This window comes from Gastrolobium bilobum, unplaced genomic scaffold (assembly GCF_033153095.1).
Source record: "Gastrolobium bilobum isolate Gb01-03AN ecotype WA unplaced genomic scaffold, APGP_CSIRO_Gbil_v1 utg5722, whole genome shotgun sequence".
Lineage (NCBI taxonomy): Eukaryota > Viridiplantae > Streptophyta > Magnoliopsida > Fabales > Fabaceae > Gastrolobium > Gastrolobium bilobum.
Window position 1 is genome coordinate 14,626 of NW_026896284.1, and position 65,203 is coordinate 79,828.

The 65,203-nt window shown below is 35.4% G+C and overlaps 3 protein-coding genes and 1 pseudogene across 11 annotated transcripts in view; 2 read left to right on the top strand and 2 right to left on the bottom strand.

Moving 5' to 3' along the window:
* Positions 1–5,757, top strand: part of LOC133298607 (two-component response regulator-like APRR7) — a 14,494-nt gene extending 8,737 nt beyond the window's left edge. Inside the window, 4 exon segments of the mRNA XM_061497936.1 lie at positions 2,663–2,843; positions 3,769–4,198; positions 4,294–5,095; positions 5,397–5,757. Of these exon segments, the coding sequence (XP_061353920.1) occupies positions 2,663–2,843; positions 3,769–4,198; positions 4,294–5,095; positions 5,397–5,504 (1,521 nt within the window). The 3' untranslated portion in view covers positions 5,505–5,757.
* Positions 5,758–27,165: 21,408 nt separating this feature from the next.
* On the top strand, positions 27,166–31,377 carry LOC133298619 (probable serine/threonine-protein kinase PBL7). Of its 6 annotated transcripts, none has more exons than XM_061497945.1 (6): positions 27,166–27,411; positions 28,856–29,046; positions 29,275–29,464; positions 29,548–29,939; positions 30,703–30,962; positions 30,994–31,377. In XM_061497945.1, the coding sequence occupies exons 1-6, from the start codon at positions 27,312–27,314 to the stop codon at positions 31,118–31,120; spliced, it is 1,260 nt and encodes a 419-aa protein (XP_061353929.1). In that variant the 5' UTR covers positions 27,166–27,311; the 3' UTR covers positions 31,121–31,377. The 6 variants fall into 6 exon arrangements, 5 of the variants coding, with proteins under 5 accessions (XP_061353929.1, XP_061353934.1, XP_061353931.1 ...); XM_061497950.1 differs by lacking the exon at positions 30,994–31,377 and adding an exon at positions 30,033–30,087 and having other exon boundaries at positions 30,703–30,841; XR_009749831.1 differs by lacking the exon at positions 30,994–31,377 and having other exon boundaries at positions 29,548–30,087; positions 30,703–30,796.
* A 910-nt stretch (positions 31,378–32,287) lies between these two features.
* On the bottom strand, positions 32,288–48,594 carry LOC133298614 (uncharacterized). Of its 4 annotated transcripts, XM_061497941.1 has the most exons (18): positions 48,445–48,594; positions 47,791–47,860; positions 46,176–46,994; positions 45,944–46,090; positions 45,718–45,831; positions 43,942–44,000; positions 43,553–43,619; positions 43,357–43,408; positions 43,164–43,256; positions 42,961–43,044; positions 42,414–42,832; positions 40,735–40,796; positions 40,048–40,117; positions 35,084–35,164; positions 34,848–34,949; positions 33,977–34,101; positions 33,019–33,109; positions 32,288–32,665 (listed from the first exon to the last, which is right to left on the bottom strand). In XM_061497941.1, exons 1-18 carry the CDS (start codon positions 48,489–48,491, stop codon positions 32,576–32,578), a joined length of 2,592 nt encoding a protein of 863 aa, XP_061353925.1. In that variant the 5' UTR covers positions 48,492–48,594; the 3' UTR covers positions 32,288–32,575. The 4 variants fall into 4 exon arrangements, 1 of the variants encoding a protein (XP_061353925.1); XR_009749827.1 differs by lacking the exon at positions 32,288–32,665 and having other exon boundaries at positions 33,100–33,109; positions 33,977–34,117; XR_009749828.1 differs by lacking the exons at positions 32,288–32,665; positions 33,019–33,109 and having other exon boundaries at positions 34,080–34,117; positions 35,046–35,164.
* A 1,067-nt stretch (positions 48,595–49,661) lies between these two features.
* Positions 49,662–54,608, bottom strand: LOC133298608 (uncharacterized; annotated as a pseudogene).
* Positions 54,609–65,203: the final 10,595 nt, after the last annotated feature.

The window sequence follows — 65,203 nt, forward strand, 5'->3', positions numbered from 1 at the left end:
ACCATCTTCACCTAAACCCACTTCTCCTATAACTGAATCTACTTATTCAAAGAAATAACTCATATCCACCCATCAATTCAAGTTCAAAAAACCCATCTTCAACACATCCACCATCCTTACCTAAACACACTTTTCCTATAATCGGATCTACATCCGAGCCTACATCTAATTGGACTCCTCCTCTAGCACCTGAAAATGGAAAATTCCAGGTTGATCTCTCTGGCTGAGGCTACATTCATTTATTCAACTTGACACGTGGGAAGGGCTTACTCTCCTAGTGACTCGGCTTGGTCTCGCTCCCTTCAACAAAGGAAAGGTGTACTCAAAAAGGGAAAGGATTGTTCCCAAACCTTGGCAAGCCTAATAATTCAATCCAGATTTTTCACAAGACACATCATCTAACTCTTCATTGCAGAATGCATATTAATGCATTGCTCTTCGAAAAGGAACCAGGGAGTGTACAAAGGCACCTTTATATTTCCTTACATGCTTTTTATGCTTTGACATGTTCTAAAGCCTTTCTTCTAAATTTCAACTCCATAACCATTCTAACCAATGTATCAGAGGCATCACTCCTTTGAAAATGGAGAAAAGCCATGAAATGCTGAAATGTCAAATGGAAGCATTGTAAAAGAATAAAATGTGGGAGCTGGTAGCACCTCCAAAAGGAAAGAAAACTGGTGCTTGCAATTGGGTGCACAATGTGTAGTATAAGGCAGATGGATCCATTAAAAGGTATAAGGCTATTAGTAGCCAAAGGATACACTGAAACCTTTGCAATTGACTAAGACAGTTGCCCCGATTTAAAAAATGAACCCTTTCAGAGTATTGTTGGCTCTTATAGCAAATTATGGATGGTACTTGCAACAATTTGATGTTAAAAATTCCTTTTGACCTTGAGACTTTGAGGAGATTCTCATGGATGTGCCATTAGGGTATGAGAACGTTTTTCCAAAAAACATAGTATGCAAATTGAGGAAAGCACTATATGGCTTAAAGCAGTCTCCAAGGGCTTGGTTTGCAAGGTACACAAAAGCTATGCTTGACAAATGATACTGTCAAAGTTAAGGAGATCGCACACTATTCATTAAACATTCCTTTGTATACGTTGATGATATAATTGTGATCGGGGATGATGACAAAGAGAAAGCCTTGTGCCAACATTTGGCCAGTGAATTTGAAATCAAGACATTGGGGAGTCTGAAGTACTTTATGAAAATTAAGGTTGCTCACTTCAAGCAAAGAATTTTTATTTCTCAACATAAATACATAAATGATCTTCTCAACGAGACGGAGAACACTACTTGCAAGCTAGCCAGCATGCCTATTGATCCAAATCTAAAGTCGGGTCTAGCTCAAGATGATGCCGCATGGAATAAAGAAATTTTTCAATGACTAGTAGGAAAGCTCATTTTTCTGTTACACACAAGATCAGACATTGTATATGCTGGAAGTGTAATAAGTTAGTTTATGCACGATCCAAAAGAGACTCACTTGGAGGCTGCATGCCAAGTTATTCATTATTTCAAAAGGACACCAGAAAACTGCATTCTATTAAGAAGGGGAGGAGGGGTATTGCTGGAAGCGTAGGCTGATGTTTATTATGCAGGATCACCAAGTGACGGCATATCCGTCACATGTTACTGCACTTTTATTGGAGGAAATTTAGTAACATGGAGAAGTCAAAAACAAAATGTAGTAGCACGATCCAATGCAGAGGCTAAATTCAGAGCCATGGCTCAGGGAGTATGTGAACTATTGTGGCTTAAAATTATTCTTGATGATTTAAGGATCATGAGAAAAGGATCAATGCGACTTTATTGTGACAATAAGTCTGCAATCAGTATAGCCCATAACCCAATTCTGCATGATCGCACCAAACACATAGATGTTGATCGACACTTCATCAAAGAAAAGCTTGTAAGTCGGTTAATTTGCACACCTTATGTAATCCACTCAACAACAACTTGCTGATATATTCACCACAAGAGTTTGTTGTTCAGCATTTCAAATGGTAGTTTCCAATTTGGGAATTTAAAACCTATTCTCTAGCATGAGGGGGAGTATGGGAAGCCGAACCATTAGTGGCATAACTTGATGTATAGTGGAGCTTAAGGGGGAGTGTGCGAAGCCGAACCATTAGTGGCATAGGAAATTGTCATTCTTGATTTATAATGGAGCACTAAGGTTAAATGTTATAGTGGGTACAATCACCTAGGAAGTGGAACTTGTAAATACCACCTGTATTTATTAATTATTTGTATATAAATAATAGCATCCTGCTGAGCATACCATTAAACATGAAAAAACAATTCTATATTTCTTCACAAGAAGTTCTGTGGCACTTCGTGTTTGAATAATTTAATGGGGAGAAAGTTGTTCATGTAGTTGCTGCTGTCTGACTAGCATGAAATGCAGTTATAACTTACTAGTATTTGGAAAAGTAATGGACTAGAAGCCTTCATGTTTTGATATGTCATCCATTAATACATCAAATATATAGAATATAAACGAAAAAGTTTAACAGCAAACACCACAGCAAGCCATCAGTGTACTGGTTAAAACTTAAAAAGTAACTAGCAAGTATTATCATATAAAAGTCATGCACTAATTCTGATAACCAAAAGCTACTTGTCAATTTCTTCTTTTTCTCCTTTTGCAGAGCTCCTGGACCAAAAGAGCTGTAGAAGTTGAAAGTCCCAAGCCAGTTTCCCAGTGGGATCAAATAGCTGAGTGCCCGGACAGCACTTGTGCTCAAGTTGTTCACTCCAATGCTGAAATATGCAGGAACAATGTGGTTCTCCTATCCACAAAGGAGTGTCCAGAACAAAAGGAACAACTTAGTAAGACCATAGCGCTTTAATCTTCCTGTCACTGCATTAACTCATTTCAAGCTTATCATGGTATTAACATAGTCATGAACCAACTCTCCCAAAAGTTTAAACTATTAGATGAAGACATATGCATGATTTTATGTTATATTTCTAACATGTCCTTTCATGTAAGAGTCTTTTGGGCTTGAAGTGCGGACAATGCACATGACCACCTGTTTTGTATTAAAATTCCACTGTGTTAGAAGAATGGGTCTGCAAGGATCGATCTCAAGACCACTTGGTTATAGCAGATACTATATCATGAACCAACTCTCCCTAAATCTTAGGATGTTAGGTGAAGGCATATGAATGATTTCATATTGTATTTCTTACAAACTCTATTTGCCCATTTCACTCTCTAGTGAACATGTAACCATGTTCTAATTGTTTGGAGGAAGAATTTTTAAAATACAATATCTTCCATTGCATTGACTTTGAGATTCTCTTCCTTGTTTTCATTATGTTGCACTGCTTTTGAGTTTTCCTTTAGGAGCTTTATTTCGGTAGCACATGTATTAGTTGTCTTGATTCATTGAGTCAAGACTTGAAAATGCTAAAGTCATGAGTTTTAATTCCCAAATGCAGTACTTTTAGTACTTGTTCAATTTCGTTTGGTCAAACACATGCTTTGCAACGCGATATTATTGTTATTCAGCTGCATTAGAGTGCTATTATTTTTTATTTGATGTTTTTCTTGTTCCGTTACCTGTTTGTGATTCACGCATGCCAATCTCATTCCATTAATACGTGTAAACCTCTCCCCCCAGGTGTGGGTGGCAAGCTATTCATATATGCATCAATGCATCTATGTACATGTGCATGTGTATGCATTTACCTTTTGTCGTTTTTGGGGTGATACATTGTATTTCATTCTTTTCCCTGGACAATGTCAGAGATGAAAGCTGACTCATTAGAGATATTGACTTTATGGTAGACGACTATATAAATGGGGTTCCAGTCAAAACTGCAGGTTCAAAACATAGCAACGCACTTGATGTAGGCCCCTCTAAATTCAATGAGCAAATTAATAGAGGACAGCTGGACCTTAATTGTGAGAATCAATCGAACAAGCTAAGATGCAAAGGTCTTTCATTGTCTGATGCCATTACTAGCACTTCTGAGTTTCAGATGCGTGGCGGAGAATTTGAAGCCCTAAATGGAAGACCCAAGTCCTCAGGTATTGAACACAAAGGTGCTAATAATTATGAAGAATTGCCATCTCTTGAGCTCAGTTTAAAGAGGCTTAGAGGAGTTAAAGATGCTGGTATTGCAGTTCAGGATGAAAGGAATGTTTTAAGACGTTCTGATCTGTCTGCTTTCTCGAGGTAGAATGATTTGGTGTAATTGTTTTGTATTGTTCTGAATTAATTTTGAGATGGATCAGGATTACTGTATAATTGTTAAAAGTCTTTTGTTACAGGTACAATGCAGTCCCTAACACTAAGAAATCTCCCACTGGATGTGTTGGAAGCAATTTTCCACATAATAATAGCTTAGAAGTTACAAAGAAAGATTCATCTCGTGGCATTCAATCTCATTCCAGGGGCAATCCTCCTAACCAGAACTCAAATGGGGCTAGCAACAACAATGATATGGGTTCTACTACTAATAATGCTTTTACTAAATCTGCAGTTGTAAGTGAGCCGGCAGTGGCATCAACAACCAAATGTTTGTACCAAACCTCTGCTTTCCAGTCCATAAAGAACAGCCTTGTGTGTACTTCCAAACAAGTTGTCTTACATAATACTGAAGATACGACAGCAACAATGCTGGCACCACCTAGAGTAAACACCCACAAGGATTATGCAAGTCAGGACTTCCATCACCATTATGAAAATCGTAACTGTATTGCTGACGACATGCAGCACCAACTGGCACCTGATCATGATGCTGAATCTTTGAACAAAATGGCTGCTGCTGCTCCACATTGTGGGTCATCAAATGTGGTTGAAGGTAATATTGAAAATTACAGTATCAATAGAAGTGCTTCAGGCAGCAACAATGGAAGCAATGGACAAAATGGGAGCAGCGCTGCAGTTAATGCTAGTGGGACAATAATAGAAAGCAACAATGGACTCGCTGGGAATAGTGGCAGTGGTGATGCAAGTGGGACTGGAAGTGCCAGCAGGACAGATCAAAACAAGAGTTTGCAAAGGGAAGCAGCCTTAACTAAATTTCGCCAGAAGAGAAAGGAGAGAAAGGAGAGGTGCTTTCATAAACAGGTAACTGACTATAGACTAATACGTAAGTGATTTATTATCTAGTACTGTGATATTGGCAGGAACTGGAAATTATAGGTAGATATAATGGGGACTACCTCCACTCAGGTAGATCTCTGTAAATACAAAACTCTCGGGAAAAATGCAGAAAAAGAAATTGAAAGATAACAATGGGGTCCTGCGATGCACGGGGAATCCCCAACCTGTTGGTGGAGCAGACTACTGCTCTACAAATAGAAGTGAAGTTTCTCCTCTTATGATGAGTGTGTCGTGTGGGGCTAACTCAATATGGTTTGAATTTTAGGTTCGATATCAGAGCAGAAAGAAATTAGCTGACCAACGACCCCGATTTCGTGGACAATTTGTGCGACAGTCCTCAAACGAAGATGCAAGTGATGCAACAGATAGCTGATTCAGAGCATTTGCCACAATTGCGTAATGATGGGATATGTAAGAATAAGTCGAGGAGCCTTCATGTTGAATTTGGGTAGTGTTTGTATCGTCGTGTATTGTGCTAATGTATAATGAACTCAATTTATTCCAACTACTACGCTCATTTGGAATCTGAATCATTTTAGGTTGTGAGAGATTGTTATGCTGATTGATTTTCATTTAGCGACCTTATAATTTCTAATTGTAAAATAACAAGAGACAATATTGAATTTATTCAGAAAAGTATAATATATAAAAATATATTAATGGACTTAGTTCAGATTTAATCTAAATTCTAATAAAATAAGAAAATATATTTTTATAAACAATAAAGATATTTTTTTCAACACTCTCTCGGGTTAGAGGGTGTAGATTATAAGCGACAAGTTTGAACAAAAAAGACTAAGAAACATAACGTGCTTCCCTTGAATGAGGAATTAAAATAAAGCAGTGTGCTAAAATGAATCATGGACGGTGCTCCCCTTCAAGATGGAGGGATATTTCATCTTGGGAAGAAAGAAGACTAAAATGAATCTTCATGGAATATAAGTCAGACAAATTGACAACAAATCAATTGGAATGACCATCAGTTTGAAGAGTTGGTAAAGAGACAGTGTTGGAATGAATATTAGCAAAGGAAGAAAAAGACATCAGCCAAGGAAAGACTTGGAAAAAGATAATGCTGCAATTAGGGTACAAGCCGACGGAGCCACTATAACTGGAACAATCAGCGGACTAGACAACAACTGACATAAATGCTTCCCCTGAACGAGAGGTTCAAATAAAGCTAAAAAATGGCAAAAATAAATCAAATACAAGCCAAATCAGACTTGAACAACACCACAAACATATGTGAGAATAAAATGAAATTGGCCAAATACAAGCCACAAAAGAAAATCAAAATAAAAATAATAAATTACCGAAGAGGAAGAAAACATAGCTAGAAGAAACAAGATTCAGCCAGAGAAGTAAAGATTATGCGGCCGGAGGAAAGAGACGCGACCAGAGGAGAATCGATCGGGAAAGAACGTGTGGTCGAAAAAAGAAGAGATGTAACCGAAATGGGGAGGCGAGTGCAACAGTGAAGATGGAGATCGGAAAGGAGGTCTCACGCACCTCCACGCATGAAAGGAAGATGCTGATGTGCAGAAACATGTGGCTCCTTGCCGGTGCGTGCGACAGTTGTTGGCGATGCTGCTTGAACGATGGTGAGCGCATGGGGAAGATGATCGGCAGTGGTGGTTGGCGGCCGAAAAGTCATTGGAAAAAATTCTGGCGGTGACCTGTGGCGGTGATCGGATGAACAATGACGGCGAACTGCTATGCAGAGGCAGAGATGGTTTTGGCCAGTGCTAGATGTTCATGGTGGTTGGGTCTTCGATGGAAGACATGAACGAGAAGAAGAAACTAAGAGAAGCAGAGAGAGAAAAAGAGAAAGGGAACAGACAGGAAAGCCAATTCATCACGGTGGGTGATATCTCTCTACTACCATATTAAAATTATAGAAAAGAGAAATAAGGAAAGGTATACAATGATTCCTCTCGTTAGGCTCTAGATATCATGTAAAATAACAAGAGACGAAAGGAACATTAAAATAAAGCTGTACATTAAATTTATTCAGAAGAGTATATTATATAAAGAAACACTAATGAGCTTAGCTCATACCTAACCTAAATCCTAATGAAATAAGGAAATAGATCTTTACAAATAATAAAGATATTATAAAGATATTTTTTCCAACACTAATACTTATTGATATCGTGCTGAAAGAATCTAATGTGTCGTTCATTTGTCAACTGGTTACTTCTATGTCTCTGTGTGTATAGCTAGAATAGGATACCTAAGGTAAATATTGAAAATTGAAATATAGAATTAAAATATTAAAGACATTTTAACGTAGCTTGGAATATAAGTTGTTTAAGATTTCGGCTCACAAATTATATAAACGAGTGTTAGTTGGGTGTTTATTAAAGAAAAAATTAATGCGAAAAACGCTAAAGAACCAATTCAACTCAAAAGTTTAAGCTATTGAGTGAGGCTACATTAATAGATTTATATATCTCAACACGCCTCCTCACAAAGAGAGCCCATTGGGTTTGAAAGGCGGATGATGCATCAAGCCCAATCTACCTGTGCTAAGAAATTCCACAAGAGAAAGTGGAGGACAGTGAGGATCAAACCTGTGACACCGAGGCTCTGATACCATGTAAAGAATCAATTTAATCCAAAAACTTAAGCTGTTGAGTCAGGCTACATTAATGGTTTTAATATATCAACAGAGTTAAAGATCAGTGCATCTTATATATCAGGATCGTGCTGGTATCAAGAAACAGTTAGTAGAAACAAAGTGATTGAGTTTGCTTCGTATGGAGTAAAATTGGAAGATGTGAAGGAAGAAGCATGAAAATTGCCATTGCCGTATGACATTTTAGTAATGAAGTCCCAAACCAAATCTCGAACTAAGAAATCGGGTGCAGGGAATTTTACCAATCTTCTTAGTTATTTTTATGATTACCAGCCTCTTTGATTATTATTTTTACATGCAGGACTTAAACTTATGATAAGAGCCTATCTTTATTGTAAAAGGGAGTACTTCAAGACGTGGAAATATGTTAGGCTACAAAGATGATGATTACTAAAAGCTGTTAGTTAAGTCCATTGTGTTGTAAGCATGTGATGCAGTTATAGTTGGTTCGTTAGGATGCTGTTAGTGCTATTATTAATTAGTTACGCCTAGGGAACTATAGTTGTCACAAGTGTATAAAATGCTGAGTCTGTATAACATTTGGGATATCTGAATAATAATCTGAAGTTTTCCTTCGTTCCTTTTTCTCTGTTTTCTCTCTAAGAATTCTTACCCTTAACATTGGTGCTTTCGTACCTTTCATTCTCTGCATCAACATCATGAAGGTGCAAGAATTATTGGAAGAACTGAGTTCCTTTCAACACATAGTCGATGCCAGCTTGAAGGAGATTAGAATTCAAACGATTGATACAAGGAACCAGATTGCTCTCTTGATCGCTCAAATGCAACAACTTCAAGAATTGGTGATTTCAAGAAATGGCTACTCACGCTAGTTTCCAATCTTACATGGAAACCAACTCTTCTTCTCAAATTCCAGTGCGACCAGAAGTTGGAGACCAACGTGTTCAATTAAAGGGAGTTTGTATGGCAATTTCGTTATTCAATGGCAATGATTCAAATAACTGGATCTTCAAAATAGAATTTTTTTCAACCTTCAGAACATTCTTGAAGAAGCTAAAGTGGCGCTAGCAGGTCTCAAGATGGAGGGCATGTCCACGTCTTGGTTCCAGGGGACATTCAACAGCGGTGCTGCTCGTTCTTGGCGGGATTTCACTGTAGCGGTGCGTCAGCGTTTTGGCATTTCGGGTTTTACAAACTTGAAGGGTGCTTTATCCAAGTTGATTCAAATAGCTACATTACGTGAGTATATTCAGCAATTTGTGGTGTTGGTAAATCAAGTTCCCGATTTAGATGATGACATGCATATGAAATTTTTTTTTGTCGGGGTTAAAATCTGAGTTACGAAGTGCTGTTCAATTTAAAGAACCCAAATCACTTCATCAATCTATTCAACTTGCTATGGCGTACGATGAACATTTTGGGGAGTTGCAGCTTTCATTTCAGTCATCGAGCAAAAGGTTTGTTTCGAAAACCACTTTAGTGTCTGAAAATGGAGTAGCACCTTTAGCTACATTAGTTACTAATCAATCACCAAGTATAGCCTTATCAGTACCTTCCCAGATTAAGAAACTTACCCATAATGAGCTTTATAAAAGAAGAGAGATGGGACTTTGTTACAATTGCGACGAGAAATGGAACACAAAGCATAAATGTAAGAATAAGTTGTTGTTATTGGTAGGAGAAGAGAGTGCAGCGAATCCAAAGTCTGACAAAGAGCAGGTACTGTGGCATGCATAAGGAACATGATTTGCAACACTGTGACCAACCTTTGACCTTGAGGACAAGGTCCTTTGTGAAGAAGGGGGAAATGTTAGGCTACAAAGATGATGATTATTAAAAGCTGTTAGTTGAGTCCATTGTGTTGTAAGCATGTGATGCAGTTACAGTTGGTTCGTTAGGATGATGTTAGTGCTTTTATTAGTTAGTTACGTCTAGGGAACTGTAGTTGTCATAAGTATAATGACCCTAACCGGTAAATCTTAATTAGAGATTTAATTTAAGGATTTAAATGCCATAATTAAATTCAGAGTGTGATTTCGAATATTTTGACTGTAAATCATGACGAGGTTATGAACAGTGCGTTCTGTCGGGTGATCTGTATTCTTGTGAATTAACTGGTAGAGCTAAAATGAGTAAAATGATTTTAGAGACATAATTTGACAATTGTGACGCCAAATATGAGTTCAGATCGAAAAATTATATAGTCTGGCACTTTCCGTGAAAATCACGTGAATAGTGTTTTCTACCGGGTATTTTGTACTGCTGTTAAGCAACCGGTAGAGTCCAGAAACAAATAATTGATGAAATAAGAATAATAAAGTCCAATATATGTCAAACAAGTCAATATAGGCCCAAAAAAGATAAGTATATAAGTTTTAAGTTTCGTAAGCAAACTATGACAGTTAGTGATTTACAGTGCATTTCGTCAAAAATGGTGCATAAATCATACTGTGAATTATGAATATTGTTCCTTAGGAAATAAAAATTAATGTAAATGTGTTCAGAAAAATAAAAATATGTTTGTAGCTTTAAGTTAGTTCCGGGCCAGTTTAAGTTAAAATACGCGATAGAAAAACAATCGGGTAAAAAAGCCACATGTGCTTAAAACCTTAAGTGGCTTAAATGAGCACTATTCAAATCAGTTCTCTCTCCTCTCCTCCCTCTAGAACCCGAGCTGTTCTTACGAGAAAAAGGGGTTTAGGGTTTGGTTCTTCTTTCCTTTGATTCTCACTCAATCTTCCACCAAATCACAAAGCTCACTATGTAACACCCCGTTCTAGAACCGGTTTGTTAACATTGCTTTATGATATTAAGCGCAGTTACAATCACATTGGTTCACTTAAAAACCCGGATAAATTTTTCGTTTTCATTTTTAACAACGCCGAGTTTGAAATAACCAATTGCGTGACCATAACTTTATTACTTTGCGGAATAATCAAAACTAAACTTAACATCATATCATTATTCTGTTCGAGTTCAATACTAAACTCTCTTCGCCTTTTGTTAAATTGGAATTTATATATACTTACTTTTATGGTCTCCAATCTCTACTATGTTATAGGATTTTTCATTAGCTACGCGTGGGTTCAAACCGCGCTCAAATCGGAGCACCATAGCCCAAGTTACACATTTTCTAAGAAAATGGATGCTGAAATTTCCAGGACCCCCACGCCCATAGCGTGAACTCACGCTCAGAGCGTGGGCAGTCAGAGAGGTTGGCGCTCCTAGCGCCACAGTGGCGCCCTCAGCGCCAATGTTACTGCCTCTTTCTGGAAGCTGGCGCCCATAGCGCCACACAGCAAGTCTGGGTGCAAAAAATAGGGCAATTTGACCTACCTATGATGTTTCATCCATAATTTTAGTTATACTTATCCAAATTACACAATCTTGGTCTCTATGGAAAGCTAAGAAATTTATCTACAACTTCCGTTAAGACACAAGGGTCCAAATCTACCATATAGGATACGAAAATTGGACAACAAGACATAATATCTTTACTTTTACTTAGATTTTCAACCTAAAGGTCTTCTTTCACCTAATTGACAATTATATTATTCTTTCAATACATGAATTCTATTTTTTCAAAGTACTCATACCCTAAGAGAAGCATGCATAACATTTCATCATACATATATCTCCATTAATTACAACATTACAATACGTCTTAATTACAATTCATGGGACTTAGCTACAAAATGCTATGATCAAGTCCTTGGCTCCCAACAACAAAAGAGATACCACAGGAGATAAGCATAGGCTAAGTCCATCCAATTAAGACATAACATGCATATGACCATTGGCTTTCAATTAACAATCCTATACATATGAACTACTACATGTCATGTATAATCCAAAAGAATGCAACATTTTCATGCATTTACTAATCCAAATATCGCCACTTGCCGCCAGAGGCTCCTGCAGCATCATTACCTGAAAGGGGGTCCCCACAACACGGGGTGAGATATACGAATATATCCAGTAAACTAGGGGTCCTTGGAGCATCTCTCCGCCCCATAGTTCAAAAACAGTGTAATAGCAATAACAATAATAATGCAATAAATACATATATATGCAATGTGTAAACAACATCTCCAGGAGAAATCCCTCAAAGCTCTCAAGTCGTCCTAAGGATACTCAGATGCAAATAGTCCTATTGGCCAGCTAAACTACCAAGTATGATTTACGCATCGTCATGCAACATACCAACATAGGGAAACACCATCCTATGCCACACCAAATGCATACACATACTGAAAGTTCGAAATGGCCTTGAAGGCCGATGCATGCAAGAGGGAAAAACAAAATTTTTCTTTGCGGAATATACATGCACATCAAGATCATGCTTTAGGAAAACATGATGTTACCTTGTTCGTGAAATCACTAGATGATCAAGGCCGGTCTGAAGGGTTCAGACCCTCTAACGTTGATCCACACCACCCACTCGTCTAGGTGCAAGAACTCCTTCTTGTGAAGCCACCAGATGATTACCACAAAGAGGCTTGCTAGGCGCTCTATGTGTGAAGATGGAGGCTAGGTGAAAGTGTTTGAAAAAGTGAAGCTCTCAATGTGAAAGCTTCACAAGTGGCGCATGAGAGAGGAGAGAATAGGCTAGGTTTTCAGAAAAACCCTTGGAGGAACAACTGAACCCTTAGGCACATAAGAGGAGAGTATTTAAAATAAAATACCAATCAGATTTTTCTCCTAAAAATCTGATCATTAGGCGCTAGATAGGAGAGAGAGAAGTGGAGCTGTTTTATTTCAAAAATTGCTAACAGGCTCCTAGAATATTCTCTTGAGAATTGGTTCAAAACCTATTCAAAATTCTGATCAGAAATCTTCACAAGATCAGCTATATGGTGCGCCCCATATAGCCCAAAAAGGTGACCAGATACACCTGAGTAGTTGCATTCAAATTTGAATCAACTCACTCAGATTTTCTCCCAACTGACTGAATCTTCTGGAGCTGATTTTGATGAGCAAATCTTGCTCACCAACAACCCAAATCAGCGCCATATATGGCCTTGGATCTTGTCCAAAAGATTCTCTCATGATACAAGTGATTTGTTCCAACAAGATCTCATCTTATCCTTTTGTTATGAAACAACCTTTCATAGGCAATTCAAATTCAAATTCAAATATTTGAATTCAAACATTCAAATATTCAAATTCAAATGTTCAAACATTCAAATTCAAAATTCAAATTCAAAATTCAAATTCAAATGTTCAAACATTCAAATTTCAAAATTCGAATTCAAAATCCAAATTTCAAAATTCAAAATTCAAAATTCAAATTCAAAATTCAAAATTCGAATTTCGAAATTCAAATTCAAAATTTCAAAATTCAAATTTCGAATTCCAAAATTCAAAATTTAAATGTTTGATAATTAATTTAACTAATTAAATTAATTAGTAATGTCTTGGACTATCCAAGCCCATTACAATGAACCATGCGCCCTCCACCCCTTTAGGTGGAGTTCCAAACAACTTCTTGGGCTAATAACTATTATTAGGCCCAATACCTTTAATGCTAGAGCATCTAGACAATTAGGTGTTTGTGTGTGACCCATTAGGTCTAACTTAGCCACTGACATAAATGGTCTTGGGCCCAATAAGCCCACAACCCATCTAATGACAACACAGAGCACTAGCAATGCTTTGTTGTCCCAGAACTAGTTAGATTAATGATTTGATCATCCTATTAAACATATTTGGTTGCCGTACATATTTCCTTTCGTCTCGGTTACCTTCCCATAAAACCTAGGGTAAGGAAGCGTATCAACCCCTGCAGTTTAGGGTAAGCTTTATTCGAAATTAGGGAATCTTCAATTTACAGACTCTAAAGGCAGATCATCTCATGATCTCTTTTACTATGCATAGATTCTCGAGTCCCTGTAAATGTCATCCCGTTTTCTCCGGTTTACAGATAACCTAATCTCTCACAGAGATTTGACGAATTCCTTCAGCTTATCACCCTAGCCCTGTGTTCTTTCAGGACAAGCCCAACAGTATACCTATGAGTCTCCATGTTTCAGGCAGACGAGGTGCACAATCAAAGCATGCCTTCTAGAACACAGTCTAGGTAATAACTTCTGGTCTTAGGAAAGACATACCCAAATATAAAGAGACTACTCTAATGATACTCTCTGTGAGAGTTCCTCATAGAGTCTCTTTGTGGGTCCGTTCAGTGCGAGCTATACCCTTATAGGTCCACCCACGACTTTAGCTAAGACATCTTCATATCTGTAGCACATGAGGTCTATACCTTGTATCCATATACAAATAGATAAGTCGTGCTAGTCTTACCCGGGATTACTGACCCCATTCTCAGTATCTCTAGACTAGGAACATAAAATTAGGAATGAACATACGGTATTCTTGAATCCTCATGATTGTGATCTCATCACAGATACTCAAGAGATACCTATTTTATTCCACGGGGTTTATCAAGTTATTCATAATATATTAATATTAATATCGAGACATAATTATGAAACAAGATAAAGAGTGCTTTTATTTATTTGCGACAATATTAAAAAGGTCTACATCTCTGGCCTTATTTAATCATAATATTGTCTCTAGGACACCCAAATACTAACACATACGTATAACAGAGCATTAAACTATTTCATTGCATTTATATACACTATCACAACCACTACCCATTCAGGGCTTGGTGGAACAATCAAGGGAATTACATCCAAGGTCCGAAGGCTTACCTCAAAGCTTCAGTTCAACCTTTGTTCACCAACAAGTTTTTTCGCCAATTACAATAATCACTTTTACAAACAACCACCTACACAATATGTAATGCAATCAATACATTGCATCAAGAATATCTCATAATCCTCAACCAAGCTATCCAACTCATACTACAATGAGATAGGAACTTACCTATTCCAAAGAGCTAATCAAGCTCCATAGCTTGCTCCAACGGTTGGTCACTCAATGTTGGTCCCAATGCCTCAATCCTAACATCACAAAGGCATAATCAACAACCAACCAAACCATGTATTACAATACTAGAAAATCAACACTTAACATAATTTTTCTAATACATGGACAATAACTAAATGGTTATCTAATCTCTTTCCTACCGTTTATCTCTCATTAGTAACCACATTTACAAAGGACCTAAGCTTAAATCAATCTCCAACACATACAACCCACAAAACACTATTCCTCAAAACCCTAACTCATGAAAATCTCAAAGGATTCTGTGAAAGAGAATGGAAACTTACCACCAATGGATCACACAAGAAGACAAGGTTGCTCCTCAAGCTTCCATGGAGGTAGAAGCCAACAAATCCCTCACTTCTCCTAAGGGTCGGATTTTTGGAGGTTTATATCCCACACCACAAAGACTCCCACTCAAAACCAAGCTTTGATTATGGAAGAGGGGAAGATTTGGAGTGGTTTAGGCTTTGGAATGGATGAATTTGGCTAAGGTTTGCTCACTCTAGGGTTTCCCCCTTCTTCTTCCCTCTTCTCCCTCTCCTCCTTTCTTTCTTTTCTTCTCTGCTGGTCGACGAGAATGGGAGGGAATTGGGTCTTTTCTTTTTATTGTATAGCCACTTAACTTAAGTTAAGTTGCTTTGAGCGGGTATTAGCTCGTCTATCTATTTAACTCCATTAAACACCAAACTTTACCCAAAAGTCTGGAATATTTTTCTAGGAATATTTTCACTTTTATTTTTATATTTTAGTACTATTGCCTACACTCATTTATACCCCTTAATTTTCACAGAGTACACTTTTACCCCAAAAGTGATCCCAATTCACCTAATTAGGTCCTATATGTAATTTTACTCACTATTACATGCTTAATTATTCAATCACATTTTATTTACTAATTAATTAGGTTAGGGCTATTATACACTACATGAAATCGATTGTAAACCACCCAATGAGTCCATTTCACCGATAAATTTGTGCGATAGTTGAGTGTGTGAGGAGTTCTTCCTCCTCCCATTTTCGAGTTACTATTCACCAAAGGAAGAAAATTGAGTTTTGGATGGAGCTTTGCTTGGAGGTTGCTCTCTAGGCTTTGTACAAGTGTTTAGAGGTAAGGAACCTCTATTTCCATGGTTTCATTTTGATGATTTGAGTCATAAAAATTATGAGCATGTGATGGGTGGAAAATAAATTAGTTTAAAGGTAAATTGATGATGGATTTTTGATGTTTGGTATATAAGCATGTGAAATAAGCATTTTTACATCTGTTAAATAAAAAAAATTCCCTTGTGTTGTGTCCCTTTATGTTTCGGCCATGAAAGGGTGTGGAGGGGATGATGTGCAAAATTTTAATTCGTATATTTGGAAGGTGTGAGGTGTTGTAATAAGTGGAAAAATGATGAACTAGTATGGATGCTTAAGTGAGGAAAAATTCTATGAATACTCGCCCCTATGTTTCGGCCTTGTGGGTCTTTGAGGGGCTTAATAATCCAAAATTAAATTGGAACTTGGTGTATATATATTTATGTATGTGTAGTTGTTAAACTAAGTAAAGAAAATGAAATGAAAAAGAAGAGAAAACCTTGGTTTCTCCCCTTGGATTTCGGCCTAGGAGGTGGTCTAGGGATAAATGTGGTTACATTTTATTTTAATAAAATGTGTTGTATTTCAAAGTATGGAATTGATTAGTTAAGAAGTGAAACGACTTGAAAAATTGTTGAAAAATACCTTGATCCCCTAAGGGTATGTCCGAGGCCTTTTGAAGAAAAATGGCATGATTTATATTGATTAAATTAAAGAACGCTAATGATTATAAAATAGTCTAGACTTGAGTATTGGCATAGGATTGGCAAAAATATAAAGAAATGAATATAAACGATAAAAGGTATGCCTTATGTAGGAAACACGACATTGGATCATTTTATTGAATTTTGTGTGGATCCTTCTCTAGGTGTGCCTAGGGATTAAAAAGGATCGAAATCTTATTGAAGCAATATAAATAACTTGTGCCACAAGTAAGCGTATTGGTAAAGCTTCAAGAGGTAAGCTCTATGTTTAAGGAGTCTTTTTCTGCTTGAGTGCTCCACCATGGTTAGTGAACTATGGTTGGATTGTATGACTGTTGTTTAGATGCTTTGTATAGATGCATTCATATAGAACTATTTGATAATATGACATGACTTGTTCTGATATGATTTCTGTATTGATGGTATGGTACCCTGATGTCTTCTTGGGGTTTCCCTGAGATTGACGAGGTACACCTCTGACATGTTCTGGTTCCGCTTGGGGTCCTCCCTTGGAAACACGTGCGTTGATTTTCGCTTGGGGTCCTCCCTTGGGAATGACGGCGCACGCCTCTGATATGATATGGATATATGTTTTGTTCTGTTATGATATCTGTTATATGTGCATTGTATACTCTGTATCTGACTTTCATGCAGGAGTGAGTCAGGGGTATGGAGAATTCTCTATAAACCTGGAGCTTATTGAGATTTGTAATCTCACCCCTCTTTGGGGACATATTTTCAGGTGCCCGGATTCCCGGTGAGTCTTCCCTAGGCAGGGACCCGACCCGTGGTTGAGGCGTTGGGGGGACAGATCAGTTTTTGAGTAGCTATAGGCTGCTAACCTTTTGGAGTGCATTTATATTATTTCGTATATCCGCATTTGATGGATTATGATGTTAGATCCTTTACTTTGTATATGGCATGTATATGTCTTGTACATGTCCTTCAGTTTGATGCATGTACATTTATGTATTCAGGCATGTGGATATGACTATGTAGTATTCAGTTATGTTTTACGTATTGGATTGCATGCTGTTAGATTAGTGGCACAGAGCCATGTTATGCATGCGCCCATGAATGGGTATATGCTTATATTTGGATGCCTGGTATTTCTGAATTGCTATGTTGTATAAACTGTCTATCAGGAACTCTTGAGAGTGGGATTGGAAAATCCCCAGTTATCCGAATTACAAAGGTTACTCTGTCCGATTTTCATCTTCGCCTAGTAAAAAGAAAAAGTTAGCTCGTATTTTTGTAAGTTAAGTCTTCTGCTGTTTCTGTTTGTATCATATGCATGTTAATTGAACCGGCTCGAGACGGGGATGTTACAATAAGTGTATAAAATGCTGGGTTTGAATAACATTTGGGATATCTGAATCATAATATGAAATTTTCCTTCGTTCCTTTTCCTCTGTTTTCTCTCTAAGGGTTCCCGCCCTTAACAAAATACCACATTGAGCTTCCATATTTGTTTAATTTGAGATACAACAATGCGTACCTCACTCTTTGAAAGTTGATGTCCTGAGAGTCCTTATCGTCTGTCCACTCTAGATACCGATTCAAGGTGGTTTTCACTCAGAATCTTTTAGGCACGAGGTAGTCTTTCCCTTATCAGTGCTTCTTAGGTTGTATCCTTTTCAGGTCACCCCTTTCGTGTTTGCAAAGGCTTTCAATGAAGATGTTTGATGCCACTAACATTCCTTATCCATTAATTAACAATGATCTGTTATCACTGAAATTCAGCTAAAATTCTCCTATTATACAACAATTTTTACTAACTAATTTTGAACTAATGTAGCTATATGGGATTATGGGTAACAACTTGTAACTAACTAGATGACAGTTTTTAATCTGTACTCTAAGCTAACTTGTGTCCATATTCGTATCAAAAACTTCACCGCTTGGTGAACATTTCCTTGTTCGACTTTTTCAATGAAATTAAGTTAATAAAAAAAAAAAGACTAATTAGTTAGTTGTGATAGAGGCCTATCGCTTACAACTTGAGGACCGTGGCCTTTTTGAATTTTGTTTAAGACAGCATGAAATGATATCAAATTGTCAAAGTATAGTTTTAGAACTGAAAGGTATCAGAGATTAAGAGAAATGAGAGTTTAGAGAGAATAGAAACTGTATTGAATTGGAAAATCAGAATATTACATTATGTTGGACTAAGCCAAGATTACAGATATATATATATATATATATATATATACACAGTTATGATTAGACTATCAATAACTGATAACTAACCAAATCTGTTATAACTACCAAAATTGAATATAAGGAGTCAGTTAATCATATAGCAGATGCTGACTCATCTATTCTTTCATTCCCTCGCAAACTCAACATCGAGGGAAATGAGAGGGTGAGTTTGTCTCTGAATTCCAAGAACTTAGAACTGGATACAGCTTTGGTTAGACCATCTGCAACTTGGTTTGCAGAAGGAATGTGACTTACAATAACAGAGCCACTAAGTATCTTTTCACGAACAAAGTATAAATCCAGTTCAAAATGTTTTGTTCTAGAATGAAAAAGAGGATTTACCGTAAGGAGAACTGCACTGAGATTGTCACAAAATATGTGAGGTGTGTTTGAAGAAGAGACTCGAAGTTCTGGCATTAAGGACTTGATCCAAGTCAGTTCAAAAATAGTTGTAGCAAGACACCTGTATTCTGCTTCAGTGCTTGAACGACTCACCACTCCTTGCTTCTTGGAAGACCAAGATATTAAATTCCCTCCTAAGAAGATGCAGAACCTAGAGGTTGAACGTCTGTCATCTAAATCAGAGCCCCAATCCGAGTCACAGTAAGCCAAGAGTTGAGGTTTCAGAGAATGAGAAAGAGTTAAGCCCAAATGATCAGTTTCATGAAGATAGCGAAGTATATGCTTAACTGCTTTCCAGTGAGACTCCAATGGTGTGTGCATGAATTGACATACTTTGTTAACAGAGAAAGTAATGTCAGGCCGTGTAATAGTTGCATATTGAAGTGCATCTACAATGGAACGATAAAGAGATGGATTATCGAATTCACTGCCATCACGAGCTGAGAGTTTGAGGCCAGAAACCATTGGAGTTGGCATTGATTTGCTAGTAGCTAATCCTGCTTTAACAAGTAAATCAGCAATGTATTTGGATTGAGAAAGGTGCGGAGTACCATTAGACAGGAACTTTGCTTCAATACCCAGAAAATAATGAAGAGATCTTAAGTCTTTGAGAGCAAACTCAGCATTGAGAGCTGTTATAAGTGAAGATATCACTGATGAAGAGGAACCAGTAATTAAAATGTCATCAACGTAAACAAGGACATAAGTGGTTGCAGAATGATTGAATGACACAAACAGTGAAGTATCACATTTTGTAGAATGAAAACCAAGCTTTATGAGAGTACTGCTTAGTTTCTCAAACCAAGCACGAGGTGCTTGTTTCAAACCATATAGTGCTTTATCTAATCTGCAAACGAGTGAAGGATTGTCTAAGATAAAACCTGGTGGTTGTGTCATGTAAACCTCTTCTTGGAGAGTGCCATTAAGAAAGGCATTGTTAACATCTATTTGTCGAATAGACCATCCTTGAGAAAGAGCAAGAGTAAGAACAACTCGAATAGTCACAGGCTTTACAACCGGACTAAATGTTTCAGCATAATCAAATCCTTCACGTTGGTTGAAGCCTTTTGCAACTAATCTGGCTTTGTATTTCTGTATGGATCCATTAGGGTTATACTTTACACGAAAAACCCATTTACATCCTATCGGTTTTCGGGCAGAAGGTAAAGGCAGCAATGTCCACGTTTTGTTCTTCATTAGAGCAACATACTCATCTTTCATGACATTGAACCAATGAGGTTGAGTTAAGGCTTGAGCTACAGTGGATGGCTCTAATGAAGTAGTGTAGAGACGAGGCTTGAATATACCAGCCTTTGCTCTAGTTGTCATGGAATGAGTATTTGGTAAGGAAGCATGATCAACAACAATGTTGACATCAGTAGATGGCAATTGTAATGGAGCAAGATTATCAGCAGACCTGCAAGAAGAATTTGAAGGAGATGGCAAAGTAGGTATAATACTGTTAATGGTGTTAGTAGAAGATGCAACACGTGAGTCACTCATAGTTAATGAAGAGGTCACTGTAGGTATGAATGGTGTATGATTTGGGATGAATGATGTGGTTGTAGTTGCTGGTTTGTCTGTGACTTGTTGATAAGGAAAAAGGTGTTCATTAAAGATGACATGTGGAGTAATGACTATTTTTCCACTTGGTGTGAGACACTTGTACCCTTTATGGCAAGTACTGTAGCCTAGAAAAATACATTGAGCTGACCTGTAATCGAGTTTGTGAGTGTTATAGGGCCTAAGGTATGGATAACATGCACATCCAAAGGTTCTGAGGAAAGTATAATCAGGCTCTTTTGTAAACAATAGTTGATGGGGAGAGGTATGGCTAAGGTTGGGATATGGAAGCAGGTTGATAATAACACATGCTGATATAAAGGCATCCTCCCAGAACTTTTGTGGTAAGGAAGAGGCAGCAAGCATGGATAAACCAGTTTCAACAAGATGTCGGTGTTTGCGTTCAGGTGTACCATTTTGCTGATGGACATATGGACAGGACAATCGATGGATTATACCATGAGTTTGAAGGAAAGACTTTAGAGTTAAGTACTCTTTTGCATTATCTGTTTGTAGTGCTTTTATTTTGGTATTAAGCTGCAGTTCAACCATATTTTTAAATTGGATGAAAAGAGCAGGTACTTCAGATCTGTTCTTCATAGGAAAGAGCCAAGTGTATCGGCTGTAAGCATCTATAAAGCTTATATAATATCGAGAACCATTGGTGCTATTGACTGGAGCTTGTCCCCAGACATCTGAGTATACAAGATCTAATGGATTTGGATATGTATTTGCAGAAGAAGAAAAAGGAAGTTGGTGCATTTTGCCCATACAACAAGGACCACAAACAATTTTATTTTCATTTCGAAAGGGAATTTTACAATGAGTAAGAATGAACTTTACAGTTGAAAAGGAAGCATGTCCTAATCTAGTATGCCATAGCTCAAGAATTGAGTTGCATTTACTTGTCGATGTATCAGTTTATGTTTGAACTTGAAACACAGAATGATGGGAGGAAGAATGCTTGGGTTTTGAACTCTTGAGATGTGAAAGTGTGTGTTCTCCTTCAAAGGCATAGAGACCACCCTTAAGCTTTGCTTGGAGAAGTATCTCCTTGGTAGCCTGTGATTTAACACAACAGCTGTTAGCATGAAACTCAAAGAACACATTATGATCTTTAGCAAATTGTGAAACACTCAAGAGATTCTTTGACAGTCCAGGTACATGAAGCAGATTATTTAAGGGAAAGGTTAAAGACTTGGATGATGAATGCAGTAAAGAGTGACCAACATGTTGAATATTCATACCTGCACCATTACCTACTTTAACATTTTCTTGGCCTTGATAAACAGATTTCGAAATAAGATTTGATTCATCTGGTGTGAAGTGGTTTGTGGCACCTGAGTCTGGATACCAAGTTGGATCAAAGGCTGTGTAGATATCACTGGTATCATCTTGATGGATTGATGAACTGGCAGTAGTGACATTGGCTTGAATTCTTGAATTCGATGACTCTCCTTGTTCTGATCTGTGTTGTGGCTGAAAAGAATTTGTATAGCTTTGATTAAACCGATTGTAACAATCAAGAGCTATATGGCCATATTTACCACACATTTGGCACTGTGGTTTGCCAAACTGTTGATTAGTTCCAAGCTGTTGATTGGTTCTACGACCATTTCTACCAAAACGACCCCTGCTGTTAAAAAATCTGCCTCGATTAAAATTGGAGCCTCTACCAGAATTGTTTCCTTGAAACCTTCTGATGTTCATATGAGCTATGTTAGCTTGTACCATTCCAAGATCACTTTTCTTATGCTTTTCAGTTCTTTCTTCTTGAGCCATTAATAAAGCTTCAATTTCACCAACTTTGTACGGATCTGTTCTAGAAGTGACAGAAGTAATGAAAGGAGCATATTCTTCATTGAGACCATCAAGAATTGCATCAATATGCTCCTTTGTAGCAATTGAAGAACCTGTTGCTGCTAAAGAATCCACGATTTTCTTGATTTCCATCAAATAAATGGAAATTGAAGAAAATGAATCTTTCTTGATATTCTTCAGTCGAATTTTCAACTGCTTTACCTTGGCTCGAGTTTGAGAGGTAAAGAACTCTTGAAGTTTGCTCCATATTTGGAAGGAAGACTCACATCCTACAATTCTTGTGTGTAAAGATTTTGACATTGAAGTAAGTAACCAAGACATGAGAAGTTGGTCTTGCTGTTCTTCAAATCTTTCAACTTCACCAGTGATGAACCGTTGTAGGTTGAATCCTTTTATCGTTGCTAAAGTTTGTTGCTTCCATGGGAGAAAGTTTCCTTCTTCAAGTTTGAATGACACATGGTTAGAAAATGTATGGAGAGTATATTGAATTGGCTGGGTTGGCTGAGAATTTGGCTGAGCGGAAGAGTTTTCTGTTTCCATGGATCTTTGGCTCTGATACCATGAAAGGTATCAGAGATTAAGAGAAAGGAGAGTTTAGAGAGAAGAAAAACTGTATTGAATTGGAAAATCAGAATATTACATTGTGTTGGACTAAGTCAAGATTACAGATATATATATATACAGTTATGATTAGACTATCAATAACTGATAACTAACCAAATATGTTATAACTACCAAAGCTGACTATAAGGAGTTAGTTAATCATACAGCAGATGTTGACTCATCTATTCTTTCAAGAACCATGGATGATAGTTTGTGTAAAGACATTAAATTCTTGATTATCAGAAAAATAGAAAACAATTATTCTTTAACATTCCTAAATGATGGAATCCAAATTAATGTTCGAATGCAAATCTAACTCATCGGAATAGCCAAGTAAATAATCGTTGATCGATTTACCAAACAAATAAAAATAAGTACCGATTGAAATATAGATTAATTAATTTTGGAAGTTAATCAATGTTGGGCAGTTCAACTTAATTAAAACTAAAACTTCTGACTTCAAATTTCATATAACAATGAATAAGGTATAGTTATAGACAAGGAGGAGAATATCTTTTGCGAGTGTTATAGTGTACCTAACCTAACCAGGATTTATCATATTTACTATGGATTTCATTAGCAGTAGCTTACTATAATGTGTATAATACTACCTTAATGATAATTTTTTTTTAGTTTTGTCTCTCTGTATCCTTTCTTTCTTATAATAGGTTTAGATCTTTATATAGTTTTGTCTGTCCCTTTTTTATTTATTCTTTTAGAGGAAAGTTATACTTACAAATTTTTTTTACAACCTCTTACAACCATATCTTAACACCGTTGATTTCCGCTAATCAACGGTTATCATTTATTGTGAATTAATAATTAATTAATGAGTTTAATTTGCGAAAATCATAATCGTTGATTGGCGAAAATCAACAGTGTTAAGATACGGTTGTAAAAGATTTAAAAAAAAAGTTGTAAGTATAACCTACCTGATTCTTTTAATTTCTAACAATCTATAATCAAGTTTTGTTATCATAATTGTGATGTTAAACATATTATTTAAAATATTTCAAATGGGATCTCCTAGTCACAGTGCTCAAGGAATATATATATATAAAATAATAATAATAATAACAAATTTTACACCAAATATTAATTATTGATTTATTTACATCTAATAGCTTAAATATCTAATAAATCAGAATTATTAGATATAAAATATAATTTTCATCGGTGTTAAAAAATCCTGATATATATATATATATAATTGACACTGGTATAAATTACACTATTCATAAAATTTTAAATAACTTTTTGTTGGATAACTTTTTTCAAATTAATCATTAGATTGAAGGTTGATATCGTGTGTATATATATAATAATACACACATAGAATTTCACATCAATTTAAATTTATTTTGTATTTTATTTATACACATTGAAATTAACATAATACAAATTTTTGAAACATATAAAATTGGTATAAATTATCAACATCATACAATGTATTATTATTTACATAAATTGTGTTTCATATAATAATATGAAATTTTTTATTACAAAATATTAAGAAAAAAAATTCTTATTTTAAATATAAACCATCCGATATTGTTTCAAAATTTCTTATTTCAAAATCATATCATGTTATACATCAATTATAAAAACTTTTTTAAAAAAATGTAGGGTAGTAAAAAAATAATACACATATTATATTTTTAATTAAAAAATAATATATAATTATGCAAAGATTTAAATTTCTCACATAAATACATTGCAAGACAGGTGGCTATTTCATATAAAGCATCTCAGCCAGCTTCATGCCGGCTGTCTCCTGCAGATGATTTTTCAAACTTGAAGCCTACATCCATATTTTCTTATTTGGGTCCGTCGGTTCTCACGTGACTGTTGATGAGAAAAGTTGTAGCAAATTTTTAACATTAGGATACACGTGCGGATCCTAGGATACACGTGCGGAATCTATCAAAAAAAAAAAAAATCAGGATTCAGACGCGTATCCTGTGTTGCTGCACTTTTTCTCTTCTACAGTCACATAAGAAGTATTTTCCCCTGTTTTCTTTTGGGTTTATTATTTCGAAAGAAATAAATTTATTTCTTATATATATATAAAAGTACTATTTATTTTTTCTGTAATTAATATTGATAAGTTATTTATATTGAATCTAAAACGACATTGTTTTGGGATTATAATATCGTTTAGATAAAAATTAAGGTATTTTTATAATTATAATTTATTTCAGAATTTTAATAATTTTTCTCATTATAATTTTTTAATCTTTCACCCAAAATAACGTCGTTTTGAAAATGAATGTAAATAACTTATCTATATTCACTTTAAAAACATTAAAACCATAAAAGTATATGAAATTTATATATATATTTTTTTTTTTTTTCTCATATTGGATCATATGGACGCCACATATTTTTATGTATACAAAGGAGATAAATTTATCTCGTATAATATAAAAAATATTTTTTTTAATAGAAAACTAACTTTTTCACGTTTTGGTAATTTAGAAGATGAATTTGGTTAATAGGAAACAAGGGGGTGTTCTTTCCGCATCATTAAGGCATCTGCTTCAATAACAGACCTTTAGTTTAGATAGAATTATTATCTATATACGCTTTTGTCTGATTCCTTACTCTCTCTTTTTGGCTTACTTTCAACAGAAAAAACAAAACGCCATAATAACTTCTTTCTATCCAAAGAGCTACCTTCATTGACTAAGAAGGAGGCAAAACCCAAAAGATATGAAAGAGAACAAAATTTGATTTGGCCTTGTGAAACCCAGCTTGTAAATATTATTGGAATGTCAAAAGATCCACAGTTGTTAGTTAGTACTTCTTCAACTGTTTGATATAAGTTGAACTTTGAGGGCGGCTATAACTTCAATCATTACAAAAAAAAAATCAACTACATGGATCACCATCACCATCATCCTTATCTTTTTTCTTTTTTTTTATAATAAAATACTAAAAATAATGGTTTTTTTTAATCCTTGAATTGCAATCGCAGGATGTGCAGTTAAATTTTCAAGGTTAGCTGTTATGTTTCCGAACATATTTTATATGGAAAAAAGGTGTCTCATCTTAAATGACAGATTTTACGTCTTTTTATTTTTCATAAAAAGATGAGACTCACATCTTTAAAATTTCCCCCCTCACCCTCTCTCATCATGATTTATCTCTTTCTATCAGTTAAAAGGGATAAGTTATTTTACCTATAATTTTTTCTGCTTACCTTTGACTACCACTCTAAAATACCATTAGATCAGAATCTTAACTAACATTTATCTTTCTCTCTCTTCTTAAGATTCTGATCTAACGGTGTTGGAGGATGATAGGCAAAGGTAAACAGAAAAAATGATAAGTAAAATAACTTATCCCCGTTTAAAATGACATAATTTTTTGTCTTTCAAAATGATACACATTTTTTTCATTTTATATATGGAGATTACAAATCTCATTTTGTAAGAATTTTATAATTGCATGATATAGATATAGACTATATGGAATCCATTTTTTAAAAATAAATAAATAGTTATTTGTTCAATATGAATAAGAAGTGTATGTTATCTCATGTAATATAAGAAAAAAAAATATATATTTGGATAAACAAAAACATATCCATTTATATATAACACCAAATGACATGTTTTTAATTTTAATTAAGGGGTTAGGAGCTTTTTTTAATTATTATGTAATTATATTTTATTGTATAATTAAAACATTTTAACCTTTTCCAACAGAAACTGACTTAGCTAAACACCTTTTATGTCTATGATAATTACATAATTTGCGTTTGAATTAAATTTTTCATTAATAAATTATTTGTAAATGATTAATATCTATTATACTTAAAAGCTTGTCCTATTTTTGAATTAAGGCCATCATAATTATTTATTATTTTATAGTGAGGGGTGAGAGACGAGTAATTTAATATATATTTTTACACATGTGATTTAATTTTTTCACTTACTCCTAATGTGAATCTTGATAGCATATTAACCAAAAGCAACTTATTGGAGATTGACACTCAAACGACATCGTTGGAGGAATGCGAGGTTGAAGCTTGTTTCGGGCTTGATCCAGTGAGGTACATATCAGCCAATAATCTTCCGAACGAAAAGAAACCAATGACTAATTATTCCTCGAAAATAGAAAAAACACAAACGTGGTAAGACCAATTATTCACACACAAAAACACCCACGGTGGCTTCTTTTTGAATTTTGAGTGACCGTGGGGTTATGTTATCTGTGTGAAAAAAGAAAAGGGAAAAAAAACAACAACATGGGTTGGATTCCTTGTTCTGGAAATTCAAACACTAAGAAGAAGATTAAGAAGAAGAAGAAGTTGGAAGTGCACGATCCGATCAAAGCTACCCCGCCAGGTACTCATATTGTTTATTTTATTTTTATTAAATTGTGAATTGGCAAGCTAATTCTTTTACTCTTGGATCATAAATCGAATCGTAAGATTGAGAGAAAGTGAAAAATAGATTGAACTATGTGATTGATATAAATGATTTATAATGTTTAATGTAATAATTTTAAATCAGGAACTTGAAATTGATAAAACAACTTAAAAGTATAAGCTTCACGAAATAAGGTACACATAGAGCGAGTGAGTGACTGTAAAACCTTTGTTTCATAAGAATGAAAACATAGGAATGGAATAGCCAAACTGGATGCAGAGTGAGTGAGTGAGTGATTATGTGAAGTCCTTATTTTAGAATAATGAAAAGAGGGCAATGGAATTATCATAGTTCTCCTTTAGTTCCGTTTCATTTAATAGTTTAAGCCTACTTGACTTTTCAATTTCTTTTATATATATATATATATATATATATATATATATATATATATATATAGGGGTAAAATCATTTGACATTGATGTCAAATTTAAAGTTTGACATATAATCTTAGAGCCGTTAGTTAGATAAAAAAAATCAATGATGTCACATGCTTACAGATCAAAGTTATTGATTTTTTTTATCTAATGGCTCTCTTATGAGATGTCAAAGGATCCTACCCCATATACATATATATAGGTAAAATCATTTCTGCAGCCGCTTTACGTACAACAACGACAGGTGTATGGTTATGATGATTCCCCTCATTTAATGCTTTCATCTTTTTTGTGGTTATGATTCTCTGCATTTAATGCTTTCACGTAATATATGGCAAGTATTTAATTGCTGCACTTACAATAGCTGCAAAAATGTAAACTCCATATATATATATATATATATATGAATCATCGAATCGTATTGGTGAATGGTGATACAAAATTACACCGCCTCAAGCATGTATTGTGTGATTCAAAGCCATGCTGGATTCATCATATGATACGAATAGCTGGCTTGCTAAATTGCATCAAATGGTGCGATTCTAACAACTGTATTATGTTTTATCCTTATATTTGACACATTAAGTTTCTTTAATCAGTGTAATAACAGCATTGGTTCAGGTAATTCTATGAGTCACAGCATACAATAGACCAAGTTAATATACTTCCCTGAAATTATCGTATCAGTTATCTTAGTACTTGTTATTTGAGTTGTTTTCTTTCAGCTTATTGGTTTTCTCTCACTTACAAAGTATATATAGCTTGTTTAAAATTGTACTATTGATGGTAATTTTGAAACGATCCGTCCTTTGAAGCAAAATCAGTCTTTGATTCTTTCTGGGAATCGGAAAATGAAGCATGCCGTATGGTGCTTTCTGATTCCAAGAGATTGAAGGAACATTGATTGGTCATAGATATTAAATCTAAACCTGCTGTGGTTTATGCTTCTCACCACTTAAATCGTTAGCCTTTGGAATTGAGTGCAGGGAAATTGAAGAGGAATTCATCTATAAATTCCAAAGATTCCTCTAAAAGTGGAAACCTTGATCACATTGCTGCACAGACATTCTCATTCCGTGAGTTGGCAACTGCAACTAGAAACTTTAGAGCAGAATGTCTTTTAGGCGAGGGAGGCTTTGGCAGAGTATACAAAGGGCGTCTGGAAAATATTAATCAGGTTAGTCTGTTTCTCGTTATTTCTTTGTTTATGAAGAATAGGATAAAGTTGCAGGGAAATGAAGTGATACTTCTTTTTCTTTATTATTCATCTTTTCTCCCTTATCCATGTTGCTTTATTCTGATAGCGAGAATAATAGCTTGTAAGTTTTGCCAGCATGGAAATTGGCTTTAATTCTGTGTAGTTTGAGTTGGCAAAACATTTTATCCTTTCTAATGTTGAATGTAGATTGTTGCAATTAAGCAACTTGACCGAAATGGGCTGCAAGGGAATAGAGAATTCCTCGTTGAAGTGTTGATGTTAAGTCTTCTTCACCACCCTAACCTTGTCAACCTGATTGGTTATTGTGCTGATGGAGATCAAAGGCTTCTAGTTTATGAGTATATGTCATTAGGATCCTTGGAAGACCACTTATATGGTATTTATATTTCAAATTTGTATATTATTTCTTTTCTCTTCTTTCAATTTTGTAGATATTGTTAATATATGCTTGATCTGCAGATATTTCTCCTGGCAAGAAACGACTTGACTGGAACACACGAATGAAAATTGCTGCTGGGGCAGCAAGGGGATTGGAATATCTACATGACACAGCTAACCCTCCTGTCATATACCGAGATTTAAAGTGCTCCAACATTTTACTTGACGAAGGGTATCATCCAAAGTTATCTGATTTTGGTTTGGCTAAACTTGGCCCAGTGGGGGAGAACACCCATGTATCCACAAGGGTTATGGGCACCTATGGATATTGTGCTCCAGAGTATGCAATGACAGGTCAACTGACTCTAAAATCAGATGTTTATAGCTTTGGTGTAGTTCTTCTGGAAATAATTACTGGAAGGAAAGCGATTGACAATTCAAAATCTGCAGGAGAGCAGAATCTTGTTGCATGGGTAAGAAACTCATACCATTATCTTATCTCATATGTCCTTCTGATGATTTAAAAACAGGAGAGCAGAATAATGAATTGTCAAATTTCTGGACAGTTTCATTCGCTTACTAATGGTCAAAAAGTTGTCAGTGTGGATTAAATAAGGAGAGGTAAGTATTTCCATATATTAATTGGCCATGCTCGGAAAACTTTACCTACATAATTGTACCTGAGATTGAGAATTTGTGGTAAGAAATCATTTCCATTCAAGTAGTTTTTTAGCTCTTGGTCACCCATTAATTAAAAGTACGTAAAAAAAAACACTCCCCATTAAACCCTGACTAGCGAGTGTAGAGTGAGAACAATTCTTGTACGTAACCTTACCCTTGTATATTTACAAAGAGGTTGTTTCCTAATTTCAAACCTATAACCTTTCAATAATTAAAAGTACCAAGATGTGGTATAAATTTAAAGATGTACAATGTTTTGAAAGAAAATTTCTGTCATAGTGATTCTGAAAGTCCATTCTGTTGATATATTCTTCTTTGAGTTCTTTTTTCTTCCCTTCTAAATAAATTCTTCTCGCAAAAAGAAATTCCTTTACTGTGATGTTGAACCTGTGAAGGTAGTGGTCAAAGTTTTGCATATCCCATAAACTCTTTGACTGACTTTTGCACAGTCAGTTGTGATATTGAAATTTGATATTATGACTTGGTCCTTATTTGAGTAATTTTATTAAAACTTTAGTCGTCACTTTGGGATGGATTACTCTCATTTAATTGCAGGCTAGACCCTTGTTTAAAGATCGAAGAAAATTTTCACAAATGGCTGATCCAATGCTCCAAGGTCAATATCCTCCAAGAGGGTTATATCAGGCCCTTGCTGTTGCAGCAATGTGTGTTCAGGAGCAGGCCAATATGCGTCCAGTTATAGCTGATGTTGTCACAGCTTTGAGTTACCTTGCTTCACAAAGATATGACCCCAATACACAGACAGTACAAAGCTCTCGCCTTACTCTTGGTACTCCTCCTAGAACCAAGAGGGGACAGTGATATGGAGCTCAGTGTTTGTTGGCTATATGATTGTGTGGTGCAAATACCCAACATACAACACACTGCAAGATATAGGTTTATAGATGTTAATACCAGTTGTCCTATGGTGGTGTTTTCTCAGTTTAGAGTAGAGTTGCTAAAAATGTTGTGAAAATTTTTGTTCTACTTCTGGTGCACAGAACTGCTCCGATTTCCATTTGGAGCCAAGATGGTATTTCCACTTTCTTTTCCCTGAATTTCTATTTAAGAGCAAATTACTGGATTCATGATTCATATTCCTTCTGTCTAGGCAATGGTTCCCCATGTGTACTCGCATTCCATAGTTATCTATTCTTCTATATCCTTGTTGCTGTATAGTTATGAAGCTCTATAGAAATGTTGCTTTTTTAATCAAGAAAGTATGTATATATTGTGTTCTGCCATACTTTCAAGTCTTTGGAAGTTTATCTGGTCGTGTAACTTGTATCATCATGGCTTTTAAATTTTCTAGAATTTCAACGCTTACTGAAATTGGATCGAACCTAAGAATTATGGAACTTACAAGCATATAATACATGACAAGTAATAGATACTGTAACACATCGTTTTTTTTTTTAACGTCTAGTTTTATCTACTCTCTCATATTACATTCCATTAAATAAACTATTGTACACAGTCAAAATTGAAAACTTAGTGGGTAGGACCAAAAAACAATTTACCGTATTACTGTCTTATAATTGGGAAAGCTCATGCTCGTTTTCTTCATTACGGTATTTTGTTGAACAAAAGAGCCCTCACTAACCAGGATTGGATGGTTTTTACAGTAAATACATATTTTAGTCAAGTATAATGAAGTTCGACACTCAGCAGTAGCAGCACATTTTATTTTTTTATATATAAAGGAAAGATCCGTTTACAAATTCTTATAAATTGCACTATGTTCTTTTGGGAGAAGATAATGTAACTAATGTTCTCTCAGGAGAAGATAGTGTAGTTTGTAAGAGTTGGTAAACAAAAAAGTTTGTAAATATAACCTGCCTCATATATATATATATATATATATATATATATATATATATATATATATATATATATATATCAATCTTGACTATTAATTTATTTGTATCTAATAGCTCACATGTCTAAAAAATTATAGCCGTTAAATAAAAATGAGATCAACGACTAAGATTAATAATATAACTTGTACTAATATAAAATAATACTGACCATTGAGCATGCATATATAATAAGGCACGGCACGGTTGTTTCGCTTCAGTAAATGAGGTCATGTTGTCAACAATGGTTTCAAAGACAGAATATACCTTCTACAGCTATTTGATCTATAAACAAATAAAATATTCATTACATCTGACTTTAATCTAGTTGAATGAATAGTCAAAATAGAGGGGAGTAAAAAATTAATATTCCTAAGTATATAAAAAAAAAATTAATATTCCCATTTGGATTTTGATGATGATACATATGGACTCTTACCCTATCTTTCGGCCAACTATCTGACATAATCAATAAAGAAAATTGAGCAGTGATAATCAGAAACAAGTAACAACTGCTAAGTAGGCAGGAGAGCACCGGGTTGTGGGGTTCCAGTGACATTGCTCTTCATGATCTATCTATCTTCTTCTTGGTTATTGGATTCTTTTCTCGGAGTGACATTGTTATGCAAACTTTCGCAAGATTCCTCAGCATTAGGTTTTCCCTGTTTCATAGGGTGCGTAAGGGATAATCTTTACGAACAAAAATAAGCTTCTAGTTGCAGAAAAATGGCAAAGGCCATCCAAATGGACATATTATACAATTTGGGAATACCTCCAAAGATTAATACCTCAAACAATAAATAGAAAATTTTTATAATCGAGACAAGAAGATGAGAGTTCAAATAACTTTTTAGTGAATTCAATTTTAATGCCAAGGAATTTCCAGTCGGACTGGCATGCAATCAAATGGTGAATTCTTCTGAATTGGATTTAGCAACCCATAAGCATAATCACGTGTCCTCTGATTGAATACAAGTCATTGGGAGATGAAGAGTGGACATAGAAAAGATTTTACCTTGTTTCTGTCACGCCAGCCAAGTCCAAAACCTAGTAGACCAATCTTCCGTGTGGGGTTTTCTAATCTTGGGCTTTGTACACGACCAGCCCTACAAGAATATTACTAACGAAATTGATCCAGAAGAATGTGATCTCTAACAATAAATGTATGTAGCACATGTCACATCATATGCAAAATGCTCTTTGCATTGGCATCCTTGCCCCACAAATCCATGGAAACTGGGTTATGTCAAAGTCAAAGGACTAAAACAACAGAAAACACATTATCAAGGGTGAAGTTAGTGAGTATTAGCAGCCGCAACTTCTAAAATCAAGCTTACAACCTATATTATAAATAATATTTGAAGATTTCCCATAATACGATCAAAATAAGAATGGCTAATCTTCATTTTAATGTAGTTTGTTAATTTGGAGAGTTATTTCCAGTTCAGAACTGGAGAAGCTTGAATTATGATATTTACCAAGAGACTTCAAGCCTTTCCCTGAAGCCTTGGCTGGCTTCATTTCTATTCAATTCATCAAGGGTCCTCAAAACCATAAGGCTAATTCTTAAAAATTATCCTGCATTTCATAGTTTATTAAGTACAGCATAAAAGAAATATTTAACTTTTCAGTTTTTCCATGCAATATGGGTAGTTATCAGAGGCTGCTGTTTTCGTCTAGTTCAAACCAGGATAATTATCTAAATTATTTTATTTAATTCTTTATCAAGGAAAAAGGCAAAAATAAATCCAGAAAATACTAAACATATTACAGAGTTTGTGACATCAAACTTCTGAAGCAGGTTTATGTAATTATGAATCAATGCTCAAATTTGTGATTCATATAGTCTTGAGATATCAAACTCCCAGAGCTTGCTAAGGGAAGTTACAACAGGCAATAACTACAATAATTTGGACTAGGAGAGGATAAAGTTACATGCAGAATCTAAAATGTGACATCTAAAATATTTGTACCTTGGAGAAGAAACCGCTTTGGATTGGCCAGATTCATATTGAAGGGTAGCCTCCAACATACTTTCTGCCATAACAACCCGCTTTTGCATCTCTGCTACTGATGCCATAGCCTTCTCATATTTTTCCTGCATATTTATTATACTGGAAATAGATATAATCATGCCTAGTAAGATCCTTAATAGTTAGCACAACGTGATTGCTTCTTTCTCTCAGGGAAATATATCTACCCATCCTATTAGAAATAGAAAGATCTTCAATGCCATGGACATGCTGAGGGTATTTGGATCAAAACAAAGATAATGGGGAAAATTCGTATTTAACAATTTGTAGAGGCAATTAACTTTGTTCAGTTTAGCCAAAACATAAAAAAAAATAAAAAAAAATAAAAGGAAAGAAAACCTTCTTCTACAGCCCATTGTGAACAAAATACATCCAAATTGCAAAGAATATTTTCTTTTCCATGAACATTAGCAAGAGAAAAGGTATGAGTAAATTTATTAGATTTAACAACAGATTTTGGGTATATCCGTTATTTTAATTACTCAACTACTTATGCTTGCATTCATTCTTTCAGGCAAAAGCATCAATAGGGATATTGCTTACAAAGTTGCACGTGAAACATTCAGAAGAGTACCCAAACTAGTAAATTGAGCATTACAGATATCATGTCCTTCAGTTTTCAACGAGGATCCTTTCTCAGTGTCATCATAATTCACAAATCAAGTCATTATCGTAAATTTATTATTTTTTTGGAAAACATTGAGATGATATTCTAAGCATGTTTCTGTTTAAGAATTTTACACCACTCTACAGCAAACTGTAAAAACAAATGACCAGAATCACAATGATCATAAGACCGGAGAGAGGTTACCTGAAGCATGTGAACTTCATATTTCTGAGCTGCAAGTTCTTGCTCTGCTTTTCTGCGAGCATCTTCAGTAACTTTTTGGTCCTGCTCTAGCCGCATTAAGACCTGTAGCATGCAGGAGATTTCAAAGTTTTCTATACAACATATAAAGACATTTTTCTTAATTTCTATTTTCTTATTCATTTTTGCATATAAGCTTACAGAAATAGACACTGGAGAAAACAGGTGCACACTAGAACCTGCAGCATAGCAGCTTCTTGTTCTTTCTTATCAGCAAGGGCTTGTTGTAGCTCAGCTACCTCCTGCTCCAATTGCTCAACCTGCATGCTCACAAATATTTTTGTAAACCTTGCAAGCCAAATTACCAGAAAAAAAGATTTTTAGAGAAGAATAAATCATAATACTTGGATACTGAACTAGCTTTCCTACTTCCTAGTGTTTGTGCCTTTTATGGGGTTAAGTAAAAATCCTCTCCGCTGATTGAATGATTAAATGATATTTAAGTTAACTTATTTATATTATTTACACTAATATATGTCCAGGCATGGTTTTAGTATAATGGTGTCTCCAAGATATACACCTTAATAAAAATAATAATAAAATAGTTGGTTAAGGTTAGTGTGTACTTATGTTGAGTTTCAAAATTTCTCCCTATTTTCTCACTGTATTCTAAAGAAAAATCCAGATTGGCATGAAGAAAAGTGAGTTCATGTCAAGATGCGATTAAGGATAAAGCACAACATATTTCATAGTAATAATTTGATTCAAAGGTATACATTAAAAAATAAACAGCAATGTTTTATACCATAACATTGAATTACATGATAAGGAAGTACTGGGGCTTGCATATCAATGTCAGCAGCAGTAAATTTATAGAAAGTACAGTACAATTTAATATATTAGAAGTTTCAAATATATCAAAATCAATAACCAAATACTACTAGGTGGGACTGGCTGCATGGATCAAGTGATGCCATTCAGATCTATCAAAAACCCAAATTTTCAATAAATCCATTCAGAGTAAGGTCTTTTTGTAATGGTTTTTCCTCAAGTTTATTTTAGTCTTCTTGTACCCTCGTTATTCAGACTATATTCCATTTGATCCACCTTTTGCAAAAGGAAAGATACATGGGAAAGACGAGAACAAGGGGAAATAATGATTTTCTATTTTTACAAATTTAATAAGTAGTGTAGAAAATCAGAATTCAAACATGTTTCCGTTTTTATTTCCTATTAATTAGGATTGATTATGATTGATTAGGATTGATTGTGATTAGGATTGATTAGTCATCGCTTAGTCATTCTTAGTGATTCTTTCTTGTATAAATACTCACTCATGTAAATTATTCAAGATCAAAATACAAAAACTTCTTTTCAATATGGTATCAGAGCGGGTTTGTTCCTACCTAATTCAAATCTGAAATAACCATCCAAACACTTCCATTGAATCTGTCCAACACAGAAACCTAGTCTACTGACCTCCGATCAAGAAAGTGAGGTGACCATTCGACTCAGAAAGGATCCGACGAGTCGACCGCCGTTGGACCCATCGCCGTCAACCGCCGCACGCGCCGCCACGCGCCGTCACACGCGCGGCCAGTCTCCGGCGCGTGAGCTCCACGCGCCGCCTTCCCAACGTCTTTTTCCGCCGCGACTTGCACAGACCTTCTCGCCGGCTTCTCCCCTTCCTGTTCCAGAGGTCAGATCAAAAATTTACAAAACTTGATTTTTCATCAACGGTCAACCCTTCTCTTTCTATTCATGGCTTCCTCAAAACACTCTTCCGCCTCCTCATCACCCCTTCCTAAGGCCACTAGTCATGTGGTCCAGCAAGGTACAGTTTTCCATGTTGATAGTCAAAATCATTGGATCCTTGATTCTGGAGCCTCTAATCATATGACAGGTAATCTTGGCTTGTTTTGTTCATACACTCCATATTCTGAACCTTCTCGGGTCAAGATCGCCGATGGCAATTTTTCCCAGATTGCGGGACACGGAACCATTAAACTTTCTGAGCTGATTACTTTGACATCAGTTCTTTATGTTCCTTCTCTGACTTGTAATCTCATTTCCATTAGCAAGCTCACCTCTGAGTTGCATTGCTTTGCTAAATTCTTTCCACATGGTTGTGTTTTTCAGGAACAGGACTCGGAGAGGATGATTGGCAGTGCTAGAGAGGATGGTGGACTTTACTACTTTGAGGAGGATGTGACTCATGAAGCTGTTTTCGTAGAAAAAACTCTATGTTTCCTTTTGGTTCATGTAATGATGTTATGCTGTGGCATCGTAGGCTAGGCCATCCAAATTTTATTTATCTTCAGAAGTTGTTGCCAAACTTATTTATTAATAAAAGTCCAAGTTTATTTTCTTGTGATATTTGTCAACTTGCCAAGCATACTCGTGCTCATTATCCTTCTAAAGTTCACCATGACTCTTCCCCATTTTCCTTAATTCATAGTGACATATGGAGTCCAGCCCGTGTTAAAAATATTTCAGGTACTCGATGGTTCATTACCTTCATTGATGACCATTCTCGAGTCTGTTGGGTGTATCTTCTAAAGGATAAGTCTGATGCTGCATCCGTGTTTAAAAAATTTCATGCCATGGTTCAAACCCAACTCCAAGTTGCTATACAAATTCTTCGTACAGATAATGGCAAAGAGTATTTTAACTCTATTCTTGGAGAATATCTTTCCCAACATTGCATCCTTCACCAAAGCTCGTGTCTTGACACACCCCAACAAAACGGTATCTTCCCTTCCTTCCGAGGTGTCTCCTCCTTACCTCTCAAGTTATTTGGTTGCGTTGTATTTGTCCATATTCCCTCTCATCAACGGTCTAAGCTTGATCCTAAGTCTCTTCAGTGTGTCTTTATTGGTTATTCTCCTACTCAACGTGGCTATAAATGTTATTCACCCTCTCTTCGTAAGGTCTTTGTCTCTATGGATGTCACTTTTTCTGAGAATGACCCTTTCTTCCCCTCGACTTCTCTTCAGGGGGAGTCTATAGGAGTAGATGAAGATCAGTCATGGGAACCTACTGATGCCACAGTATTACCTCTACTTTTGGAAACAGGGGGAGCTACAAAATTCTCACCATCAAGAGCCTCCTCAAAATGGGGACAAGTTTATAGCAGGCGAAAGCCTCCTCAAAGTGTGAATAACCCAGAGCCTCTACACTGCCAGGATTCTGAACCATGTTCTAGTTCCAGCACCCCAATACTTGAGTGTCATGGTGAAAATGATCTACACTTGCCCATTGCTCTCAGAAAAGGTACTCGATCTTGTACTACGCATCCTATTTCTAATCATATTTCATATGGAAAGTTGTCCCCAGGGTTTCGTGCTTTCAATACTATGTTGGATAGTACAAAGATACCGAGAAATATACACGAGGCTCTCAATGATAAAAAATGGAGGGATGCTGTCTTTGAAGAAATGAATGCTTTAGAAAGAAATGGAACTTGGGAGATAGTGACCCTACCCGAAGGAAAACAGGCAGTAGGATGCAAATGGGTGTTTACAATAAAATTCAATGCAGATAATAGCATCAACAGATACAAGGCAAGATTGGTTGCAAAGGGTTTCACTCAGACTCATGGGATAGATTATCATGAGACTTTTGCTCCGGTTGCTAAAGTCAATACCATCCGAGTTCTCTTATCTCTTGCTGTCAATCTAGATTGGCCTCTGCAACAGTTAGATGTGAAGAATGCATTCCTAAAGGGTGACTTACATGAAGAAGTCTATATGGATCCTCCACCTGGTTTTGAAAAGGGAAATGGATCAGTGTGTAAACTAAAAAGGTCTCTATATGGATTGAAACAATCTCCCAGAGAATGGTTCGACAAATTCACACAAGCAGTCAAAAGAAGAGGCTTCATTCAAGCACAGACTGATCATACTCTCTTCCACAAACACTCTAAGGATGGTAAAATTGCTATTCTTATTGTATATGTAGATGATATAATTCTTACAGGTGATAATATTGAGGAATTGAACACCTTGAAGAAATTTCTAGCAGCTCAATTTGAACTCAAAGACCTTGGCACTCTCAAATATTTCCTTGGTATGGAAGTTGCTAGGAGCAAAACAGGCATCACTCTAACACAAAAGAAATATGTTCTAGATCTTTTGTTGGAAACAGGAATGTTAGGGTGTAAACCTGCTGAGACACCTGTGGAACCTAATACCAAGTTGGGTATTGAAGATGAGAATGAGGTGGAAAAAGAACAATATCAGCGATTGGTTGGTAAACTAATCTACTTATCTCATACGCATCCTGACATTGCCTTTGCGGTGAGTATGATTAGTCAATTCATGCACTCACCCAAGGAGAAGCATCTTAGTGCAGTCTATAGAGTGCTTAGATACCTCAAGAATACTCCAGGAAGAGGATTATTCTTTAAAAAGGGGTATAAGAGGACAATTGAAATCTACACTGATGCAGATTGGGCAGGCTCATCAGTAGACAGGAGATCTACCTCAGGCTATTGCACCTATGTGTGGGGAAATCTTGTTACTTGGAGAAGCAAAAAGCAAACAGTGGTTGCAAGAAGTAGTGCTGAAGCAGAATTTCGAGCTTTAGCTCATGGAGTTTGTGAAGGAATCTGGTTGAGAAGACTTCTTCAAGAGTTGAAGATTTCCTATTCCCTACCAATAAAACTATATTGCGACAACAAGGCAGCTGTTGACATTGCTCAAAATCTTGCGCATCATGATCGAACAAAGCACGTGGAAGTTGATCGTTGCTTCATCAAAGAAAAATTAGATAATGGAAGTGTGCGTTTGATATATGTTCCAACCAAAGAGCAAACGGCAGATATCCTTACCAAGGGCCTACACCGTCCAACATTCGAAGACTTGATTGGCAAGTTGGGAATGATCAATATTTACCTCCCAACTTGAGGGGAAGTGTAGAAAATCAGAATTCAAACATGTTTCCGTTTTTATTTCCTATTAATTAGGATTGATTATGATTGATTAGGATTGATTGTGATTGATTAGAATTGATTGTGATTAGGATTGATTAGTCATCGCTTAGTCATTCTTAGCGATTCTTTCTTGTATAAATACTCACTCATGTAAATTATTCAAGATCAAAATACAAAAACTTCTTTTCAATAAGTAGAAATAACCTCGACAAAATACCAAAAAAATAAAAAGAAACACAGCAAGATCAATCATCTGAATGTTGGATATACCCTTGCACTCAATTCCAGACGATTATCTTCCTTCACCATCTCCATTAAAGCTGTTTCTAGCTCCTCAGCTCTGTTCAAGGTTGGAAATACACACATGGAAATGAATTAATTGCCTTCATAAGGTATCATGACAATCTCACAATACTTAATTGAATAGATAAAGTTTTATACTAACAAATCAACATGGGGAATGAAGGGGGAAAGATACAAATAGAACATCAAAAGCACTAAATGCAATGCAATATAAAAAATAATTAAATGCTTTGATTTACAAGCAAGAAGACCTGAATGGAATATAAAGTGAGGAAACAAAATGAAGAATATTCACAAATGGTTCAATAATGTGGCACTCTGCGATGTTCTAGGAAGATGCATCTATCGTTTCGTTGGTTGAGAACTATTTCCAAACCCGCACTTTTTGGGCTTGATTTGAACATGATCATTGGAAATTCTGGAAGAACTTTCTTATGGGTAGACTTTGAAATACTCTATCAGCAGCAGATAGGAGAGTAAACAGGGTTTAATTGAATTGGGTGGTTGAACTGGGTAAATTCCCTCATGAACTTAACTTATCCAGCAATTATATTCTAGAAACCTTCTTGCAAATTTATAAGTAGCAGGCTGAAGAAGAAATCAAGTTGTCTTAAAAGATCTAGAATTAGAATATGAACACCAAAAAATAATAACCTGAGTATGGCAGATCTTTTCTCCTCCATCAATCTGCATAACTCAACCTTCAACCAAACCACCTGCACAGAAGATGTTAATGATTGAAACTTAAAGAGAGTTGCAGAAGAATTTGTTATAATAGAGCAACTATTTATTGGCGAAATACTTTCAGATGACTAATCCAAAACTAAGCCAGGAAATAAGACTATGAAATGTCATGATTGTAATATGATTTTCAAATTTAGGCCATTGAGAATATGTAATTTGACTAATGAAGTTGTGGTTGAAGCGTCAAGAAGACTTGTGTCACACACAGCCAGACACATTGGCAGAATACAATAGATTATGTTTGACGACTACGCCATTTGGAGAACAAATTAACAATAAAAACCCTCCATCACCCTACATATAAATGTCAATTGATATACAATGATATATTACATTCTCAATAATTGCATACTTTTACAGGAAGCATATGGTGAAATTTCAAAATGTGCTTTCATTAAACATATTTCATTTGTAACAATAGTGATCCTCCATTTTCTTTAAAAAAAATCAAATAAGTTAGCCCTACATTTATAAATAGCATGCCAAGTTTCTAACATTTAAAGTATATATTTAGTTAACAAAATAATGTGCACAATGATCCTCTATAAATTAATTTATACAAAACAAAGTTGCACCAAGCATTTAATCCCATTATTTGTCAATTAGACAGATAATAATACTATAAACAGCAATTTTATTATCTCTTTAAGTAAATCAATGAAATAATAAAGAAACCCCTACTTTGATGCATAGATAATTATTTCCATACAAGGCAAGCCTTTTTATAAAATATTGAAAGCACATTTATATCTTGTTAGAAATGAACTACATGTAGCTCAGTTATAACTTCTGTTAGACCTCTGTAAATGACTTGGAGGTAGTTAGACAGTTGTCACCAACTTTATCTAACTGTATAAATGTAAGAACACATCACTATATTCCTTCAGAATATGAAATACACAAATTTAAGAAAACACTTCCCAGTTTACTCTTCTCTATATATTTCTCAGCCTCTAATATTTATACTGAGAGATTCCCCCACCCCGTTCTTTTATTTATCAACCACCATTTTGGTTAACTAATAACTGGAAATCAGAGAAAGACAAAATACATGGTGACTTTAGGGTCTAAACTCTAAAGCATACGAAAATTTTCAATCTTCAAAAGTACAATTTTGTGATGCATAAGGTCTAATTTTATAGAAATATAAAATTTAAAAATAAGAGCCAGCATGTGTCAGAGATAATGATTCAGTATCATCCAATTTGAGTTCCTTTTCAATCTTTTAAGAGGAACTGAGTCAAATGATATATCACAGACAGATAGAGTCATAACATGACAGCAAAAACTGCAAAAAAATGCTGAACTTAATTAATCAAGCATGTTATGACCTACAGAAAATTACTCTTGTTCAAATTAAGTGTATGATTTCAGAGTGTAAACAGTGCAAACACCTTTTACCACTATCAAGTTGACCTGATTCAAGATAGAACAAGACGAATAAGACACACCTGGAAGGCAAAATTAACATACTAAGGTGGATTTATACGTCAAATTAGAGTAAATGGTAGACAAGTTTTCGATCTACTTCACAATCAGCCATTTTTTCTGGGATGAGAAGGTTAATGTTGAGGTGTAGAGGAAGTAACCTGTTCCTGGAGATCTGGTAGAGAATCCACTTCTGAATCAACATTGAGGCTATTAAGCAGTTCATCTAAATTAGAGGATTGGGACTCTAAAAGTACATCTTTATCAGCTACTATATCACCTCCTTCAGTGTTTTTTCTTTCCTCAACCACTGACCCTGGGTCATGCTTGAAACTGTACAGTTTAGACGCAAGCCCTTTGGAATCTTTCCAAACCCGTCCCTTCCTTGACCTTTCTTCTATAACAACTAATACAGATGGACGGTGTTTTTCTCTCAGTTCCTGCAACCTTGCCTCTGTCACAGCTAGATAACCCATACAAGCAGTAAAGACAAGCTGGCTGCTATCAAATGTTGAGCCAGCAAGTGATTGTAAAAGAGTAATCGCATCACCTGCTTCTTTTGTAGTAACTAATGCAGGACCTAGAATAAGAGATAAAAAAAATCATTATTTTAAATAAGACAGATGAAAATCTAATTTAGTTTACTACTAACACATATTAGTCTGCACAGATCAGACTCACAAAACACAGGAAAATACAATTCAATACCATATAATTCCATTAGAGCCAATGCTGTTCGAAAGAGCATAACACGGTTCCCTTCAAATAGCAGCACATCCCAAACTCGAAGAACTAAGATGGAGAAACACAGAATAAGGAAACATATTTAAGAATATATCAAGCTCAAAATTAATGATGTGATATTAAAAGAGAAAAATAATAAAATAAAATTCACTCCATATAAATCTCACCACTGTCCCAAGGAATCATGTTCACAAAGATTGATAGAAACCAAGGTCCAGATATCCATGCCACCTGCACTCCCAAGTAATCCAGATGATTAACTGCACCAAAAGTATCAACAGAATAAAAAAAGCTATCCAATCTGATTCATAGAGACAATTATAAGAAGATTAATAAAGAGCAAAGGTGTTAAGTACAAACCAAGTTTAGGAAATCTTTCACGCATCAGTTCCTCAAAAACAAGCTGGTCCACCTGACAAATTAAAAGCTTCTGTGACTGAAAAGAGAATTTCGAGTCCCTCAACACTACAATTATCAAACAGACATACAAGTCTGACTCAGGAATCAGGATAAATAATTTTTCTTATGTTTTTTAAGACAGAAAATTGATCCATACCTGGGATTCTATCATTTCCTCGGTATAATAGCCTTCAAAATAATCATCAATTATGCCAACGAATGCCCTGAAATATCCTAATAAAACAAATTAGCTAAGCTAATCATATTTTATGTAGACAATGTTTTTAAAAGACTGAGTTTCCCTAATCAGTTACCAAAAGATAAAATTGATGGAAGTTTACTCCATGGAACAATTGTATATTTACTGGAAAAAAATTAGCTAAGCTAATCATATTTTATGTACACAACGTTTTTAAAAGAATGAGTTTCCCTTATACTGAGTTACCAAAATATAAAATTGAAGGAAGTTTACACCTTGGAACAATTGTCTGTACTGGAAAGAGGGGCAGACAAGGGAAAAATATAAGACAAGTTTCCCAAACCTACCAAAAGGCATTTTCTTCTGGCATAAGAAGCAGCAATATACCAGCAAAGAAATTCATTGCCTGCATGTATTCCAATAACAAAAATTAATGACAAAGAATATGATAATGATGATGATGACAATAATGAAGAATACCACCAGTTAAGAGATTATTAGATACCCTCAACACTACCACCACCACTAACACCCCCACCCCCCAAAATAAAATAAAATAATAATAAATAAATAAATTAGAAAGAAAGAAAGCAAAACCTATGGAAATGCAAAGATGGTCAACAATCAATAGTATATATCACACCACATATTGAATAGGACACATGGAATGTTTCAATTAGCTTTTGCTAGAGGCTTTAAACATTCTATAATTTTCTAGCAATCAAATGCCTGAGGTTTGAAGGAGGCACTCACTTGAAGTAGGAACCCTGAAAATCTTTCAGAAGATATATTACATACAGAAATGCATTAATATATTAAAGGCTTAAAGCTTATACCAAAAGTAAATGAAAAGGAAGACACTCTTAATGTAACAAACGATCATCAAAATTTAGTAGGCAAAGTTTAGCAGACCACTAGTAACAATGTTAATGATCCAGCTGAAAGCCTTCAGCTATAAGTTGAGGAGACCTGATTAGTATGAAAAATATATACCAAAGTTTAAGTTGATTCCTAAGTATTGTCTCTGTTTTAGCCTTATTTTCTGTTTATTCTTGTGGTCAACCCTAGGACCACCGTATGGAATCTTAACAAATCCCACAACCAGATATACTAAAGCAACCTTCCATGACCCTCACTTTACTGACAAACAGCAAGTTATAGGTACATATAAATACGTATATATTGACATGGCTTGTCCAAGCTTCTTATCCAGACAATGCTAAAAGGTCAGTATCAAGTAACTACTAATTTTATGTGATCTTTAAAAACGTAATGCCCACCTTGAGCATAGTTCACAATAGTCATAGAAGCATAAAAAAAATAAAAAATAAATGATGGCCTTCTTGACAAAAATTGATTTGCAAACTAGTTGTTTATAGTATACTACATAAGTCAGACACAGCATTTTGAAGTTCTTCCAGACTAAACCTGTTTTTGTAAAGTGCATTGCCATAGATCACAAAAATTTTGGCTTCTTATTTTGACAGTATTTTTCTTGTTGTGCATTTCATTTTCAAGAACAGCAGTCCATTATCAAAACAAAAATTAGACCTGAAACAGTAAATCATAAGTTTCAAAATTTCACAAGAAATGTAGTCGATTTAAAAATCATGAGACACATGAAACCCAAAAGAACTTATAAGTTTCATGGTACATAAACAATTAAAAACACATTTTGTAGTTCTTGAAAGAAAACTTCCAACTTCAGTTATATGTCATAATTTGTAATCCAGATAATTAAGTGGCTAGAGGTTGAATAAAATTAGACTCAGCATTTAGCTCTACGCAAATTAATTTCAATAATACATGGAACATTTGTTCTACTTTTAAACTGTAAGTGAAAACAAAGAAATGAACAAAAAAGTTTCACACACACACACAGACAGAGAGAGGGAGAGATTTTTAGTTACATCATCAAAAACAAGAATTTTTCATAAAAGGGAAAGTGACTGAAACAGCTTCTGCAGATAATAACTTCAATTTTCTCAATGGCACCCCGTATTTCGGTTTTTTAAACTCTTTCATGGAAATTTTATGAGCAAGAAGTCTAATGAAGCTTAAATATTATGAAGTAATAGCTGAATCAGTATTAACCAAGAAAGATTCTTTTGGACTCCAGTTACCTGACAGTACCCAACAGAGGGGTTATGCCGAGCATATGCTAGCAGTAAACGCCGCAAGGAATTTCTGCCATTTTCATCCAAAGCAGGGTGGCCTGGGAAAGTTCGTGGAATATCCTGAGAATGAGAAGTGCGATTTAGTCTAAGGAGAGAGCCAACTTGCAATATAAAGCAAAAGATGCAGCACCTACAAATCAAAATAAAGTCCAAGGCGCATGCAGCTAATGACCTTCTCAATCTGCTTTCTCCATTTCCCTAATGCACCAGATGGGACATCTTGCTCCTTGCTTTCACCACTGTTAGTTTCTTGAGCTAACAGATCCTCATAATAGCTCTCCACCCGCCGTGTCTTCACACCTACAAAGGCTTGCCAGACCTGTAACAACAATATTGCAGTGTAGGGAAGGATGCAGTATTTTTTCCCAACAAAAGTAGGAAAGCTTAGAAAGCACCAATTTTACCTCTCCTCTAAGATCCTTTGGGACTCCTCCCTGAACAAGGGACTCCAGTTCTTTCCAAGGAGAGAAAAGTTCAGTTAAGTCTTGATCCACTAAAGCATTTTCTGCCTTTGAGCCATTCATACCATCATCTAGTGTCTCATTAGTGCAGGCCTCTTCCTGAATATCCTCCTCAGAAGCCCCTTCTACACGTTCAGATTCTTCTATAGATGGAAGGTGGTCGTTATTACCATTTCTCTGCTCACCTTTCATATTCTTTACCTTCTTGACACGAGAACTCAATATTTCTTCAATGGTAGTAAGAGACGGTCTAATTTCAGCCCAGCTTTGAACCTTACGAGTCTTTCTTTCTTCTGAACAGTGCAGTTCCTTTTCAGAATTATTTCCTGTTGAAATATCAGAAACAGACTTTCTGCCACTTGAATCATCCCCTTCACTAACCCTCCCTGGACTATTACCTTCTTTTATCTCAGTACCTCCAGAAGACTTCTGGCCACTTGTGTCACCTTCTTTGCTAACCCGATCTAGAATTGACTCTTCTATTACCTCATTACCTTCAACAGACTTCCTGCCACTTGAATCATCTATTTCACTAACCCTGACTGCACTAGTCTGTTCTTCTACCTCAGTACCTTCAGAAAACTTCCTGCTACTTGATTCGTCTCCGTTGCTTACCCTATGTGGGTCTCTCTCTTCTTTTACCTCATTACTTTCAGCCTTTGATGTTCCTTTATGTTCGTTCACAGGAGAACTTGGTTGAGATGATTTGGCTACCTGTTCAAGGAAGCTTCTCCATTTATCTGATCTTTCATCTTCCTCCTCCTGATATGGTAAACATATCAGTTTAGGGCTGATCGTTACATTGAATTTGTGCTACTTATTGGTAAAAATCAGTTCTCAGAATTGCAAAGGATAACATCATTATTTACTTAGCCTCCATTTTATACAGCATTGAAGGGCTAACATGCAATGTCTCCATTGCTTTTTTTTTCTTTTTTTTTTGCTATTCCAGGAAATTTGTTTCTTGAAATCATTAGGGGAAAAATGAAAAATTCAATATAATTTAATTTATTTCTTATGCTAACGCCCTACTGCACGAGCAACAAAGAGGCAATTTTTTGCAACTATTATGTCTATTCATATGGCTAAATACATCATGCATCTTTTATAACCAATATAACATTTATAAGTTATAACATGCCTCTTAGGTTAGCTTCTTCAAAAAATGCAGAGTATTTTAATTTCATAAAAGAGAAGATACAAGACATAATCCATTGGAAAAAGCATATAGTTGTTGTCTACTCTTGATCTTGTTGTTGCAACTAATAATTCTTAGACTATTAGCACAAAAATGTCAGTTACAGCCAAAGGTTTGTTATTTTTTACTATATAAGAAAAAGATTTGGGGGAAGAGGGGAATCTCCTTTGACTAATTACCCAATGAAAAGAACAATGTCCTTTGAATAATGCTGGACCTTAAAGTTCTTCCATTTAATAACACTGAAAGTAAGCAAATGAGTATACTTTTGTTCAAACAAAATGTGTTATTACATGGGATTGAAATATTAAACCTGGATCGGCAGAGACATAAAAGAAATAACTGAAGTATAATGGATACCTTGTAGATAAAAGAATACTCTTTGTATCTTTGTGCGTACTGAGGCCTTAATGCAAATCCATAAGAATCTCTGTAGATGTAGACGTGCAATTAGTGCTCTGATAGATAAAAAAGAAGGAATACACTACCACAAATTTCCAAAATCAGATATAATTCGTACACAATAGAAGAAATCATGTTACAGCACCGCAGTGAAAAAGCAAAATGGAATCCCCACAGAGAATACACACATATGCATAGCTTTACCATATACGTTACCTGGAATCAACCTCCAATGAGCGCTTACTCAGTAAGGACAACAACATACTTTAAGAAAAGTTGCAGTTCTACAGCCCATAGCTTTCACTATGAAAATCAAACTCACAATGCTAACGCTACCACCACATTTCAGACTCCAAAACCACAATACATAACATCCAACTACGCACGTTACACTGATTCTAAACAAACTCTGAACTAATGAAATTTCAGTTATCGTATTCCAAATTTATGATTGCGATAAAAACGGAGCCGATAAAGTGTTCTTTCTTAGTTGGTGTGAAGAGTAACTGCTACGAAGAAACGTTCCAAATTGGATCCGAGAACTAGCGAAGAGTTAGGGTTCGAGGACGCGTGTGATGATTATATTTTATATACGAAGATGAATGTGCATACCTATTGGGCTCGAAATTGTGGAGGAGGTTGAAACTGAAGTGCGTCATGTTCGGCTGTGTTGGCGCGAATATGAATCCGAAAAGAATGGGAGAGAAGAGAAGGATTACGGTTTCGGGAGTTTCGTTCGGAGGAAGATCAAATGGTAACTGAATCTTCCTTGTGTGTGTGTGTCATCGTCCTCGCATGCCGCTGGATTTTTCGAACTTGTAGTCGTTGTCGATGATGGATATCGTCACGTGTGATTTGAAGCCGCTAGAACATTTATTTATTTACGGGATGTTATATATATGGGTTTATCATCTATCATTTAACATACCACAAAAATTTTCCTACATACACAACATTTTGTGGGGCCCGCAGCAAAAAAAAAAAAAAAACTTCGGCACGCAAAACGAATCTCTATAACATAACACAATCATTTTTCCTACAACATAACTCTTATAAAACCATATATATATATATATATGATTTTATTTATTATCAAATCCAGTTGATTTCGGCTATAATGTAACGGTTATAATTCATTCAATAACACTTTTTTTAATAAATTATATACGAAGGTTATACTTACAACCTATTTTCGTTTACAACATCTTACAATTATATCTTTAATCGTTGATTTCCGATAATCATCGATCATTATTTTCGTAAATCAAACTCATTAATTAATTATTAATTTGTAATAAATAATAATCGTTGATTAGCAAAAATCAACGATTAAGATATGGTTGTAAGAGGTTGTAAATATAACCTCCTCTAAATTATAACCGTTAGATTAGCACAAATTTTATAATAAGAGATAGGCTTTAACGTTTCTACAATGAATGTTTCTACAGTTATCTACATTCACTCCCAAAATGACATCGTTTTTGGTTGAAAAATTAAAAAAAATTATAATGAAAAAACTTATTATAACCTTGAAATAAATTATAATTATAAAAATAACTTGATTTCCACCTTAAAACAACATCGTTTTGGGCTCAATGTAGATTTTCCTTTATTTATTTATTTTTTTGAGATTTTCACAGGTAATTCCATAAGTTCTCGATGAATTAATCTAGAGTTCGAGCTGAATCCAAAATTAAGGTTTTAAACCTTTTCAAAGATAATAAGGTTTTTTTTTCTTGGCTGAGTTTCAATTTGATAATATTTTCTCTTAAATTGTGTTTTGTTGACGTAAGCTGATTGAGTCAATTCAACTGTAATATCTTCATCACTTATTCATTTTCATTATCCATCTCCTCAATAACATCAGCAGGGGGTAACAACTCCTTTACTAGTGGCATGATCCTTATAACACCTCGTAGATTTAAAACACATAAATATACTTAAAATGAGGATTAAAGGGTAGAATTAGTGAAAATCCTGTGTTCTGGGTGAAAATACGTAAAAAGGGTAAAACGATAATTTGACAAATACGTAACTCTAAACAGTAAAATAATAGTAGAAGGTTTAAAATGAAAAAATAACCCTCGAAATGGATTCAGAACGAAAAATTGAGTGGTTAGGCAAGTTTCTGAAAATTTGATGAATATTGTTTTTACCGAATGAAAATACAGCGGTACAGATACACCGAAAAACATGTTTAGTGAAATTTGTGCTCTAGGTTTGAATATAAGTTGAAAAAGGTACTTAGGACCAAAAAATATGATTGTTGATGAAATTTGATGGATTTTTGGAGAAACGTGCCAACGGTGCACCACTAGGGGTAAAACAGTAATTTCACCACATTACCAAAAAACTCCGGATTTATCTGTTCAAGGGTAATTAAAGGACCTTGATGAATGTTAATTTTTTTATTTAATGGATAGTTCATGAATTAATTGAAGATTAGTGGTGAGATTGAGTGAGTTTAAGTGAGGTGACACTTGTCGGACCCACCCCCACTTAAGTGACTTATGAACACATGTAGAATCAGAATTTTTGGTCTTCTTCCTCCTCCAAACAGCCCCAATTTCGTGGCCCTCCATTGTTAGTGAAAAAGAAAAGCTCAAAAAAAATTCAAACAATCATAACTTGAGTTCTAGGTCACCAAATTGATTAATTTCAAATCCAAACTTGTGTAAAATCTTGAGAGAAACACATTACTACCCTTATTTTCAAGTGGGGACCATTATGTTAGGAGATCATGGCATGAAAAAAACCACGAAAATTTGAGGTGTTCTTGAGTGTTTATGGTTGTTTGGCTTGGATGAATGCTTGAATACCATTCCTATGGAGCTTGGGAGTGCATTTGTGGTAAGTATTTCCAATCTCATTGAATTTTGTTGATGATTTGAAAATAGGTATAAAATTTGAATATGTGTGAGTTGGTTGTGGTAATTGGAGGCATGTAATGATAGTGTCTCTTTGGAATTTATTGCTTAGAATGATGTCTTGGGTAAGGAAATCCAATAAAATTTTAAGGCATTTGGAATTGTTTAACATAGAAAAATTTTCTTGAATGAACATATTTTCTTGAAAAATAAGTTGTTGAAAAATTGTGTAATTGAGTTGTTGGTGATTTTAGTGTAATGCATGTGGATTGAGAGAAAAATTCCTTGGTTTCTATAGGGTATAGGTTCGGCCATATAGGGTAGTTTTGAAGGAAATTATGCAATTTGGCATTTGGATTGATAAGTTGATGTGGTAGGTGTTTGAATGAACTTGTGTGGACCTACGAATGAGCCTTTAACCTTGAAAAGGCAAGAAAAATCTCTAGCCCCATTCGTGTGGTACATTCAGCCATATTGGGCTTTCTTGGAGAAAATTATGCTAAGTGATGGTTTGATACAATTGTGGTATTGATATGGTGTTGTGGTTGAACAAGTAAACCATTGGAAGGATGAAATGAAATTAAAAAACATGGTTATAGGTAATTGGGCCTTAAGGGCCGAATTGAGTATTTGTGGGAAGATAGTTTATTGTCTTGAAATATTGACTTGTTTAACAAGTGGATTGATGATCATGTGTTGTGATCATTGTAGGTTGTCTCTCAACGAAATTCTAGAAGATTGAAGCTTGGAGCTTGTGGATTGCCTTTGGTCCCTGACCAAAAGAATATTGACATTTCTTTGTTGAAGAAAGTTACGTGGTAACTTGTGATTGAAGCAACCTAGCTTGGGAGCTTCAAAAAGGTAATGTATTGGTACTAGGGTTAATTCCCATGTGTGCTCCACCATGCCCATTGGGGTAGTGGTTGGAAGTTGTTTGTGCAATAATGTAATTATTACATGTTCATGCATTTATAAATGTTGGGTACATAGAGTTGTACCGTATCTCTGGCCAGTAGATAGTTGTCGTAAGGCGTTGGGGACTTCCACTAGAAAGGCCTCTGTAGGGAGTTCCAGTTGGCCTGTGGCCATAGAGATGTTATCCATTGAGGAGCACTCTAGAAATGTCTCAGAAGTTATGGTCGGGGGCGCCTTGAATGATGTTTCGAGAACACATTCTTGGATAAGAGCCCGTATGCTGTAGGCATGAGGCCAGTGGGACGGATGGGTGCATGTTTTGGCTCAGACCATTCCAGCTCCATCGTATATCTTTCTTTTCTATCTCCATGTCTCTCTAAATCCCTTTCTATATCCCTCTCTCTTTCTATCTCCCTATCTCTCTAAATCTCTCTCTATATCCTTATCTCTCTCTATAGTTATGACGCAATATTGTATTTTACATCTGAGTGAGCCATTGGGCGAAGTGATCCTCTAGAACCTTTGGATTACTGAGATATATTCATATATCTCACCCCGCATTTTGGGGCTATATTTCATGTGGTTGTAGCGGTTCAGGGAGTCCTAGGCAAGGGGGCCCGTGGGTTGAGGACATGTTGAGCATTTGGAGAGCATGACATATTATGCCATTTTGCATTTTGGGTTGTACATGATAGGCTAGACTTAGTGCATGAACATTTGGGTTGCATGAGTTATGTATACCATACTTTCGTTGTTCATGTAGTATTATTTTGGCTAAGTCTAGCATTGATGTATTTAATTGTAGTTATATTTGGAGAATTGTAATTAAAGTATTATGGATCTTGTGTAATTATAAAGTATGTATGTGATGGAAGGAAAATAAGCCTATTTTAGGTTATGAATTTATATGTCAAATGTTAAGAATGCATGAAATGGAATTATGTGATTGTAATGAGTTTTAAGTTTTAATGAAGTTAAGCAATGGATTGTAAAGATAATGATAATGATGTAAATTGTTATGGGTTGTAAGAGCACTAAGGCTTGTTGGTCCTTGTGTGCCACCCTTGTCAATTAGGTACCATTTGAGGTTTAAAACACACTTTGGTTAAAGTGGGATAAGTCAACTAAACAAAGGAGATGTCGTCGAAATTTATAATAAATAAGCAATTTTTATGCTAAATTTGGGAGAGCATATCTCCCTCTACAGAGGTCCAATTGGAACGTGCTATACACCATTTTAAAGGTTGAGATGTCAGATATGTTTTTTCAAAATTTGGTACCATTTAGAGTTTTATATCTCCCTGTAGAACGAAAAGAACACAGACTGCCAAAAGAGGTCCATTGCAGGGGCTGTTCGAGTCTGTGACTTCCACAAATTGTTTCTCCCTCAATTATTACTCAAATTAGCTTCATGATATATCAAATTAAATCTTAAGGTGTCTAGTATTCTGTATAAAAATTTGAGAGCAATTGATTTCGTAAATTATCCATAATTATAGAAATGGTAAGGGAGGTATGGTGCTCTGTTTTGGGTTGGCTGACAGTTTTGCTTGTCCAACTTCAAACAGTTATAATCAGAGCTAGAGAACTCCAATTGAAGCGTGTGATACCTTGTTGAAAAGATAATAGAGTCTAGTTTAATATAATAAAATATGGGAAATTAATGATAAGTATGTTGAGCACAATGATCAGAAAACAGAAGCTTGTTCAGTTATAGAAAAATCGTAAACAAAAAAGATTTATGCTAAGTGGGTTTATAGGAACCCCTTAGTAACTTAAAATAAGTAATGTATGATAATTAAGCATGTATTTTATTAATTCCGTGTTTAGAATTCAGTTATGATCATAACTTATGTCATTACGTTTTATATTATTTTCAAACGCTTACGTAATGAAAAGGAAAAAGTTTACCCGCATTTTTAAATGAACTGCTGTGATTGTAACTGCGCTTAATATCATATTCAATGTTAACAATATCGGTGTACAATGGGCTGTTACAATCCTTTCCAAAAGTAAGAGCAAGCTTATGGAGAAGTGGGATTGACTATAATCTTTTGCATTAGGATGATTCTGCAAGATAATACAAAAACAAAAGCTTCTCTAATTTATTAATATAAAGTTAAGGTAAATACGATTAAAATATGGAGGGGAAATAAATAAGCATTAACCTTAATATACTCGGTCCACATATAGTCACTGTTCACCATTATCATTTTTTTTCTCATCATCCCAACCAAATCCACTTTGATTTAACATGTCATAAATTATGGTATAAATTGTCCTTAATCTTTTCATTGGAGACTCAATGTGCGGTTTCACCTTAGGGGGTGTTTAGTATGAGTATTTTGGGAAAAATCCTGAAAAAGTGGGGTGGGGATTTTTTTTTACCATGTTTGGTATGAGTAGTTGTAAAATTATCCCGGGATAGTTTTTGCCCCATCATTCCCTTTTTTAACTACACATGGGAAAAAATAATCTCATCCCACCCATGGTATTATTTTTTTCCCACCAACTGGAAAACACATTTTCATATTTTGAGACAAAAATGCCCTTATACAATATATCGCAGACGTGTAAAATAGGTAATTTTATTATTTCAGTTCAGATTCCCATTAATATTTTACAATCAACCAAACATAGCATCAGTAAAATAAACCTAGCTTTCCCAGAAAAATTTTGGCCTACCAAACACCTTTTTATAACTTACCCGAGACAACAAATTTTCCACCATTTCCCGAAAATCTTTTTTTCTCGGTAAAAAAAAAAAATTCCTCTACCAAACGCCCCCTTAATTCCATATTTAGCAAACTTTTCCTCCATTTTTTTCTCTGTCATTCTTAAGATATGTGCTTTGAATTGTCCATTGTCAAGTCTTTAACCTTGATTCCCAGTTTCAATTAAAATATCAAGAAGAGCTTCATCCTCCTCATTAGACCATTGCCTATGATCTCTTCTTTTCTTGCCACTCTGTTGCATGATATTCTCATATTCCATTCTTGTTACATTACCAAATAATAAATCATAAATTAGACAAAAAAATAATAATTAAGAAGACACAGTCAATTCAACTTTGTTTTTATATCTCTTATATCAAATAAAATGAGACATCCACTATAACACATTATTGTAACTACGACATTCCCACAACAAAGGAACTCAATTCTAATCAGTGTGGTAAGTGATATTTCTTAAGAATATATATGATGCCAATCAAAGCTCTTTTCTGTTACCAAATAAAGTAAATGATCAAGCAAAATTCTAAAGTGACCAGTGTATATACAACATAATTGGAGTCTGTGACAATTAACTGAAGTGTCCAAAAAATATGGACCCCAGATTTGCCATTTTCAACTACGCCTAGGACATTTGATAACCAGTACTACAAGAATCTTCAAGAAGGAAAATGACTCCTTTTTTCTTATCAATCTTTGTTTACTCATAAAAGATCACCCAGTCAATATGCCAGAAGTTCTAGTCACTTCATTGAATATTTTATCAATATCTTTAATTTTTATTTTTATTTATAATTTAACCTCACTCCCTTTTAAATCCCACAAGCTTAAGCTATAAGTGTTTCAATATGAAATACTCACAACTGAGATCAGTCATAAAGCAAGCCAAATAGCTTTGACAGTTTTAAACAAGTTCTAATTTACCATAGATACCATTAAATCCTTAAAAACAATCATTGAAGTTCAGTTCAGACAATTTATCAAACATATAACATGTAACATATCTCATTCATATTTAATCGGCCAAAACGAACCAAAGTATCAAAAATCAATTCACCCTTAGCTCAACAGAGAATTAAAAAGGAAAAAGTGCTTTACAATAATCTCAGAATAGTGAGAAATGGATCAAGTCCAATTCCAAAGCAATAGAAATCCATGAATAAAAAAAGAAACTGAATATAAAAATTACATCAAAATTGTAGCAAGACTTAAATTCAGATATCATAATGAATGATCTAAAAAAACTGTATGTACCTATAACAGTTCTAGTGGAGAATTTCGCGACTCTAAATAATTGAAGGTGAAACTGAAGGGCTCTAAGTAAACCTTATCAATTATGTTATTTGGTAAGTAAAGAGAATAATATATGCTCTTAGCATAGATGGGAAAGGGGAGTAACAATTCAAATTTGACAAGACTGTCATTTTTTGAGAGAAAAGCTTAAGAAAAAGAAGAAAAAAATGCAAATAACCTAGAATAGAGAGAATCTTCGCTGAAAGTGAGTCTCAGTTCGCCGTTAGCCATTAATATCTGCTCATCGTTGTTCACCGTCACCAGAAGTGGAAAGGCTAGGCATTGTTGGTCGAGTGAGTCTTTACAACGAAGTAGGGTAGGGATATGTTGGATGTGGAATATTATTATCATATCCTATTCAATCCTAACCCAACTCCCCCTAAGAGAACTTATCATGTGTTAGGTAGGATAAAATGAGGCAATAGAATAATCATATCTATTGATCCACCAAACAAGAGATAAAAACATGATATGATAAGTTATTATATCATATCCTTTCTATCAAGTGCTCCAAACAGACCCTTAGACTCATATTATAGCAACTTCTAGCGACTTGTTGATCCCCTTTGACTATGACAACTTTTCCATCATTGGCCACGAACTTTAGAGCTAAGTGGTGAATGGTCAAAATTCCCCAAAAAGCTCTTATAATAGGGCAACTTAATATGACATTGTAAGTTGTTGGCAAGTCCACTACACCAAATGTCAAAGTTTGTGACTTGTGTGTGGGTATTTTCCCCAACCTAAGTCGTAGGTTTATATAGCCTAGCGGTCATAACTTATCTCTTGTAAAAGTCACAAGCTCTAAGATACATATGGACATTTTATCCGCTAACGAGTCGAGTTGATGAAAGGCATCCCAAAATATGCTGTCCACCAAGCTCCCTAGGTCTACCAACATCCCGTCAGCTCAAAAATTGGCTAACAACCCTATGATGACCATTGGGTCATTATGATTAGAACTCACGAAGGAGTAGTCGATATTAATGAATATAACAAAGGGTTCCTTCTTTCTATTTGGTTTAACTTTGGCTTTCTAGCTACCACTATGCCCGCCTTTAGATGTCGTCTTCTTACATTCTAAGATTTCCCCCTACTAATTTGATTCACACCAAACACAAAATATGATATTATTATCATATTAGATTGCTTATCTAGTGTACATCAAACACATGATAAGATATGACCTTATCAGACTCATATCATATCCTATCATATCTAGCCCTCTTATGTTATACATCCTTATCCTATCCTATACACCAAACAGGCCCTAAGGGTGACTAACAAGGAACACTAATTATCTACAAAATCGAAGGATAAAGGGATAAAATTCATGCTCACAAAGTTATTGTTATTTATGGATAATGCTTCTAGCTTCAAATTATTGTTATTTATGGGTGTATTCACAGTATAACCAAATCTCGATGTACGAAGGCAATCAAGTGAAGACAATGTTTATTACAAAAAATGTAATGTATTGCTACGACGTGATCGCATTCGGTTTAAAGAATGCAGGGGCAATATACATGAGAATGAAGAGTAAAGTCTTCCAAGATGAGTTTGGTAAGATGCTTGAAGTGTACATGGATGATATGATTGTCAAGTTCAGAGAAATAGCTGCTCACTTGATTGACTTAAGAGAAGTCTTCGCATGGTTATGAAAAGCATAACATGAGGCTGAATCCGATAAAGGGTGTTTTCGGAGTTTCTGCTAGAAAGTTTCTTAGATTCCTCTTGACTGAGAGAGAAATAGAAGCAAACCCAAATAAATGTTGGACAATATTAGAAATGCAAAGCCCAAAAATTGTAAGAAAAGTCAAACAGCTCATCGATCGAATTGCGACGCTATCTCGTTTCCTCACAAAGTTAGCTAAGACTTCTTTACTATTGTACCAATTTCTTAAAAATGGGCACAACTTTGTGCAGATGACAAATTGTGAGACTTCCTTCCATGAGTTGAAGTAGATTTTAACATCCCACCAATCCTTACCAAACTAGAACTCAAAGAAACTCTTTTCTTATATTTGGCGATTTGGGAAGAAATCGTCGACTCGGTGTTGGTTTGCAAAGGGGTAGACAAGCATCAACTTATATACTTTATCAGTTAGGTTCTACAAGGGCCCGAAACACGGTATTAGCAATTGGAGAAAGTTGTTTATGCTCTCCTCGATTTAGCTAGAAGATTGAGGTCATACTTTCAGTGCCACCCAATCATCGTAAGAACGAACCAACCAGTAAAGCAATTATTAAAGGAACCAGACCTCGTTGGCAGGATGGTGGCTTGGTCAGTGGAATTGTCGGAGTTTTACATATTATACGGAGCATAGACTACCATTAAAACATAAGCTCTTGTCGCAGAATTGATGCACGCACCCAACCTGTAACATCCCCGTCTCAAGCCGGTTCAGTTAAAACACATATGATACTAAACAGAAACAGTGAAAGACTTAACTTACGAAAATACGAGCTAACTTTTTCTTTTTCTTTCATCCAATTCACATGATATATAACAATGCATAACTCTTTCTAGTTTATATTCCATCTAGCGGAGATAAAAATCAGACAAAGTAACAACTGAAAATTGGACAACTAGGGATATAAATCCCACTCTAAAGGTATCCTGATAAACAGTTATACAATCCATGAATTACAGAATACCCAGATGTCCATCACAGATAATATACACATCTATGGGCTCATACATAACTTGGCTCTGTGCCACTCAGTCTATCAGCATGCATAACCAACATATATACATATAACTGAATACTACATCATAATATAGACATACCTGAATATACAATTGTACATGTATCAAACTGAAAATATGTACAAGACATATACAGGCCATATACAAGTAATGGATCAGACATCATGATCCCAAAATAATAAAATACTAAAGCAACATAAATTCAATCCAAAATATCAGTAGCCTACGGCTACTCAAAATTCGGTATGTCGCAACTCCTCTAGCCATGAGTCGTGTCCCTGCCTCGTGAGGGCTCACCGGGAATCTGAACACCTGAAATGATGTCCCCAAACGAGATGAGATAACAAATCTCAATAAGCTCCAGGTTTATAGAGAGCTCCCCATACCCTGGGCTCACTCTTGCATGAAAGTCAGATACAGAGTATACCAGACATCATATTAACAAATATCATAACTAAACAGAACATAAACACATATCTTATAAGAGGTACACAGTCCTTTCCAAGGGAGGATCCCAAGCGGAAATCAGCGCACGTGTTCCCAAGGAAGGACCCCAAGCGGAAACAAAACATATTAGAGGTGTACACAGTCAGTCCCGAGGGAGGACCCCAAGTAGACATCAGTGCACATATAATCAATGGCCAAAAATCATTACAAAAATCACATCAGAACAAAACATATCATATTATCATACAGCTCTATATGAATGCATCTATACAAAACATCAAATACAATCATACAATCCAACCATAGTCCACTAACCATGGTGGAGCACACAAGTAGGGAAAAAACTCCTTAAATATAGAGCTTACCTCTTGGAGCTTTAACAATAGTCTTACTTGTCACAAAATTCACTTATCTTCCTCCAAAAGAATCCAAATGTTTTAAATCCCTAGGCACACCTAGAGAAAGAATTCAAAACAAAACTCAATAAAATGATACAATGCCATGTAATTATACAAGACACACTTTATTGCTTTCATCTTTACTCACAAAGCTTATGCCAATTATATGCCAACCTACAAGTCAAGACCATAATTCTTAAACTCACATATTAGACTATTTTAGGGTGATTACTGTAAGAACCCGCACCGTTAATTAAGGAAATTAAGTAATTAATTATGTTAAATTAGGAAATGATTCTATAATTGACCCTAATAATTATTAAGAGGCTTTAATAATTATGATAAGTGATTAAGAATGCTGAAATTCGCTTTTCGGAAGAAAAGTGCAGATACTGGTTCGGCTAGTCGGTATAAATGCGTACCGCAAAAATATCCCGGAAAATTATTATAAGTGCATGATAATTACTAGAATAATATATAAGACTTGTAAAACGAGTTTCAAGTCAATATTATGAGAACTGGTGCCAGAAACAGAAACTGATAATGACTATGAAAAGCGCGTACCGGAAAGGTGCTCCGAAAAATATAATAAAAATATGATAATTCTTGTAAAATTGAGTAGGTTAAGAATCCAAAGGTTGGGATTAAAATGCTAAGCGTAGCAATTAAAGTTAATACTGTGTGTTTATGCTTAAGTGGCCTATAAATACACTGTTGAAGGGCACAAAACCCTAGAAAGCAGACTTCTATGCGTGGATACCTTGGAGGCTGATCAGTTTGCACTGTTTTGGTGCTCTCTTTCTTTTTGTATGAGCCTTGTGACCTTCTACCTTCTTGATACCTCTTCCTAAACACTTGGTCTTGAGGGTGTGAGCCTTGTGAGCAGAAAAGAGTCATCTTTCTGAGTTAGAGAACCTATGTAAAGGGGGTTTGAGCTTCTGATTTTGGTTAGTTTGTTGGTGGGAGCTTGGAGTTGGTATTTTGAGCTTCAAAGTGTCACCTTTGGGAAGAAAGAACCCATCTTGTTGGTCCATTTTCGTGTCCTTGAGTGTGCTGGGCTGTGGGAGCTTCAAGTGAGCTCCAAGAGCATCTCCCTTTGCTGTTTTGAGCTTGTGGTATGATCTTAAACCTTGAACTTGAGTTTTTATGCTTACAAGGGGAACCTTGATGCATGTATGGGCTTAAGATGATAACCTAACATGGGGTAATGTCAAACACACCTAGAAATGCATGTTTAGGCTCCTGTAATCGATAAAAATGGAACCTTTGAAGGATATCTTCGCGAAAATACAAAAACTGCAGTCTGTCGCGAAATATCCAGATATTGCCCGTGAAATATCCGGATATTGATATCCGGATATGGGGATCTGGATATCCGGATATTGGATATCCGAATATTGACTGTGAGATATCCGTATATTGTCAGTGAGATATCTGGATATTGTATATCCGGATATGTCCCCGAGGAATATCCGGATATTCTGGGATTTCGTAGAACAGTAGTTGTGCTGTGTGTACAGTAGGCTATTGGGGGATTTGTGGACCCTAGATTGATGAAGTTGAACTTCTGTAATTAATGAACTAAGTTAGAATAATGTGATTAAGGGCTTATGGCTTGTGTGAAGCCTTAAGACGTAAAACGTAACGAAAAGGTGTTGTCTTTAAGTTGTATGCTTGTGGTGCATGTTTATTGATATACTATTGGTCCTTATCAGATTGTGATCTGTTGTGTGTTGGACTTGAGCCGTGTGGACTCTTGGCATTGGATAGTGAGCTTGCAAGGTAAGCTTTCGTGTCCTCGGTTTAGCCATGTTGTGGTTCCACCATGTCCCATGGGGGTATGGTTATATGCATGTTGTGTTACATGCTTTAGATGTTTTGGAAATGCTGTTGAGTTGTTATATGCTAGTGTCTTTATGATATGCATGTGGTGTTCCACCTATACGGTAAGCCTGAGTATGTGGTACATACAAGATGGTGAGGCTGTGGGTGAGGTGCAAGCAGTGTTCCTTGTACTACATGTAGGTATAGACGTATTCCTGCATTTCTCTGGCCAGTAGAATAGTGATAAACACACATGGCATGAATATCTGTTGCACTGCATAGTTTTGGAACTGATATTGATATAAATGCTTTTAGAACTTATATTGCACATGTAAGTGAGCTTGGGGTGGAAGATCCTTGAGGACCCCTTGTCTTACTGAGATTTCTGGTTTAGAGATCTCACCCCATGTTTGGGGAATGCTTATTTTAGGATCAGGTAATGTTGGGGTTGAGGCCCCAGGCGGCAGGAGGTCGGAGCTGAGTTAGATATTGATGATATTATATGCTGACATGTTGGATGTTGGATATGCTTGCTACTTTTACGCTTTTAGCTTCATGTTATGATTTTGGATTATCTTGTTGAGACTCTATCGTTTATGATGTTGATTTGGTGAGCATGGGGATTGTCCATGCCACGTAGACTTGTTATGTCTTGTTTTAATTAGAGTTGTATTAATGTATCAGGATATTGTCCGGATTACGTGATGTAATGTTGTGACTTAGATACTCACTTTATATTTTATATTGAGGTATTTCAGTAGATGTCTTATTGCAATTTACATACAGGCATTGTTTTTACGAAATTGATTAAGTAATCAACTTCGCTAAGTTTAATGATGTCATAACTGGAAAGAAAAAGAATATTCCGCATTTTTAATTAAGCGTAGCTTAATACAATGTAATGATAACACTACCGGATATATACGGGGTGTTACAATTACTAATTCAACAAGCAACCACATGGTTTCATGCTTACATAGGGTCTTAGAATGACATACCCATGCCTCTAAAATACTCATTTCAAATTTTAGAACATCCTAATCTACCTAGACCTCATAAGGCCGAAGCCACATACAAGGAAGGCAAGACGTTCCTCTTTTCGTTTTTTACATAACTCATAGCTTAACATACTCTTGACTCGACTCTTAAGTTATTCAAACACTCACTTTATCAAACATACACTTCTAATACTCTTTTTTTAATTCAAATGAGCACAATCACCAACTTTCACATAAGAGCAACCTATGGCAAATGTATAAAGGTGATCAACAATTCATAAAACACAGGACTTGAGAGTTGGATTCTCATTTTTCCATTATAACATGAAACAATACCAAACAACCATTATTTTTCCATCCAAAGTCACTATTCATCCAAAACCTAGCATTCTCATTTCTTCACGAAAACTGAAAAGAGTTGGATTTACTTACCACTAAACACCCAAGGATGAAAAAAGAAATGTTCTTCAAGATTCCATAAACTCCAAACCACTCAAAATCCCAAAAATTTAAGAATATTTTCGTAGCTTTGAGGGAAGATATCTCTCTTTACAATGCTTCCCACACGAAAATAAGGGTTGGGTTGTGTTCTTCTCAAAATTCTAAGAAGGTTTGTCTTTGGAACGACTCGATTCCGACAAGTGTAGCTCAAGTTATGATTTTCTCAATTTTTTCTCTCTTCCTCCAATGGCTTCCACGAAAAATGAAAAGGAAGATGGCTGATAGTGTCTTATATTTTTAGTGACCTAGTGTACATGTTTTATTCACTTACGCTTAGTTAACTAAAATCAACAACTTATTAAATGACTATTTACCCATTTCACTCAAAAGTAACTTTGTGGCGTTCCCAACCTAGGAATGTCGTTTCCACCATGGGAACATCATTTCCTCTTTGAGAACAACTTCCTAAACATCGTTCCCACCATGAGAACGTCCTACTGAATGTCGTTCCCACTATGAGAACAACTTACCAAACGTCGTTCCCGCTTCGAGAACGACCAAAATTCATCAAATCAAAATCTAATTTCATTTTTCTGAGCTCATTTATATTCATTTTTATTCCCTAAGGAACAGTATTAGCAATTCACAATTTGGTTTTTGCATCGTTTTTAACAAAATGAACTGTGAATCACTATTGTGCACTGTTTGCACGCAAAATCGTAAAACTTCTAAATTTATCATTTTTGGTCTAAACATGACTTGTTTGGCATATATTGGACTCTCATATACTTATCACATCATTTATTCATTTCTGGTCTCTACCGGTTGCTTAAACAGCGGTACAAAATACCCGGCAAAAATCACTATTTACGAGATTTTCGTGAAAAGTGCGAGACTATACTAAATCACATTCTAAACACATATTTGGCATCCAAATCATCAAATTAAATCTTTATAATAAAGATTTATCGGTGAGGGTCATTATACAACCCAGAAGATGTAAGTCCCTAGAAACTATACGTGTACAAATCCTCTAATGTGAAAGGAAGCAAGATTGGAATAATTATTGAGAACCCATAAGGAGTAGTTGTGGAGCATTCGATAATCCTTGACTTCCCAACAAGCAATAATCTCAATAGGTGAAAGCATGGTTATTTTGGGTCCATATGGGCTGGAGCCCAATAGCTTGTATTATATCTAGGGTTTCCTAAGCTGGAGGTAACACTGTTGAGCATTCCAAACTTTGATGTCTCAAGGTGTAATACTTTAAGCACCTCTGAACCCTTCTCTCTCAAACTCTTAACCTCCAACAATCTTAAAGTATTAGCTTCGGGTGTCGGATTTGAGCGAGTAAGGTGTCTATTCGAAGATCTCAACGAGAGCAACTCATATTTTAAATCACTTTCGTGATTCGACGGAAGGATTTTCCAGGATCTGAGTTTGAAGATACTGCAGCCGCAACCTTTCGGTCCAGATCCCAGAAATTTTAGCCAATTTCAGAAAGTGAAACCTATTGGGCTTTGTTCTACTCGTCGAGACGATCGTTTTGAGTGGTCATTCGCCTCAAACGGAGATCGGACGAAGGAGATATGACTGTTTGAAGTTATAGGTACACTTTTATGCTAAAAAGAATATTCCTGTGAAAAGGAACATTCCGAGGGAATATTCTGTTTGTTGAGGAATATTTTGTATGGGACATTTTAAAAATCAGAAAATGTTCCGGCTAGTTTCTGGCCATAGGGGTAGTCCATCTTAAGGTTTTTGGGTGCTCCGGATCTGTTTTTGGGGTCTGTTATGGCAAATTCCAAGTCTATAGAGCAGTTGATGAAAGTTGGAGCTTTTGCTTTAATTTGCGAAGTCTGAGAGAGCTACAAGGTGCACTCTTTCTAACTCTTAGCTCTGATTAAAATGCCTAAAATAATTCCTATGATATTATGAAATGAAATCATTTGATGTTATTGAATTTTATGGTTGGAAATTACATGTTCAATTTGGCATGGAAGAACATGAAATGTTCCATAATATATTAAATGATCTTGCATTTACCATTGAAAATTGTGGATTAATATCAATGGAACAAAGATGAATAATTTTGTAGGGATTTCTTGCTAAATTCTCTAAATATTCATCTCGCTATGACTTGTAGTGAATATAAGACGATGAAAAAAGATATGAAATCACTTGAATGCTTAGTTCCAAAACAAGAAGGGCTCTTCAAAGCTCTCATAGCAGAGAAGTTCTTTGAATTCAAATTTAATACGAATTCAGTTAATTAAACTTGAGAACATAAGGAACAAGTTAAAAGATGATAAATCTGATATGTCTGATAATCTTTTTGTCGATCTTGCATTGAGTAAACTATCTGCTGAATAGAGTTCTTTCAAGACTGAAAGAACAAAGTGAACTGGATAAATTAAAGGGGTTTATTTATATTTAGGATCAAAACTATTCTAGGAAGAGTTTGGAACAAATAGGACAATAAAAGTTAATTGCCTACTTAGTTTCACATTCCAATAAACCTCAGAATAAGTCCAAGTCACCAAAAGGTGAATCTTCTTCATAGTTAGAGGTCGAAAAGACTATCTTCAAAAGAAGAAGAAGGACAAGTGCCATAACTGTGGAAAGTGAGATCACTGGGCAACAGAGTGTAAGCTACCAAATAAGTTAAAAAAAAACAACACACCACAAAATGAGGCTAATATGTTAACTAATGAACCTGAGCCTTAAGCTTTCATTGGAATGATGA

Bases quoted from the DNA above. Each gene is read 5' to 3' on its own strand.
- LOC133298619 (XM_061497945.1), top strand. From the start codon at position 27,312: ATGGGTTGGATTCCTTGTTCTGGAAATTCAAACACTAAGAAGAAGATT. The intron at 29,047-29,274 runs GTTAGTCTGTTT...TGTTGAATGTAG, and splicing joins GTCTGGAAAATATTAATCAG to ATTGTTGCAATTAAGCAACT. The intron at 29,465-29,547 runs GTATTTATATTT...CTTGATCTGCAG, and splicing joins CTTGGAAGACCACTTATATG to ATATTTCTCCTGGCAAGAAA.
- LOC133298614 (XM_061497941.1), bottom strand. From the start codon at position 48,491: ATGACGCACTTCAGTTTCAACCTCCTCCACAATTTCGAGCCCAATAG. The intron at 43,620-43,941 runs GTAGGTTTGGGA...AGGATATTTCAG, and splicing joins CCAGAAGAAAATGCCTTTTG to GGCATTCGTTGGCATAATTG. The intron at 42,833-42,960 runs GTATTGAATTGT...CTCTTATTCTAG, and splicing joins GGCTCTAATGGAATTATATG to GTCCTGCATTAGTTACTACA.